Genomic DNA, 72,089 nt, shown 5'->3' with positions numbered 1-72,089 from the left:
GGGGCCATCATCTTGACTTTTTTTTTTTACTGTATCCTGCAGATTTGTCTTTCTTCTCTCCTTTTTGTGGCTAAGTTCAAACAACAAGCCTAACCTCCTGAGTCACTCATCCAGGCCAGGGGTGTCAAACTCAATTTCATTGAGGTCTGCATCGGGGTTGTGTTTGGCTTTGGGGGGGGCAGGGTGGGTGTGGCCAGGCCCTCCCAAGCTTCATTTTCACTGGCAGAAGGTTGTAGGAGGCCGTTGCAGCTGAAAAAAAAAGATATTGACAAAATTGAACGGGTCCAAAGACGGGCTACAAGAAAGGTGGAAGGTCTTAAGCATAAAACATATCAGGAAAGACTTAAAATGAACTCAATCTGTATAGTCTGGAGGACAGGAGGAAAAGGGGGGACATGATCGAAACATTTAAATATGTTAAAGGGTTAAATAAAGTTCAGGAGGGAAGTGTTTTTAATAGGAAAGTGAGCACAAGAACAAGGGGACACAATCTGAAGTTAGTTGGGGGAAAGATCAAAAGCAACATGAGAAAATATTATTTTACTGAAAGAGTAGTAGATGCTTAGAACAAACTTCCAGCAGACGTGGTAGATAAATCCACAGTAACTGAATTTAAACATGCCTGGGATAAACATATATCCATCCTAAGGTAAAATACAGAAAATAGTATAAGGGCAGACTAGATGGACCATGAGGTCTTTCTCTGCCGTCAGTCTTCTATGTTTCTATGTTTCTAAAATGGAGCCCGTGAGAGCTGCAAGGTTGCAACCCAGGTGTGGCAGCCCTAAAAAACCGACTGCTGTAAATGATCCACCTGACTCTTTATGGATGGTTGAAAAAAAGTGGCTTTCCAAACTCATCTCCATGGTGAACAGTCTCATAAGCCTAATCTATAAATAATACTAACCACTCCACAGCCTTTAAAAAAAAATGACACTGGCACTGTCTGCAAACCATGTACATGACATAAAGGACTTGAGTTCCAGCATTTCTAAACAAGCATTTCCATTGTTGCAATTTCTTCCTTCTTTCTTTCCTCTCTGAACGTTTGGGTTTAGGAGGCAGCCCAGGTATTATATACCTAGACTGCCAAGATCTGCAGCCCAAACAAGTTTCTACATTTTTTTTTCACTACTGGTTCTGTGGGCGTGGCTTTGGTGTAGTGTGGTGTGGTGGGTGTGGCTTGATGGGCATAGCAGGGGAAGGATACTGCAAAATCTCCATTCCCACCCCACTCCTGAGAGAAGGATATTGAAAAATCTCCATTCTCACCCCTGTCTGGGCCCAGCCAGAGGTGGTATTTATCTATCTATTCCCACGTTCTGCACACCTGTGCACGCAAAATGTCCGCCCGCTCTTGGCCACCTTTTCATCTCTCCACCTGGTTCCTCCGTGCAGCTTCCCGCTTTGAGGAGAAGGGAACGGCCAGTGATTAAGTCTGCCGGGGTCACTTCCCCCTCCCCTCCCCAAAGCAGTGCTACCTCTCTCTCTCGGTGGCTCCCCCGAACAGGAAGTCGCCATGCCATGCCTCGAACGGGCTTCATGCTTTGGGAGTGAAGCTTCAGCCATGCAAAGGGCCTGGGGGGGGGGGCGAACACTGCAGAAGGGGTGAAGCAAGTCTGGCTCCGGGGCAGCGACAGGCCAGCAGCGGGCTGAGGCGATGTGGCGGTGGTGGCGGTGGTGAGGTGGGCAGGGGCTGGGAAACAGGTGGGAAAAGTTGGGCGGAGAAAAGTTCTCTTGGCCTTAAAACGCCCCTGAGGGGTCCCTGTAGTGCTGAGCGGCTGCGGCTCCTGCCCGGGCAGTGGCATTCCTTCCAAAACTCCCCGGTCTAGCCTGTCCAGTCCAGTCCAGCCCAGGAGCCCTGGGGGTTTATCCTCCGAAGCACCCCGGACGCTCCCCTCCTGCTCTCCCCCAGCCGCTGCCCCCCCTGCTCTTCCATTAAAAAATTGGGACGTTTTGGAAAGTGGGCGGGACGCGGGACAAATCATTCAAAAGCGGGACTGTCCTGCCAAAAGTGGGACGTCTGGTCACCTTATACTTGTCGGTTCTCCCACCTACTCAAAATTTCCGTTACCTGTTCTCCACCCCTGCTTCTCTGGCTTCTGTGTGCTACATGCTTGTGTAACCATCAGTATGGCAGAAACCATTTACACCTCCTCCAAAGCCATTAATACTTAATTAACACCAGTAGTTTCTGTGGCTTTATTCAAAATGCTTTAGAGTTTATTGAACAAATTGGAACAAATACCTTGTCTGGTCATTTGTCGTAAACTGTCAGCAGGTGCAGCTGCTACTTTTTCATTTTCTCTTCTGTAAGAAATGTGTTGTTTAAAGAACAACAATTCTACTGAGTTTTTTTTCTTCTTCTTCTTAAAATCATACCAAAAGAGCAGAAGGGAAGGTTGCTAAGACATTGCACTAACCTGCCTTGTTCTAGTTAAAAATGCTACATCTGATGTAGTTTATGATATTCTTGGCTGTCATAAATGCAATAGTCTTTATTTTTTAAAAAAAAAATAGCAATAATGTAGGTCAGTCTTCTTCAATCTGTTGCCCACTAGATATGTAGGAATTGAAGATTCCCATTTTGAGCATATTAGATTGTTGATCTTGGCTGAAAGAGTGTACTGTATAAGCCAAATTGGATTGGTTTTTAATCAGTGCAATACTGGCATTATCAAATATGTCCATTATTTAGTTAGAGAACGTTCAAAGTTACTTGATCAGCGCCTCCTAGTGTCTCTGAACAAGGCCCTTAACTATGAATCTTGCAGCACCACAGCAGTTGTTTGCCCTTACGAATAACTGCAGAAGCTCTTTTTAGTAATATGTGCAAGACAGTTGCATCTGCAATATATAAATAAGCTAACAATGAATGTTTGTATGTATTTGTATGTATTGAAGTACTATAGCTTTAAGAAATAGTGTTGCAAATTGCCATAAGATGGAACCAGAAAGCATGACTCTCTCTCTATGCTCTCTCTGTTCTTTCTGCTGATTCACTGTGACTGATGTAGTAAGCTCTGTGTTATTTGATGGTAATTTAATTTATTTGTAACCTGCAATGTATGTCTGATATGTAAGACTAAGACAGACTTGTAATATTATTATTATATTGAGATATATTGACTGATTTGATGTGTATGACCAGACTGTTTAACTTGACTGTGCTATTTCTAAAGTAAACACCAATTGAACATTAATGTATCTATTTTGTATGACTGAATAGTTAGACATATCTCCTGGATATCTGCTGTAATCCCACATTTCCTCTGTGTATGTCCTTGATAACTCAAGAGTCATTCTGCATACTCCTTAACACAGTGTTTCCCAACCTTGGCAACTTGAAGATATTTGGAGTTCAACTCCCAGAATTCCCCAGCCAGTAAATGCTGGCTGGGGAATTCTGGGAGTTGCAGTCCAGATATCTTCAAGTTGCCAAGGTTGGGAAACACTGCCTTAACAGCTCTGCAACATTTGTTTTGAATGTTGCTAGCCAAAATGGAACTTCTGAAGGGCAGATCCACCGTTCAGAAGGCCCATTCAGGTGTCCAGAGGCCTCCCCCAGCCCATTGCAGGCTGGAGAAGCCTCCAGGGCCCGGATCTGACTCTATGAGGCTCCATTTGCCCCTCCACATGTCTACCCCAGCCTGTTGCAGGCAGAAATGGAGTTTCTAGGGGAGGGGTCCTGGAAACTCCATTTTGGCCTGCAATGGGGAGGGGAGGCCTGTGGGGTGGGGGCTGAACGGAGCTTCAGAGGATTACATTTGCCCCTCAGGAGCTCCATTTGGGGCAGCAACATGCTGGGCAAGGTCCATGGAGTCCTGAACGGAGTGTTGGAGGGATGCAAACGGATGAGAATGGAGTGGAAATTGCTTGCTAGATCTTCACCGGGGAAGTGATCCAGCATGGCAGGGTGGAGGGGAAGCAATTGTGAGGAGGTGAAGCAGTTGTGGGGAGCATGAGGTATTTCAGTGGGTTGGAGATGCCTTGGGTGGTCCTAGTCATGTGGCCTGTTACATCGGTAGGCCTCCCATGGCCTTCCTCACCTTGAAATACCTCATGTGCACTTAACAAGCCTCACGTTCAATTAGGAAATCCGTGGGCAAAAGGAGGGAGTGATTCCATTCAAGGTACAAGATGCACCCTCACAAATCCTTGGGTTATGAATGGAATGGGCAGGCTCCATCCCATTCATAACTTGAGAACTAACTGTATTGCAGATGGGATATGGCTAGGATATATTTGACGGATTGCAGTATTGTGAGAGATTTACACAATAAGCAACCCTCACAGGAGAATTTGCCAAAAGGTAATTGGCAGTTCTGTGTTAGCAAAAACTTCAGAAGAGGAGGATTTAGGGGTAGTGATTTCTGACAGTCTCCAAATGGGAGAACAGTGCAGTCAGGAGGTAGGGAAAGCAAGTAGAATGCTTGGCTGTATAGCTAGAGGTATAACAAGCAGGAAGAGGGAGATTGTGATCCCGCTGTATAGAGCGCTGGTGAGACCACATTTGGAAGACTGTGTTCAGTTCTGGAGACCTCACCTACAAAACGTTATTGACAAAAGTGAACGGGTCCAAAGACGGGCTACAAGAATGGTAGAAGGTCTTAAGCATAAAACGTATCAGGAAAGACTTAATGAACTCAATCTGTATAGTCTGGAGGACAGAAGGAAAAGGGGGCACATGATCGAAACATTTAAATATGTTAAAGGGTTAAATAACGTTCAGGAGGGAAGTGTTTTTAATAGGAAAGTGAACACAAGAGCAAGGGAGCACAATCTGAGGTTAGTTGGGGGGGAAAATCAGAAGCAACGTGGGAAAATATTATTTTACTGAAAGGGTAGTAGATGCTTGGAACAAACTTCCAGCAGACGTGGTTGGTAAATCCACAGTAACTGAATTGAAACACGCCTGGGATAAACATAGATCCATCCTAAGATAAAATACAGGAAATAGTATAAGGGCAGACTAGATGGACCATGAGGTCTTTTTCTGCTGTTCTATGTTTCTATGTAATGAGAGCAGATTAAAATTCGCATGTTTTGAGATTTAGGCTGTTGGAATCTGGTTCCTGATTGCACATACGTCCTTCTTGCTTTTGGGGCAGAGCGCATCCTTCTAGGGATTCAATTTCCCCAATTTCCTCCTCTTTGGCGCAGATGTCAATTGCAGAACCTTGGAGAGAAACATTCCCAGCCAAGCTCACCTTATGCTGGGACTGCAGAAGCTAGAGAGAGAGAGAGAGAGAGAATGCTGAGTTGGCACTTCCCGGGATTTTAAGTGGTTCTGCTTAGGACACAGAAGAGTTGGAGAAGGGCTGGCATTGCAGCTCAAGGTCACCTTGCTATAGCAGCAAAGGCTGCCACTGAGAAGAGCACTAGGTAATTCTTATTATCATTCAAATTAAATCATAGTCAGGCATTTTCTATGATTGGAAGAATAATAGTGGCCATTTATCTCCCATTTCTTGCTCCACCGTCGCTTTGTGTCTGCCGGTCACATGGCTGCAGAGAACCCACCGTTTCCCTCCCCTCCTGCTGCTCTGTGCAAGAGATTCTCTATGTCGGCCCCAATAATCAGAAGCAATGTGCATTGCTCCTAGCCAATTGCAATTGCCCCTCAAAAACATAGCATTGAATCTTAGGGTGTACAGTATTTGCACAGCACTTCAGGGATAATTTGCTTTACACCAGGGACAGGCAGACCCCAAGGTTACCTGCCGTTAATTGTTACAAGATTCTGTTCCCAGTTGCCACTAGCTGGTGGCAAAGTGAACTTTGGATAGATGTACAAGAGATGAAGAATATAGTGGAGAGTTTAAGGAAAATTAAGAATACAAGGGTTAGAGAAATGAGAAGGAAAATATTACATAAGTGGTATTATACACCTGTACAACTTGCACACATTTCTAAGACTGCTAAGGCACTCTGTTGGCATGGATGTCCGGAGAGAGGGTTGTTTATGCATATGTTTTGGGAGTGTCCGCTAGTATGGGAATTTTGGAAAGAGATGCAGGATGAGATTAATAGGGTGCTGAAAATAAAATGGGTGACTACAAAGGAGATGGTGTTATTAATGATGAGGAGGGACATGGGTGAGTTTAGAGAAATTAAACAAGCAGCTGGTCCAACCACACCTGGAGTACTGTATTCAGTTCTGGTCACCACACTTCAAAAGAGACATAGAAACTCTGGAGAAGGTGCAAAAAAGAGCAACCAAGATGATTAAGGGATTGGAAACCAAGACTTACGAAGAGAGACTGAGGGAACTGGGCATGGATAGCCTAGAGAAAAGGAGGGCCAGAGCGGACATGATAGCAGTCTACAAGTATACAAGGGGATGTCACAGAGAGGAGGGGATCACTTTATTCTTCAGGGCACCAGAGGGCCGGACGAGGAACAATGGCTGGAAGCTGACCAAGGAGAGATTCAACATGGAGATAAGGAGGAACTTCCTGACGGTCAGAGCGATCAACCAATGGAACAACCTACCAGTGGACGTTGTGAACTCCAACACTCTGGACATTTTAAAGAGAAGATTGAACTGCCACTTGACTGGTGTACTATAGGGTTCCTGCTTGGGCAGGGGGTTGAACTCGATGGCCTTCATGGTCCCTTTCAACTCTAACAATAAATAAAGTGCCAAGCGGTAATAGGTTGGAAAGACACAACAAAATGGACATTAGAAAACTGGTATCGGTACATGGTGGGGCACATTCAATTTGAAATTATGGAAATTAAAATGAATATGATCCATGAAAATAAAGTGGAAAAACTGATGGGAAGATGGGACAGGGTCAGAGGTTTTATGGCTAGTAGAATTCGAGACCGAGCCATAAAGAATAAATTGGAATCGCTCTACACTTTGTAAATATGTGGATGTTCCTAATTGTTAAAAATTATAAATTAGTACACCCTCATTTGGTGGAGGGACTGAATGGATTTTGTTGTGTGGTGGGAGCACATTTCACTGAGCACTGTTTTGAGTTGTGTGTATTCTTTATATTACAAAAATCAATAAAATTTATTTTTTTAAAAAAGGTTCTGTTCCCAGTGGTTTAAGAGCAGCGACAACTATTTTATTTTTAAAGCCACTGCTGCAACATAGAAAGTTTGGGAGACGGAGGGTCGCTTGAATATGACAGACTCCGTTCCGTTCACAAACACGAGATCTTGGGCAGATGCTCTGGCCCTTAATTCTTAGCGCACAAATGTACAGGCATGCACGCAGCTCCAACCATTACAAGTTCGCAGTAGTTCCTGAGCGACTTCTAAAGTGCAAAATATGGGCTGAAGACTATAAAGATCTTGGCCAGTAGAAATGATGAGCTGCATTGGAAGGTGCAATTACGTCTGGAATAGGCGCCTCAGAAAGTGATACATCTTGAGCACATTCCTATTATCTGGAGACATCTTGTCTTTTGGACCTGCAAGTGTTGTGTGCATGAATTGCCTTCAATCATTAGGCATTCCCATCGCACCGGCATTAGGTTTCAAATGGCTTCCAAAGGTGCTTTATAAAATCACTAGGTGTGAACACTTACTGGTATTAAAGTACCTTCAGTTAAAATTAAGAATTTACCACTCCCTTGGTTTTTTTTTTTAAAGCTGTTTTGTATTTTGCCTCTTTCTGTCTGCAGAAATGAGGCTGGGGTGTCCTTAGGTATTGCTGGCATTCTGGCATTCTGACAGGGATAGGACTGGGTTGGTACCTCCTGGGTAGATTAGGGCTGCGCTCTTTAGCCTAACATGGGATTCAGATGGCTCTCAGTTGGTAGAGTCCTGCTTGACCTGACCAAGACAAATGAAATAAGATTACAGTGTCTGGCTGTAGTTCTCAGCTGATCCTGCTTTGACTACTAAAATGAGCCGAGGTGGAGCAGTGGGTAGAGTGCAGTACTGCAGACCACCAAAGCTGACTGCTAGATCTGCAGGTCAGCAGTTCAAATCACCGGCTCAAGGTTGACTCAGCCTTCCATCCTTCCGAGGTGGGTGAAATGAGGACCTGGATTGTGGGGCAATAGGCTGGCTCTGTTAAAAAGTGCTAAGGCTAACATGTTGTAAGCTGCCCTGAGTCTAAGGAAAACGGAGGCATTTTAAAAAATCAAATAAACAAATAGGTAAATACAGTGGTACCTCTACCTACAAATGTCTCTACTTATGAACTTTTCTAGATAAAAACCGGGTGTTCAAGATTTTTTTTCCTCTTCTCAAGAACCATTTTCCACTTACAAACCCGAGCCTTCGAAACAGTAACTGGAAAAGGTGAGGAGAAGCCGCTGTGGGGGCTCTCTAGGAATCTCCTGGGAGGAAACAGGGCCGGAAAAGGCATGGAGAAGCCTCTGTGGGGCCTCTCTAGGAATCTCCTGGGAGGAAACAGGGCCAGAAAATGCGGGGAGAAGCCTCTGTGGGGACTCTCTAGGAATCTCCTGGGAGGAAACAGGGCCGGAAAAGGCGGGGAGAAGCCTCTGTGGGGACTCTCTAGGAATCTCCTGGGAGGAAACAGGGCCGGAAAAGGTGGGGAGAAGCCTTCATGGAGCCTCTCTAGGAATCTCCTGGGAGGAAACAGGGCCGGAAAAGGTGGGGAGAAGCCTTCATGGAGCCTCTCTAGGAATCTCCTGGGAGGAAACAGGGCCTCCACCCTCCCTGTGGTTTCCCCAATCGCATGCATTATTTGCTTTTACATTGATTCCTATGGGAAAAATTGCTTCTTCTTATAAACTTTTCTACTTAAGACCTGGTCCCGAAACGAATTAAGTTCGTAAGTAAAGGTACCACTGTAAAATAGCACAATGGTTCTTCTCTCTTTCTCTGTTTCTCTTCCCCCTTCTCTCCTTCTCTAAATTTTTCTCTCTGTGTGCTTGTACACAGTGCGATTGTTCTGTGTCTCACCTGTCCCCATAACGATTGCAGAGTGCAGTGGACTATAAGGTCCCATTGTAATGTAGTTCATAAAAAAAGAATCTGCTAGGCGTCATCTGTAGGCTGCTGAACATGGTCTGCCACGGTCTCTAGCTGGGCTAAGCATTGGGTGGAACTTCAAAGTAATGGGCCTGCCATACTCAAGCCCATAAATTTCCCAACCCCTTCCCGGGGAATAAAAAGTGCTGAGCATGAATGGAAGAGCCCATCCATCTCAGCCCGCTCTTGACATGGCAGGGAGCAGTGTGAGTCATGGCAAAGAAGAGAAGAAGGGAAGGGAAGGGAAGGGAAGAGAAGAAGGAAGGAAGGAAGAAAGGAAGGGAAGAGAAGGGAGGGGAGAGAACAGGAGACATTTCCATTCAAGCTCCTCTCCAGATCTGACTTTTGGACCTTTGCATTGTAGATCAGTCATAAATAAATAAACCCTGCCAGGCTTGGGGCTATTAGATCCTTGCCCCCTGGCCAATGAATGTGTTGAGAGAAAGTGGATTGAATGAAACAACTGTTTTTTATGGGGTTTGGTTTCTTCTTTTAAATTTAAAGTAATGAATTGGATTAGGATGTTTTATATTGTTTTGTTGTACAGTATGTTGTGAGCCACCCCAAGTCCTCAGAGAGGGGCGGCATAAAAGTCAAATAAATAAATAAATAAAAAATAAAAAATAAATAAATAAATAAATGAATGGATGGATGAATGAATGAATTAATGAATGAATTAATGAATTAATGAATAAACAAATAAGTAAATAAGTAAGTAACTAAGTAAATGAATGAATGAATGAATAAATAAACAAACAAACAAATAAGTAAATAAGTAAGTAAGTAAGTAAATGAATGAATGAATAAATAAACAAATAAGTAAATAAGTAAGTAAGTAAATGAATGAATGAATAAATAAATAAATAAACAAACAAACAAATAAGTAAGTAAATAAGTAAATGAATGAATGAATAAATAAACAAACAAATAAGTAAATAAGTAAGTAACTAAGTAAGTAAATGAATGAATGAATAAATAAATATATAAATAAACAAACAAATAAGTAAATAAGTAAGTAACTAAGTAAGTAAATGAATGAATGAATAAATAAACAAACAAATAAGTAAATAAGTAAGTAACTAAGTAAGTAAATGAATGAATGAATAAATAAATATATAAATAAACAAACAAGTAAGTAAATAAGTAAGTAACTAAGTAAGTAAATGAATGAATGAATAAATAAATATATAAATAAACAAACAAATAAGTAAATAAGTAAGTAACTAAGTAAGTAAGTAAGTAAATAAATAAATAAATAAATAAATAAATAAAATCTGAAGGGCTGCTGGGGCAGCAAGGATAATTAAAATATATATATCATGCAATAAGTGAGATCTGAGGAAGGTTTTTATTTTTATTTCATCTCACAAGGTTCTTACCTCATTGCCAAGTTGAATTTCCCATTATTTTAATTGCTCTTAAACCTTCTTTCTGCTTTCCCATTAGGCTTTATTAACGCACTCTTTAGGCTGCACCCGCCCTTCTCACCCAGGCAGTCTCCAGAAGGCAGAGTTCAACTTTCATACCCATCACCACATCGGTGATGCTGTAATCCTCGACACCTGTACCACAATTGAGCCCAGAGTTTCCGTTGTTAAGCGAGACATTTGCCAAGTGGGTTTTGCCCCATTTTATGACTTTTTCTTGCCACAGTTGTTAAATGAATCACTGGACTTGTCGCACGGTTATTAAATGAATGTGGCTTCCCCATTGACTTTGCTTGTCAGAAAGAAGATCACAAAAGGGGACCAAATGACCCTGGGACATCGCAACCGTCATGAACCAGTTGCTAAGCATGTGAATTTTGATCACAGGATTATGGGGATGCTACCAAGGTCGGTAACTGTGAAAAATAGTCGTAAGTCATTTTTTTCAGTGCCGTTGTAACTTTGAACAGTCACTAAATGTACTGTTGTAAGTGGAGGACTACCTGTAACCCAAGCAGGTGGCACAAAGCAGGGGTGGGGTTCCAATTTTTTTTACCACCACTCTGTGGGTGTGGCTTATTTTGTGGGCCTGGCTTGATTGTCATGTGAAGATGGGCATGGCTTTATAGCCATGTAAATGGGTGGGAGTGGTTTGGCAGTCATGTGACTGGTGGGAGTGGCTTTGCGGTCATGTGAAAGTTAGCATACAGCAGAGGCATTGCATGACATATTAGAATTCCCCCCGTCACTAAACTGGGCATGGGCGTGGCCAGCGCATGATGCATCCAGCCCTGACATACAGGTTTGCCCTTATGGACTCCAGTCCACACCAATTCAGTAATGGGTTGCTAACCGGTATGATCCACACTGCGTGATGATAGCGAAAATGGAGCTTCACACACAGTTCCAGGTGACCGGTGGGCGGGTACGTCCGTCTGAGCGAGATTTAGCTTCTGAGCATGCGCAGCAAGCAAAATCACGTGAGAGGACAGGAACGTGAGATTTCAGGGATATTTCGCAATGTTTTGCTTCCATTCATGTGCGGAAGCAAAAAAAAATCCCCGAAATCTCACTCCGCTGTCTGTCTTCTCGTGAGATTTTGCTTCCTGTGCATGTGCCGAAGCCAAATCTCACTGGGACATGTGCGCGCACCTGCTGATCACCTGGAGCTTTGCGTGCATTGCCCTGGTAGCAGCAGTAAGTAGGGACCCCTGCCTGCCCCAATTGTCATTACTGGAAGTCATCTGTTATGTTTGGGCCCCTCGGTAAAGAAAGCTTTGCAGCCTAGAGCTTGAGAATGAAGAGTGAAGCCCCTTGACTCTAATTTATTAGATTTGTATGCCGCCCTTCTCCGTAGACTCGGGGCGGCTCACAACAAAATAGTGACAGTGTAACAAATCTAATATTAGAAACATTCTAAAACCCAACATTGGAACTATACAACACAATCATACATAATCTGTATAAGCCTGGGGGGGGGGGGGGTATCTTAGTTCCCACATGCCTGGCGACATAAGTGGGTCTTTAGTAACTTACGAAAGGCAAGAAGGGTGGGGGAGGTTCTAATCTCTGGGGGGAGCTGATTCCAGAGGGCTAGGGCCACCTCAGAGAAGGCTCTTCCCCTGGGGCCCGCCAGACGACATTGCTTAGTCGACGGGACCCAGAGAAGGCCAGCTCTGTGGAACCTTATTGGTCGCTGGGATTCGTGCGGCAGAAGACGGTCCCGAAGGTATTCTGGTCTGATGCCATGTAGGGATTTATTACCAACACTTTGAATTGTGACCGGAAACTGTTCGGCAGCCAGTGCAGGCTACAGAGTGTTGGAGAGACATGGGCAAATCCAGGTAGCCAAACGATAGCTCTCGCAGCCACGTTCTGTGGCTTTGTCTCAAGATGAAGAATAGGCAGCTTCAGTTCACACCAGTGAAGCTGGCAAGAAGTTAACTTGGCCTCTGCCATGGCCAGTAAGATTTGCTTTCGCTCCTCTTCTGACACTTCAATAGGGTGTGAACTTGTGCCTGCTATGGAGGATCTTAATCATTAAAAAGCAGCGAGGATGGGGAACAGCTGCCTTGCCCTGGTTCTAGTTTTGCCTGGTCAGCTTCTATTCGATAGCCTGCCTTGTCAATAGCCACTGTAATGAAGATTTTATCCAAAGGAGAAAAAGCAAAGCAGATGGTGTTGTTTGTGGATAGCTTGGCAGAGGAAGTGAGGGAGCTTCGTGGAGGCAGTTTGCATGGCAGGCAATCTACTAAGACTTGACTGTGTTCAGAAAGAAGAATTGACATCTTACAGAAGGAGTGGGAAGAGGCAGTAAGTGGCAAGGAGGGAATTGTTTTCCTGCTGGATTTGATCCCTCCACCCACCCACTGTAGGAACAGAAGTTATAAATAAGACTGGGTAAAGCTTTCGCAGATTATCTCTGGATGATAGTTCCCCCAGCCCTAATTCCTGGGAATGACTGGCAGGGTCTAAGCAAGAGGAGTTTGTTGCCGTGCAAATCTCTTACTGAGCAACTGGACCCAAGAGCTACGATCTGCCACTCGGGACAGCAGAATTCTCCAAGCTGGCAAATTGGGATCTCCCAGGTGGGGAGTAGAGCTTAAGCTTGAAAAATAGGAACAGCCTGTACGGCAATTGTAAGAATGATAACAATGAGTGTAGCGCCATCCCTGCACTTGGCACTTTACAGAATAATGTATTGCGATTTATCACTTGTTGCTTGTATGTACATTGAGAGCTTATGCACCGGAGGCAATGACCTATAAAGCCCTTCATGGCATCGGAGTTGAAGTCCAGATATCTTCAAGTTGTCAAGGTTGGGAAGCACTGCCATAGGTTATTTCAGGAACTGGGTTAAGCCGATTGTGTGGACTCGTCCAGGAGAAAGAAAGAAGCGGGAGTGACAAGGGAAAGAAAGATCCTGGCATTGGTCAGGCAGAGCGAGGCTTATTTATGGCTGCTTGGCACTTCTCCCTTCTTGTTGACAAAACCATGTGCTTTCTAGCGAGGGGAGGGGGATCCCACACCCGGCAGCCACCGGAGAGGAGCTGGAAAGGGCGAGGGGAGAGAAAAAGCAGGGTACCAGCAGTCAGGTGGGTGTCTTGAGGGGGCACTCCCATCTGGAAGGAAGGGAAGAAAGGCGAGGGCGAGCTATGACGGAAGGAAGGAATGGTAAAAGGGGCGATCAAGAGAGGAATGGGTGAATGAATGGACAGAGGGTGGGAAGGAAGGAAGGAAAGAGGGAAGGGACAGGAACAGAGGAAGGGTGCAAAGGAAGCAAGGAAAGGTGTGAAAGGGGAGAGTAAGAGAGGAAGGAGTGAAAGAAGGGAGCGAGGGAGGAAAGAAGGGAGGAAGGAGAAGGAAAGCAAGAAATGGAGGGAGGGAAGGAAGGAAAGAAAGAAAGAGGGAAGGGACAGGAACAGAGGAAGGAAGCAAGGAAACTTATGAAAGGGGAGAGTAAGAGAGGAAGGACTGAAGGAAGGGAGGGAGGGAAGAAGGTAGGAAGGAGAAAGAAAAGAAGAAATAGAGGAAGGGAAGGTAAAAGAGAGAAAGAAAAAGAGCAAGAAAGAGAAAGAAAGAAAGAAAGAAAGAGAATGAAAGAGAAATAAAAAGAGAGAAGGGGAATGAAAGAAATGGAAGGAGGGAAGGAAGGAGAGAAAGAAAGAGGAAGAAAGAAAGCAAGAGAAAGAAAAAAAGAATGAAAGAGCAAGAGAGATAGAGAGAAAGAAAGAAAAAGAAATGAAAGAAAGAAAGAGGAAAGAAAGAGAATGAAAGAGAAATAAAAATAGAGAGAGGGAATGAAAGAAATGGAAAGAGGGAAGGAAGGAGAGAAAGCAAGAGAAAGAAAGAAAGCAAGAGAAAGAAAGAAGAATGAAAGAGCAAGAGAGAAATAGAGAAAGAAAGAAAGAAAAAGAAACAGACCCCTGCCCAGCCCCTACTTTCCGCTCCCTCTTGCCTGCTCAGGTTGCTGCACTGAGGCGCCCCCGCCCCAGCCCCCTCCTCAGTTAGCCTGCCTTCTCCGTGGTCTTCCGCAGCGGCTTTTCGGGCGGAGGGGGCCTGGCTCCGTGGCCGGTCCGAGCCCCCCCGGCCTCCCCCGCCCGGGGCATTTCCTCTCGGTGTCAAGGAGGCACAGCGGCGGGCGGAGAGAGGGAAGGGGGGGCAGCGGCGTCCCTCCTGGCCTTGGCGGGCCGCCCGATCCTCCCCACCTCCTGCAAATGCGGCGGGCGGCGGGGGGGAGAGCGAGGAGCCGGCTCCAGCGGGCGCGGGGCTTGGCTGGCTGGCTGGTGGGGGGAGCGCCGCTGGTGGTGCGGAGGGAGACCCTCCTCCGCGACGGAGGGGGCCAGGCAGCAGCTAGCCAGCCAGCCGGCGGGATGGCGCTTCCGAGTTTGCAGCCAAACTTTGCACAGGCGGCGGCCGGCCGAAAGGAACACTAGAGCGGGCGCGCCTCCAGCCGCAGCAGCTGGGCTCAGCAGAAGCGCCGGGGGCCCCCATTATTCAATTTCCCGGGGCCCGGTACGCCCCTCCCAGTAATACCCGTCTATCGGCGGCCCTGGGTGAACCTATGGTGGCATGCGGAGCCATATCTGCTGCCACACGAGCTGTTGCCCTAGCTCAGTTCCAACATGCATGTGTGTGTCGACCAGATGATTTTTGACTCACACAGAGGCTCTGGGAGGGCGTTTTTGGCTTCCAGAGAGCCTCCATGGGAATGCGGGAGGGCGTTTTTACTGTCCCTGGCTCTAGAGAAGCCTTTGGAACCTGGGGAGGGCAAAACATGAGCCTACTGGGCTCACCAGAAGTTGGGAAACTGGCCATTTCTGGCCTCCAGAGAGCCTCCGGGGTATGTGGGGGGAAAGCTGTTTTCGCCTTCCTCAGAGATTGAATTATGGGTGTGGGCACTTATTCCTGCGCGATACAGCATGGCCATGCTCTTTTGGCACCCGAAGGAAAAAAAGTTCGCCATCATTGGTTTATAACATGCAAATCCAGAATAGGAGGTTAGTGAAGTTAACCACAAGCAGATGTAATGCAAGCCATCTATATTTTCACTACAGAAGAGAAAACAGAGGAAGAGGCATGGATTACGTATGGTAAATATCAGTCGGCGGCTATACATAAATTATACCCTCTTTCGCTCTATTTGTATTCCATACCTTTTGCATTGTAAACACCATCATTTTGCTCAGATAGGAACTACAACTTAACAGCCGGCCAGATCCACCTCCCAGCATTCCAGCCAACACACCAATGCTGAAAACTCAGCGAATTGAAGCACAAAGATGACCAGCTTGTGGGGAAAGCTGGGAAAAACTATGGGATGCACAGAGAATTATGAAGATTTTTGAAAGAAAGGAGAAGGAGCACGTTACAACGTCCTGGTTATGGGAGCCTATTTTTTTTTAAGTACACTCGGGCAACATTAATTTAGGACTGCAATTAGGAGGTGGGAAAACTAGTGGTGTAGGCCAGTGGTAGGCAAAGTTGGCTCTTTGACTTGTGGACTTCAACTCCCAGAATTCCTGAGTCAATCATGCTAGCTCAGGAATTCTGGGAGTTGAAGTCCACATGTCGTAGAAGAGCCAACTTTGCCTACCCCTGGTGCAGGCATTGTACCCAATTGTTGGCTGGGCCTGAGGTTGGCCTTAGTTCTAGCACCGTCAAGGATTTGCATTTACCTTTCTTTAGTACAGGTGGTCCTCCACTTACAACCACAATTGAGCTCCAAATTTCTGTTGTTAAGTGACAATTTGTTAAAGGAGTTTCCCCCCTTTTTATGACATTTCTGGCCATAGTTGTTAAGTGAATCACTGCAGTTGATAAGTTAGTAACTTCCCCAATGACTTTGTTTGTCAGAAAGTTTGCAAAAGGGAATCACACAACCCTGGGACACCGTAACGGTCGTAAGTATGAACCAATTGCAAAGCATGTGCATTTTGATCATCTGATTATGGGGAGGCTGCAAAGGTGGTAGCTGTGAAAAATGGTCGTAGATCATTTTTTTCAGCACTGTTGTAATTTTGAACCGTCATTAAATATACTGTTGTAAGTTGAGGACAGGAGTGACTTCCTCCCAGTTTGGACCAGATTGCCTGAACCAGTAGCGACCTGTTGGTGATGTCAAGATGGGTATCACGGATCCAGTTCAATTGGTGCCGGTCCGTTGACGCCGTGCCAAAGGATCTCAGTGGACATTTGAAAACCATTGGAATTGACAAAATCTCCATCTGTCAATTGCAAAAGGCTGCTTTACTGGGATCGGCAAACATAATTCGCCACTACATCACGCAGTCCTAGGTGCTTGGGAAACGCCCGACTGGTGATGAAATACAAAATCCAGCATAGTGATCTCGTTTGCTGTGTTGTATTGACATAATAATAATAATAATAATAATAATAATAATAATAATAATAATAATAGCATTTAAACTTATATACCACTTCATAGTGCTTTTACAGCCCTCTCTAAGTGGTTTACAGAATCAGCATATGGCCCCCAACAATCTGGATCATAAATACATAAGAAGAGCCATGCTCTTGGGTCAAAGCCCATCGAGTCCAGCATTCTGTGTCACACAGTGACCCACCAATTGTCCATGGGGATCTTGAGCAGAAAGAGAAAGCAAAACCCTCCCTTTCCCCTGACCCCCAACCAATGGTACCCAAGGGAATCCTGCCTGCCTCAACCAACATAGAGGCGGCACATGGACATCTGTTTCAATAACCACCAATAGACTTGGCATCCATTTTACCCACCTTGGAAGGCTGAGTCAACCTTGAACCCATGGTGAGATTTGAACTGCTGAACTGCAGCTAGCAGTTAGCTGAAGTAGCCTAGGGTGCTGCATTCTAACCACTGCACCACCCCGGCTCTTGTTTGCCTCTGTAATTGATAGATGGAGAATGGGAACATCTGTTTTCTTTTTCTGGAATTCCTTAACTGGTGTAATGTGGGAAAGTGCCTGTCTCTTGTTCTGACTTCCCTTCCTCACTACTCTGCAAACCATCATCCTTAGCAGCCGCTGCCCTTGGCCACGCTGGCTAGGCATTACTGTTTTGCAAAGCTTGAGGGCACCCGGTTGGGGAAAGTTGTCGGGCAGCATTCAGCTGCAATTGAGTGGATTCAGGCTGGGAACAGTCAGCCGCTGAATATGAGCTGATGAAGAGAAGAGAAGAGTAGTTATAAGATGACATTTGGGCAAAATAGGCTTAATGACAAAACCATAGTAACCAATGGGTAATAATAGCAGTTCCATTTAATGGGACCAGAGGGAAGGGAGCGCACCCTTAAAGGGCCAGACCCTTCTCAGTTGGGCTCGCACGTCTGCCACGGAACGAGAGACGTACCTACATAAGAGGAAAGGTGCTGGGATTGTGAGTCACTCTTTCCCATTCTGTCAACCGGAATGACCCATGCTGATTGTTCAGAGTGTCGCAAGCAGAGAAAAGCGCGCGTGTTCCAAGTGGAACAGGAATGGGAAACATCACTCTGCAAAGAGAGAGAAAGAGGGGAGGGGGGAGGTTGGTTGCCAGCGGCGTCACGTGGACTAAGCGGCAGAATGCCGGCTTTGCATCTGCGATTTCTCCCGTTAAATCGGCAGCACATTCCGGCCCCCACCGCCAAGGAGGGGAAGGGTGGGGAGAAAGAAAAATCTGCCCAGTAGAGATTGCACGCCAGGAGCCCCATCCTGCATCTCGCAAAGACGCCGATCCTAACCAGAAAAGCTGGACGGGCGTAGAGAGCTTTCTGATACCGCGGAGTTCAGGGCAAGTTGTGTTCTCCAGGTGAGTCCCTGCCGACTTTCCCAAGGCCTGTGCTGCTGGAGATAATACGGGAAGCAAGCCGGGTGCACAGCATGTCTTCGCTCAAACAGATTAAAACATTCAGATGGAGCTTAAATCTTTTTGAAGCTCCGTTTTTTCTAAAGCTGCCCGGGCCTCATCCTTGATAGGATGGGCAGCCTGCCCCGTGAAGCCTGCAGGCAATTGGACTCCTGCTGCCCCTTAAGGATGCTTAACCCCTTGACAGCCACAAGGTTGGTAACACCTTCCACTCCTCCATATGCTTCAGAGAGTAGCAATTGTTTAAAAAACAATTGTTACCAACCTGCCTTCCATTGAGGACCTGTATACTGTACTGCACAAGTCAAAAAGAGGGCTGTGAAAATATCTACAGACCCCTCCTGGACATAAACTGCTTCAACTCCTACCCTCAAAACGTTGCTACAGAGCACTGCACACCAAGACACAAGAACAGTTTTTTCCTGAACGCCATCACTCTGCTAAACAAATAATTCCATCAACACTGTCAAACTATTTACTAAGTCTTGCACTACTATTAATCTTCTCATCGTTCCTATCACCCATATCCTCCAGTTAATGACTGTATGACTCTAACTTTGTTGCTTGTATCCTTACAATTTATATTGACCACTTCCTAATATGATTTGATTGCTTATTTGTACCCTATGACAATCATTAAGTATTGTACCGTGTGATTCTCGGCTAATTTATCTTTTCTTTTATATACATTGATAGCATACTCACCAACGACAAATTCCTTGTGTGTGCAATCACACTTGGCCAATAAAGAATTCTATTCTATTCTATTCTATTCCATTTCATTCCATTCCATCCTATCCTATCTACTCTATTCTATTCTTTATCCTTTCACTTGCATCATCTAATTTTCCCAACCATGTGTGTGTGTGTGTGTGTGTGTGTGTGTGTGTGTCATCCCCCACTCCATTCAGAGGGGAGCTAGGGCTAGCAAATGAACAGCTGCTTCATTTTGTTTGCACTCCATCAGGGGCAGCTGCTTACAAATGTCTATTGACAAACTTTGAGCAAATCCATTACAGTAGCCACCCTGTAACAAGCCGACTCCCCCACCCCCTGATAATTTGATTCTCCTCTCCCTTCTCTCCAAAGCTGGGGTGACACAATCAATTCTGCCACTTGCTGGCTGCCTCATTACAGCTGAGCCTAGTCGGGCCGAAGCCCTCGCTGACTCCAATCAACACACTCAGTACGGGAGCCGGTGGTGGCCTGGAGAAGGGCATGTGCCCAGCGGGAACCCTCCCTACGCATTTTATCCAGAGGCATGAACACTGCCAAACAATGCGCACAACCTCCGAGCAGAACCTTTCCTGCAGACAAAACGGGTACCGGCTTATACACACCCACGACTCCTTGCTGGGCGCTATCGTGATCTGCATAACTCCGAAGGGAAGAAGAACACTCTATAAAATGCCTGCAGCCTGTGCATCTTTCTGCTGGCCGTGTTACCTATCCTCTTGCTGAAAGATTTACCAAAGATCTTGCTGTCACTTTGGAGGAGGTGGGCTGTGTTCAAATGGAACTACTCTCTATAATTAGTTGTTGCAATTAGTTGATGTTTATCAAATAGACATATCTGGCAGAGGAACCTGATCTTCTCCTTCTCCTCTTTCCTCCCATCAATTGGTTATTTGTCGTCATTAACGGAGGCTATCAAGCAGGAAGAATGTCACTTAATTAATCAAATAAGTCATCGCTTTCCTCCATCTGTATGTTTTGGGGAGACTTGAGCCAGCTTCCTGAAGGATCGAAGAGAGGTTGGAAGGTAATAGGAAGCAGTTTGGAGATTGGAATAAGTTTTAACAACCACAAGAACTTTGCGACTTTGGGCACACGTGCATTAACTTTGTGATACACACAAAAGCCCTGCAAGGTGAATCATCATTATTGTTCCCAGATCGCATTCAGAGGACAAAGATGAGGGGGCAAGCCGAGATTGCTTTGAAATGCTGCTAAAAATCATAGTAGAAATAATAGAGCTAGAAAGATTCTCTAGCTTTGCCCCTTAGGTACCAGCAGCAATCTCCCAGGGTTTGTTTGTTTTGGTGGTAAATATGGTCCTTTGTAAAATATAGCACTAAGTGTTGATCTAAATGGAGTCACTCTCTTTCTTGGTGACCTGAATGGCAGTAAAACTGCTGTGGTTACCTCTGTTCAGTAAGAGTCACATCCTTGAAAGCTCCCTTCTGTGAATAAAGGCTACTCAGGGGCTTCTTAGAAACTGCTGAAACACTAAGCCAGGGGCCCTGAAACTTGGCAAGTTTAAGACTCGTGGACTTCAACTCCCAGCTGGCTGGAGAATTCTGGGAGTTGAAGTCCAAAAGTCTTAAAATTGCCAAGTTTGGGAACCCCTGAGCTAAGCGAACATGTACCATATTTTTCGGAGTGTAAGACACACATTTTTCTTTGGGAGACAGGCTGAAAATTTGGGTGTGTCTTATACTCTGAATGTAGCTTTCCCCCCCCCTCAGCCCTAACTAGCTGCTGATAATAATAATGGTAATAATAATGATGATGATAATGATGATGATGATAATAATAATAATAATAATAATAATAATAATAATAATAATAATAATGTTCTGCCGGGGTGTCTCAACCACCCGTAATTACAGGGTAATTAGTCCAGGAAGACACACACCACACGATAAAAGGAAAACCCAAAAGTTTTTATAAACAGAAAAACAGAAACAGCTCCCTTTTTAAATGTCAAAGGGATTTTTTGGTACACACAAGGCACAGGTTAAATGCAGTCCAATTGCTCACCTGGGAAATTGAGTCCAATTCTAAAGTCCAGAGAGTCCACACACACAATCCAAAACAGCAAAAACCACAATCTTGATGAAACAATGAATCAGATAAACTGCCATGAGGCTAAAACACCAGGCTGCACTTTTATCTGTAGCACTAATTACAGCAGCCCCACCCAACCACAGGTGGCCTCATTTTCTCTTGTAATAATCCTTCAGTTGTTGTCTCCTATGCATCACTCTACGCATGCGTGGATGTGTCATTAATTCTTGTTCAGAATCCAGGGATGATACAGATGACTGATCTCCTCCTGGGCTGTCTGCCAAACTCCCCTCTTCCCTGTCACTCACGCTTCCTTGGTCAGAGGAGACTTTGTTGGCAGATTTTACTGGGAGCAAAACAGGCCTGCGGCATGTGGATGTCTCCCCCACCTCCACCTCCACATTCCTTGGGGCAGGAGCTGGGCCAGAGCTAACCACAACAAATAATAAATAATAATTTATTACATTTGTATGCCGCCCCTCTCCGAAGACTCGGGGCGGCTCACAACAAAGAGCTTCCCAGTTCTTTCCTTGCAGGCTCTTTCATTGTTTGTCTCTGCAAATAATGTTTTCCAAGCCCTAAGTCTTTGCACGTTTTTTTTCATTGCTTTAACTTGCTCCGAATAAGTTTCTTTTCAGCCCTAACCAGGTGCTAACAATATTCCCAGCTCTTACCCACTTGCAAGCTCTTTGATTGTTACTCTCTGTGAAGAATGTTTTCCAAACCCTGTCTTTGTAGGGGTTTTTTCATTCTCTACTTGCTCTGAATGTTTCTTTTCAACCTTAACCAGGTATTAACAATGTTCCTCGCTCTTACTGGCTTGCAAGCTCTTTTATTGCATGCATTTCACTCTCTGCAAAGAAGAATGTTTTCCAAGCCCTAAGTCTTTGCAGGTTTTTTTCCCATTGCTCTACTTGCTCAGACTGTTTCTTTCCAGGTGCTAACGATGTTCCCAGCTCTTCCTGGCTTGCAAGCTCTGTCATAGTTACTCTCTCAGAATAAAATTATTTTTAAGCCCTTAACCAGGGAATAAAATAATGTGGCAAAGCTGACCAGACTAAGGACGCTAGCCAGATGAATATCCAGTAAGCAGATTCTTTTCCGTATTTTCCTCCCCCAAAACTAAGGTGGGTTTTATACTCCGGTGCATCTTATATTCCGAAAAATATGGTAGTTTAAACAAGATTTGGTGAGACCTCATAGGGGATCATCTCAAGCCAGTCCAAACTCCGGTAGAGTTGACAATTGTGAATTTCAGAGATGGAAGAGGGAAAGAGGTGCCCTACCTTGGTCGCAGAAGGAAAGAGGGACGGAGATGACACAAAGCCCCAGGCATCCCATTCTGCCATTTAGAAATGTTAAGGATGGCTTGCAAATGCCAGGTTACATGCCGATTCTGGTAAGTTATTGTAAGATGTACTTTGAGAGTGCTGAAGCAGGCAGGCAAGGCATTGTAATTACAGGGTTCAGTCTAGCATGCCAGTGTGGGAAAAGGCACCATTTTGTTATTGTGTGCTGGCTTCAGGGATAGCAGCTGCTATATTGCTCTGCCGTCTTTGGGGAAAAGGAAGCTGCCCTGTTTCAGCAGGAATTCCTCCAAATTGCTACGAGTCGCATGGTGCAGTTATTGCTGTGCCATTGGGGAAGGGTGTCGGTGTAATAATCTATAATTAAAGTGTATTCAGGGAGGGTATCCAGCAATATCCTCTCTTTTTTTGCCATTTGCTCTATCAATCATAAAAGGGGAAAGTAAATCAGGATCTGCTGGTGGATCTCTAGACAATTGTCAGCAGTTGACAAGAGGCTAACAATAGTAGGTAAAATCCAAGGTTGCTGTTTTTTTTAAAAGAACAATCCTAAAATGGTTTTGTATTAATCTTTTATTCTTTAGCTGTAGTTTATGAGCATATACTGTTTGTACTTGGCCAGGTTTCTATGCAGCAGTACCAAGCCACCAGGTTGATTTTAGAATTCCTACATTTAGGCATATATTTGGAGTAGCATGTGGGTTGCAAATTGCAATGGACCAATCCATGGTCCCTTCCTTCCTATTCATTTGCCCTGGGACCTGATATTAGTAGGCCTTTCGGATCTAGGAAAAAAAGACACACCAACCTTACACGCAGGGGTGGGCTGCCAAGACAAGGGGGGAAACACAGTGGGGTAGAAAAAATGGAGCTCCATCCCAGACACCCAATTTGGACTGAAAGATGTTGAAAAAAAAATGCAGGGCATCCTGTATAAGCCACGGCCACAGTGTGGTAGTAAACATCTTGGTAGCCCTTTACTGCTTACACGCCTGAAATGCAGCATCTCTCCTGGAGCAAGGGACGGAGGGGTTCAGTGCAGGATTTGTAAGTCTGTCCAACTGTGGTCAATAGCTTTGGGAATGAATGATGTTATTTCCAGTGGTAATCAGAAAGATTCTTATGGCTAGAAGCTAAGTAGAAGCATTTCCAGGGATTAGCAAGACAGAGAATAAGGGTGCAAGGAATGCAAGTTGAAGAAATGTAATTGGCACCAACAAAGAGTCTGAAAGGAGACTGGGCAGATGCCTAAATGTGGTGGGAGAATGACTGGCTGGGAATCACTGGGGACAGACCACTTGAAAGAGGATAGAAGGCAATTCCATTCATCCCCCTCATCCCCCAATGGTCAGTGGTTGGGGGAAGCTGCCTTAGGCTGTTCCTAACCAGAGCATCTGATTACAGTCCAGCCTAAGCACAATGGGGGCTTGTGTGCTGGGTAGGATCCAGGGATTTTCCTCCAAATTAACATCTGGTATGACTGAGGCTACCACACTTCTCTCCTATTTATTTTATTTTTTATTTATGTATTTTGTCCAATGCACAATAATACACAATGAAGGTTATAGAGGTTATACTCGAGTAAAATATATTAGAGAAAGAAGAGAAGTGAAAATTTAGGAATAGAATATATCAATTAGAGAATAGAAGGATATTATGAGATTAGTTTAAGAAGAATAGAATAGAAGAATAGTAGATACGATATAGGAGATATAGGAGAGACATTTTCCCACCACAGTGCTGCTGCTTCTGAAACTTGGGCAGCCGTCTGGATTGGGATGTCACTAAAGGCTCAATCCAGTCTCAAGGCAAAGATGAGGTCTCTTCTTTCCCCATCACTCTTCTGCTGGTCCTCTCAAAAGAGGCCGAGGGAAAGAAAAGAAAGGGTTGCTACTCCAAGTTGGGTCTATGACAATTCACCATGGCCAACTTGCTGCAGTCAACCCACCATGGCCAACTCAATGTGGGACAATTTCCCATGGCCAACTCACCATGAGATAAATCCCTGCAAGACAAGAGTTACACTAATGTCACAAAATGACGGGATAGAATCGTTTTTAAAAAGGATGCAAAAGGAGGACAGAATGAAATGTAAATGTCAAAAATTAAAATATTTTTTTATTTTAAATAATTGAATTGAATTGTTACATTGTCTTGCTGCGTTTTGTCTCATGGCGACTTGACCATGGGATGGTATGGGTGCTTCTATTTCTGCTGCTCTGTCTTTTTTCATTTGCACATCATAGTTTAGGACCACCCTGCTTAGGGACTAGGAGAGTTGAAGTCCAGTGCATTGGAGGGCATCAGGTTTGGGAAAGTTATAATAGAACTTGAGATGAGTTGTACAACATTTCTGCATTGAAAGTAGCCTTACTTAAGAATCTCTGCTGTGGTCCAACCTCCATACCTTGGTGTTTTCTTTCATAACATTTGATCACATTCAGTGAAAGATCAGAAATATTGGGCAGAAGAGAACGGTATAGCATTGATTTATATTCCTGTAACTTTTGATTAAAGGACTACGCAGTAATTATGAATATAGATCAATGTTTTTTAAGCGTGGCAGCTTTAAGATGTGTGAACTTCAGCTCCCAGGGTTCCCCAGCCACAATATCGATGAATGAAGAGGTGATTAACTCTTTAAAGTATGGTGTGTGTGTGTGTGTGTATGTATGTGTGTGCCCGTACTCAGCTACGTTGTGCATGTGCAGCATATAACCTCATAGGCATCTTTTGAAAAAATGTGGCAAATTCTGAATCCACTAAGCCAGTGTTTCCCAACCTTGGCAACTTGAAGATATCTGGACTTCAACTCCCAGAATTCCCCAGCCAGCATTCGCTGGCTGGGGAATTCTGGGAGTTGAAGTCCAAATTCCTTCAAGTAGCCAAGGTTGGGAAACACTGCACTAAGCTTCAGTCTCTTCTGGATTGTGTTAGATCAGCTGTGGGTGGAAAGAAGATCAAGATATAGTTGTAGCTCTTCAGATGATTTACCTCAGATTGGCAAAGGTTTCTGAATAACATTAGCCAAAAGGAAAAGCATTATCCCCCCCCCCCCAAATTAGGCTACTGATATTGGTAATATTGGAGAGGAAAAAGTAAAAGCTTTGTGTGAAAGAAACTATGTGCAAGAGGCTGATCTGGTACAAATAAAATGTATGGACCAAGCATATATCCAGAAGCATATTTCCCCCAAATTCTCCATCCAATTTCCCTGGTCTTTATTTTTGATTGATGCACTTGAAGATCTTGACTGAAAACACAGTTGGCAAAAGCAGTTTCTACCCAGACAAAAAAAAAAGGTATTTTTTTACCTTAGACAATTCACTTGTTTTTGTAAACCTTAAAAAAAAAGTAAACTTAATATTAACCACTCCAAACTTGATGACTGTAAAAAATATGACTTCAGTAACCGAGTTGTCGAAGCATGGAACTCATTACCGGACTCCATAGTGTCATCCCCAAACCCCCAACACTTTACCCTTGGATTATCCACAGTTGACCTATCCAGATTCCTAAGAGGTCAGTAAGGGGCGAGTACAAGTGCACTAGAGTGCCTTCCGTCCCCTGTCCTATTGCTCTCCTATATCTCCTATACCTTTCTTCTATTGCTATATCTCTTCTTCTATTCTTTCATTGATATGTTCTATTACTATATCTTCTTTTCTATTCTTTCTTAGATATATTTTACTATGAGTATATCCTATATAACCTTCATCATGTATTTTACTGTGTGTATACAGTAGTCCCTCGCTATATCGCACTTCACCCACCACGGCTTCACTTCATCGCGGGTTTTGAAGTCAGCGTTGGCACAGATACGGCGCTTAGAAGTTTGGAAGGGCCGGACAAGCCAACCAGCCCGCGGCTGGGCGAATGATGAGCGGGGCGGGGACTGAGCTCCGGCGGAGGCCTGTCCCCTCGTTCAACCCGCCTCGCCAGTGCTGAGAAGGCAGTCTTTGGAGGCGCGCTTAGTGGTTGGCGGCAGCGGCAGTGTGCTTGGGGTTGTAGAAAGAGCTGGGAAGGAGGAGAAATTCCCCATCGCGGATTTCACCTATCGCGGTCGGGTCTGGAACGTAACACCAGCAATAGGTGAGGGACTACTGTAGATATATACCCACTAAAACCCTCATTGTGTATTGGACAAAATAAATCAATAAAAATGAATGAATATAAGACAGCATACCTTTTTTAAAAAAGGTATGCTCTCAAACATGTGATGTTTCTGACAAAAGTTAGTAAAACCTTGTTTGTTGTCTTAATGGCCAGTAATGAATGAAACAACTCTGCTTTAGTTACTCTTATACTGCCAATCTCTAGATTTTATTTATTAATTCCACTTCTATGCTGCCCAATCCCGATGGGATTCAGATTGAATTACTGCAATGCGTTATAACAACTTTCAAAAACTACTCAGTTCTAAGTACAGCAGCTGGATTACTACCTGGAACTGACTGACGGCATTTGTCTTACTAATTGTGAAACAACATCAATGACTGTGGTCCCTTTCCAAGCAAGGTTCAAAATGAAAGTCTGCCTTCAACACCCCATTATCCTGGGACCTATTAAAGACTGTATTCAATTCTATTATTCTTCCTGCATGCACATATACCCCCAGAAAGTAATGCACCACATTTTTTTTCTTCAACAATTATTTATTGAACACAATGAAACTTACACACAAGAAAGAATGATGTTTCTTCTACACTCCCTATTTTTCCATGTAATTTTGATCCCATTCTATGGCCTTCCTCCAGCAAGACACAAGGGTGTGTATGCCCTGTTGGTACCACTCCTTGTTCTGGTCACAAAGCCATTTCTGCAGTGGGTGAATCACCGGACCGTCTTCTAATGGCCTCACCCTCTGTGCCCAGTGACTAACCATACTTCTGTCCACTGCAGATCGTCCGTAAACTGTACACTGATGTTTGTGAATGTTCCCAACAGTTTCTTTCTCCGCAGTGAGAAATTCAAGTTCATGTTCTGCCGGGCTCTCTGGTAGGAGACTCCCCAAAAATCAAGGATACAAATTTCAGACACACACACGTTTGAAAATTCAAAACAATGTTCTTTATCACAAAATTCAAAATAAGCTGAGCACTCTTTTTGTATTGCAAAGAGCATGTGTCCCAAAACAACTGGGTAGTCTGTACAATTTCCCTTAATCAGTCTTTAAGTACTTAGCTAGCAGCTGTGAAGAAACTTCACACCCCTTCTTCTTCCACGAAGTGAAACACCCACACACTTTGCTCTGCGTTGGTTTCAAAGACATGAAAAATCAACAAACAAAGTCAAGGCACGATTCCTGAAGAACTGCAATCAGATACTCTTCCACAACGGCCAAACACACACGCTGCTATTTATAGCAGCAGCCCTAATTACTGGAGCCTCACCCAAACACAGGTGGCCTCTCTTAACTCCTGTAATATGTCCTTATTTGGTCTCTTCTATGCATAATTCTGCGCTTGCGTGGGTCCAAGACGTCTTCATCCGAATCAATGGAAGATAATGGAGATTGACTGCCTGGGCTGTGTGCCCAGCCCTCCTCTTCCAAGTCACTACCACCTTCTTTTTGTCCAAGGAAACTAAACTCTGAACTGACTCTGTTGGCAAGAACACAGGCCTATGACATGTTGAAGTTTCCCCTGCATCCACCTCCACATTCCCTGGGGCAGGAGCTGGGCTAGAGCCAACCACAACAAGTTCAGTTCTAGATAATGATTGAAATGATTACAGCGTTTATGGGTAAAAACATACTATTGAATTATTTCCTATTTTAAAAGTAATTAAAGATCATGCTAAGGCACTAGAGAAGGAAGGACAATAAAAAAACTATAAAGTATTCAATAAATAGTGCATAAACTTACTACCTCCATTGCGTGTCCCCCCCCTGTGGGGGCTGCAGCCCATCACTGGACATACTGTATTGATCATATTGCTGTACAATGACTATTTAACATGTTTTAGCATAACTTGAGCTTTAGGATATTGAAAAGGGCAAGAGAAAAAGAAAATGCCTTAGTTAACCTTCCTGGATTAAAAGAACAAAGTTTTTCCATTGGGTCAACCCATTCCCCCACCTGCCCTTGCAATGCTATATGCTATTCAGAAAAAAATTAGACCTGCGCTTGTTCTCTATTGTTCCTTAATGTGGCTTTATGTCTCTCTCCTTTCTATATGAAAATCAATTAACACAAGCCACACACTCCGGCAACCAAAATCCTTTTACCCATAAACGTTCATCTAATCCTTCCTTCACTTAGAACATCTAAAGGAGTTTCTGTGTCAATCCGTTTTCAACAAAATTAGCCACAAGGATTCCTGTGGCATCCAAAAAACCCTCGCCCGTTTATTATGGGATCAGCTTTCATGGACCACTGTTCTTTTCATTAAGTGCAAATTATATGTCTGTAAGCACGGTTGGAAAAATGGAATTTTTTTAGAAAATGAGATCAGAGGAAATAAAATGCTGAAAGTATGGATAGTGTTATATTAAAAGCAGCCCTCCGCAAAACAGCGAAGCAGTGGAAGTGATGTGCCGGTGTCTGGAAGCTGTAGGGGTCTGGATGGATGTCAACAGACTCAAATTGAACCCTGATAAGATGGAGTGGCTGTGGGTTTTGCCTCCCAAGGACAATTCCATCTGTCCGTCCATTACCCTGGGGGGGGGGAATCACTGACCCCCTCAGAGAGGGTCCAAAACTTGGGTGTTCTCCTCGATCCACAGCTCACATTAGAGAAACATCTTTCAGCTGTGGCAACGGGGGTATTCATCCAGGTTCGCCTGGTGCACCAGTTGCGGCCCTATTTGGACCGGGATTCACTGCTCACAGTCACTCATGCCCTCATCACCTCGAGGTTCAACTTTTGTAACGCTCTCTACATGGGGATACTTTTGAAAAGTGTTCGGAAACTCCAGATCGTGCAGAATGCAGCTGTGAGAGCAATCATGGGCTTTTCTAAATATGCCCATGTCACACCAACACTCCCCAGTCTGCATTGGTTGCCGATCAGTTTCCGGTCACAATTCAAAGTGTTGATTATGACCTATAAAGCCCTTCATGGCATCGGACCAGAATATCTCTGGGACCGTCTTCTGACGCACGAATCTCAGCAACCGATTAGGTCCCACAGAGTTGGCCTTCTACGGGTCCCGTCGACTAAACAATGTCATTTGGCAAGACCCAGGGGAAGAGCCTTCTCTGTGGTGGCCCCGACCCTCTGGAACCAACTCCCCCCAGATATCAGAGTTGCCCCCACCCTCCTTGCCTTAAAACCCACCTCTGTCGTCAGGCATGGGGGAATTGAGATATTCCCTTCCCCCTAGGCTTATAAAATGTATGCATGGTATGTCTGTATGTATGATTGGTTTCTTAAATTGGGATTTTTAAAATTACTTTTAATATTAGATTTGTTATATTGTCTTTTTTACTGCTGTTAGCTGCCCTGAGTCTGCGGAGAGGGGCGGCATACAAAACAAACAAACAAACAAAACAGTTGCGGCTGGCAACCCAATAGCCGAGTCTGGGTTTGGCACGATCTCCAAGGGCCACCTTCAGAGGCCCTCCTCCCAGTATTACAACTGGATAACAGACCTCCTCAATCCTCTTTCCCAACTTGGGACTGTTTATTTTAAAATACAGACTCCACCAGCCTCTGCTAATGGAGCCGTTGGCAAAGCTGAACGAAGGTGAGGATGGAAGCTGTCATCCCGCCTACCTGAAGGTTGCCAGGTTGGTAGGGGAGGTTGCCATGGAGGCTCCCAGAGCGCCATTCCATCTCTTGGCGGCTGATCTTACTCTGCAGCGATGTTTTCTTTGCTCTGCTGGGTGATTAATGGCTTTTATCTGCTTTTTTTTAACATGATCGTTAGCTACTTTGCAAGTAGTGACACTGATGAGTGGGGCAAACATTTCCTAAATTAAATAAAAAATCTTAATCTGGAAAAGAAAAGAAAAGAAAGAAAAGAAACACCTGGGAGACGTTCCTAAAGGTATCAGTTGCCTGAGGAATTGAGACCTGAAAGAAAATAAATAGGAGAGTTCAGCAACGTTGGAAGGAAGGGAGGGAGGGAGGGAAAGGGAGGGAGGGAGGGAAAGGAAGGGAAAGGAAAGGAGGGAAGAAGGAAGGAAGGAAGGAAGGAAGGGAAGGGGAAGGGAAGGGAAAGGAAAAGAAAGGAAAGGAAAGGAGAGGAAAGAAGAAGGAACAAAGCAGGAAGGGAGGGAGGGAAAGGAAAGGACAGGGGAGGGAGGGAGGGAGGAAAGGAAAGGGGGAGGGAGAGAGGGAGGGAGGGGAGAGGGGAGGAAAGGAAAGGAAGGGAGGGAAAGGAAAGAAAAGGAAAGGAAAGAAGAAGGAATGAAGAAGGAAGGAAGAAAGGAAGGGAGGAAGGGAGGGAGGAAAGAAGGGAAAGGAAAGGAAGGGGGAGGGAGGGAGGGAGGAAAGGGGGAGGGAGAGAGGCAGGGAAGGGAGGGAGGGGAGAGGGGAGGAAAGGAAAGGAAAGAAGAAGGAAGAAAGAAGGAAGGAAGGAAGGGAGGAAGGGAGGGAGGAAAGAAGGGAAAGGAAAGGATGAGGAGGGAGGGAGGAAAGGAAAGGGGGGGAGAGAGGCAGGGAAGGGAGGGAGGGGAGAGGGGAGGAAAGGAAAGGAAAGAAGAAGGAATGAAGAAGGAAGGAAGGAAGGGAAAGGAAAGGAAAGAAGAAGGAACGAAGAAGGAAGAAAGGAAGGGAGGAAGGGAGGGAGGAAAGAAGCGAAAGGAAAGGATGGGGGAGGGAGGGAAGAAAGGAAAGGAGGAGGGAGAGAGGGAGGGAAGGGAGGGAGGGGAGAGGGGAGGAAAGGAAAGAAGAAGGAACGAAGAAGGAAGGATGGAAGGGAAAGGAAAGGAAAGGAAAGAAGAAGGAATGAAGAAGGAAATAAGGAGTTGAGGAAGGGAAGAAGGGAAGGAAGGGAATGAGGGAGGGAAGGAAGGGAGGGAGGGAGGGAGGGACTGCAAACCTGCCTGGCTTGGCCTGCATATTTGTACACAATATAAAATCCCACTTCTCCTCCGAAGAAGTCGGAAAGCTTTTAGCAATTTCAGAAAAATCTTTCATCAGAGCACTGGACTGGGCAGCTGAGAGAGACTCCAAAGGGCTTCAGGTGGTGTCCCGACATGGGGAAACCTTGGTAGTTCCAACCAATGATGTTCTTTTGATGAACGGGGGTGGGGTGCTAACCATCCTGATGGGTTCATCCCTGTCCCCAAAACCCACCACTCTGCAGTATAAAACAGTCATTCTATATTGGCCATTGGCCAGCCAAGGGGGTTGCACGGGATAGTGTCACCAGTGCAGGATGGATAGCTTCAGTGGGCTGGCTGGCGAGCAAGCAAGTGGTGTCCCTCCCTCTTCCCCAGCTGGAGAGGAGCAGGTGGCACAGCAGGAACTGCAGCACTGAAAACAGTGCAGCAAAGACCATTCATCAGCCGAGCCCTTTATAGCCCATATAATTCACCATGTGCTACCTGGCCTGGCACAGCAGCTGCCGCAGGAAAATGACTGGGAGAAACAGCAGGTTGGCTGAGCACAGCCACCAGAGCCCCTCTCCTTCCCCTCCACATTCCCAGCCCCATCTATTAAAACGTCTTCTGCTTCTCTCTCGTTCTGACACCTGCAGAAAACCTGTGCAAATCTGATTGGGTGGGTCACGCTCTGTTAAAGGGCCTGGAACGCAACCGCATATGGAAGTAGAGATCAAGAGTTCACTAACATTTGCAGGATCCATCAAGGAAAGAGCAGAGAGAGAGAGAGGGGGAGAGAGAGAGAGAGAGAGAGAGAGATCTGCTCGGGTCCTATGGTGATGCCAACCATGTGGTGGGAGGGAACAAGGACGCCAATTCATTTAAAGGCGTAAGCACATCACGCACTGCCTGGCAAGACAGGATTAGGCCTGTGGTTATAGAAGAGTGCCACTTTAAATAGCAACCCTGGCCAATGAGTTTCTTACTCCATGTTCCTTAACGCTCTGAAGTTGTAAAAGCAATCTGTGGGGTCTTTCCTCCATCCTGCTCCTCACCGTGAACTGATCAGATTTATTTACCTCTATTTATTGAGCATGCTTTCTTCTCCAAAAGGAAACGAATAATATCTTTGTCAAGTCGGTATTAAATAAGAATTAGAAAGGTTTCTTCTTTCCATCAGAGTGAAAAGAAGCTGCTTGGAAATCATTCTCAATATTTTATAGCCAATGCAGAACTCCATAGAATTAACTCTTAGCCTTGAAAACAAGCAGACAAACAGGATTAATTCTGCACAGATGTTATTCTGGCTTTAGACGAGTAAGTACTTCTAATTCCACAGGATTCTCTTTGCCTCTAGTGTAAATAGAATCTTAGCAAGCGACAACATCTGGCTGACCTCTGTAGCTAAGCAGAGTTAGGTTTGTTTGGGACTTGAATAAGTCATTCGTACGTTAGATCAGGGAATTTATAAATATATATATATATACATTTTTATATATTATAATTTATACATGTTATAACAGTGTTTCCCAACCTTTTTTGAGCCGCAGCACATTATTCATATTTTCAAAATCCTGGAGAACACTGAACGGGGGCGGTGGGGGGGGGGGGGGCTAAAAAAAGTGTTCACAAAAAATATCTCTTCCTACATTTCGCTCTATTTCTCTCTCCCTCTTTCTCTCTCCTCCTTCCTTCCCTTCTTTCTCTCTTTCCATCCCTTTCTTTCTTCATCTCTTTTTTGCTCTTTCGCTCTCCCTCCCTCCTTCCCTCCATCTGTCTTTCTCTCTCCCTTGCTCTCTCTGCCTCTCTTGCTATCTCTCTTTCATTCTCTCTCTTTCTCTGTCTCTCTTGCCACCTCTTTCTTTCTCTTTCTCTCTTTCTCTCTCTCTCTCTCTCTCTCTCTGTCTCTCTTGCTATGTCTCTCTTTCTTTCTCTCTTTCTCTGCCTCTTGCTATGTCTCTCTTTCTCTCTCTGTCTCTCTTGCTATGTCTCTTTCTTTCTCTGTCTCTCTTGCTATCTCTTTCTTTCTCTCTCTTTCTGTCTCTCTTTCTCTCTCTCTCTGTCTCTCTTGCTATGTCTCTTTCTCTCTCTCTCTCTCTTGCTATCTCTCTTTCTTTCTTTCTTTCTCTCTCTTGCTATGTCTCTTTCTCTCTCTCTCTGTCTCTCTCTCTCTTTCTACCACGCTGACAACAGCGGCATCAGGCAGTAGCCAAGGGTGGCGGCAGAGCGGCTGACTGCGAGCGGGAGCCCTGACAGTGGCAGCTGGATGTGCTGCTGGACGCCGTATATGCTGGCGCTGTGCTGGGCATGGGCGTGGGGCTGGCACCTCCGGCCCAGCCAGCGAGCCAGTGCCAGCCCCGCAGCACCAGCATGTATGTCTCCAGCAGCACGTCCAACTGCCACCGTCGGTGCCTCCACCGTGGAGCTCCCTCTCGCCGCCGCCATCTCCCCACGACTGCCTGGGGCCGCTGCAGCCGGCACCCTCCCGCTCCCACCACCAGTGCCCTCCCGCCGGGCCCCAAAGGACACTTGCCGCTGACGCCAGGGAAGCTCCAGCTGGGAGGGGTGCTGCCGGTGCCTCCGACCTGGAGCTCCCACTCGCAGCTGTCCCCCGGCTACTGCCCGATGCCGCTGTTTCCGGCGCTCTCCTGCTGGGCCCCAAAGAAGGAAGGCGGGGAAAAGGAGAGCTTCATTCTTTGCACCTCCTTTTTCCCGCCTTCCTTCTTTGGGGCCCAGCAGGAGAGCGCCGGAAACAGCGGCATCGGGCAGTAGCCGGGGGACAGCTGTGAGTGGGAGCTCCAGGTGGGAGGCACCGGCACCGGCAGCGCCCTGTCCAGCTGGAGCTTCCCTAGGAGCTTCGCGGCACACCTGACCATGTCTCACGGCACACTAGTGTGCCGCGGCACACCGGTTGGGAAACGCTGTGTTATAATATATGTGAGTGTGTGTGTGTGTGTTTTCGTAGATTTTCACAGGTATGAAGGTCTTGGCATATTCGGGTTTCTTCCCATGTACGTTTCAGAGATTCCTGGCGACGTTTCAACGAGGTCCCACTCGTCATCTTCAGGCTGGTGCTTTTGGCTTTGTGCTAATCAGGAAGTTTCAACACAGCTTGCAGCTGCTGAGCCAGCACTCCACACCCACCCACCAGTATTCACAGAGGGAAGGCAGCTCAGATCATGCCTTGTTTGCCCTAGCACAAAGCCAAATGCACCAACCTGAAGATGATGAGGGGGACCTCGTCGAAACGTCACCAGGAATCTCTGAAACTTACACGAAACCCGAATATGCCAATACCTTCACCCCACACCCACACCCACTGCTCAAAAAAAATATAAAGGGAACACTTAAACAACACAATATAACTTCAAGTAACTCAAACTTCTGTGAAATCAAACTGTCCACTTAGGAAGCAACACTGATTGACAATCAATTTCACATGCTGTTGTGCACATTCAACTTTATACAGAACTAAGTATTCAATGGGAATATTTCATTCATCCTGATCTAGGATGGGTTATTTGAGTGTTGCATTTATTTTTTTGAGCAATGTATACAGTCTATACAGGGGTGGGCTGCTGCCCGGAACTGGGGGGAAGGCAGTGGGATAGAGAAAATAGACCCCCACCCCAAAGCACCCAATTTGCACTGAAAGATGTTGAAAGAAAATGCAGGGCGTCCTGCATAAGCCACGCCCACAGTGTGGTAGTAAAAATTTTGGTAGCCCTTTTTTTCTGAATTGGTTTAAACCACAATTATACAATTGGTGGAAAGTATTGAAAAGTTAAAATTTCTATGATAGTATATATTATATAGAGATATTTTATTGATATGTTTACTTTTCTGTTTGATCTTAACTATAATCAGGGTTTTTTTCTGTATTAAGAAGACTTCTATGCTGAGCGGAGCAATTGTAGCTCCTTTTTGTGTTAAATGTTGTACGTCTTGTTATGTGTTTTAGTCTGAAATATTAATTAAAAAAAATTTAAATTTTTTTTTGATAGCCCTTCACTGGGTGTTTATATATGTCACACACACACACACACACACACACACACACACACACACACACTGTATATATTCCATTCTATTGCTATTAACAGTCAGTATGTATCCATAAGATTTACAAGATACAGTAAGTAACTGTACATGACAGTATATAACATTACGTTTGCATCCGTAAGATCGCCATTGTTCTAAGCAGGAGCATCTTAATGTGTGTGGTTTTTTTAAAAATGTAGGTAGGACCTTTTCCTCCTTTCTAAAAAAGCATACTCTCCGCCAGCTCCTTCCAGCACTACTCTGTGTGCCTGGCCACTGCAGAAGATGCTGCTGGAGCTGTCAATAAAAAGTGCCCCTTTCTGCAAATGGCACTATTGTCTGAGACATTAATTAACTCCAGAGTCAATTCTGCCCTCCAGAGATGCAGAAGGAGAACTGGGATGTAGGCCACTAGTGCTTGGTGGCTTCAGTTTCATTTTTTCCCCTTTCTTAAAATACTATCGGACTGTCATCCTTGGTGTTTTCTATTTTAGTGCATGTCTGTCTCTATTGGAAAGCTCTGCATTTATCTGAGGAGTAGGATAAGATATCCAAACACTGGGCTCCAGGAGCACCACCAGGTCTTGAGATGGTTGGTGGAGCAGCAGAACTGCGAACAGCAATTGCCTTGGGCGGGGGAGAGGAATATAAGAAGGTATTGGCACATGCAGTCTTGCAAAGGAAAGATATGTGGGAGCGGTGATGGGCTCCTACAGGTATGGTCAGGTACGCAGAACCGGTAGAAAAAAAATATTTTTTTTCCCTTCTGGGCTCTGGGTATGTTTTTCCTGTTGCAGTAAATGAGTTTGAATGTGTATAATTTTAGAAGAGCTGTGAGTGTGTGCGTGTGTGTACATATACATTTATATAGTAGATAATGTATATTTTTGTGGACCTGTGTGTAATATGTATGGACACATATGGCATATATACATAGAATTAAATAGTATATTTCGGATGTTCAGTAATAATAAATAGGGAAATTTTATCTCTTTGAAGCGAAGAGAGGCCAAGCACCCTAAACCCTTGACGTGAGTGATGCCAAATTGGTTACCTTTAGGCCAGTCACATGATCTTTAAGCCACCCCGGTCACATGATCATCAAGCCACTCCCACCTGGTCACATGCCCAGACCCACAAAATAAGCCACGCCCACAGTGATGTAGTAAATTTTTTTGCAGCCCTTCACTGTGTGGGAGCAATAGGAAAAGAGCAACAGTTTCAAGCCGGAGATCAAAGAGTATAGTTTGAGAAAGACCCAGGCTACAGATTTCCAAATAACCACTAGATGATGCTGTTCGCTACCTCTTTGCTGCCATCCTGTGGTCATCTAGATTTCTGCACCCCACATTAGGCAATTCTGACCTGAACCAGAGTGAAATGGAGAAATATGACCCATGGAGATATTGTGTACGTTTGATAATTGTGCACTAAGTCTTAGATGCAGTATTCAACACCAAAGTTTGTTTGTTTGTTTATTTGTTTGTTTATTTATTTATTTATTTATTGGATTTGTATGCCGCCCCTCTCCGTTGTTTTAAAACAAGCAGATTTTGAATACTCATTGCTAAAAAAAACCCTAGTTGCTGGCATTAGGCTATGGGAAATTTCTGAAGCAGGGAAGACGAGACCCAGACACCTTGGGGGTTGTAGACTGACGTGATCAGAACTTTTTGTTCCACCCAGAAGAAAAATGCAAGAAGCAAAATTATGAAATAAGCGTATTCTATATTTTTGGGTCACTTGATGGGTCTAAGAAGCACAATTTTCTGGATAGGCGCCCCCATAAAATGTTTACATGCCTTACCTGCAGGAAATGAAAAGGCCCAAAGGGAACAATGTGCTGAAAATATGGAGCCATTGCCCAAGGGCAGTCATTGTGATTAAGCTCCACAGTTTTAGAACTAAAGGGATAGAAAGGAACAGCTGGAAAAGCCATGATGGCAAGTCATGGTTACAAGAGAGATTTGGGGGGTGGGGAACCCTGCAAAAGCCCCAGTGTGAACATAACTAGGATGTCAGAACAAATAGGATTGATGTGCAGAAGCAGAGCCAGATCTGTACATTTGAAGATGGCAAGACCAGAATAGTAAAATGTGCTGCATTGAGGTGCATTGGCAAAATTGCTTGGGGACGGACAGGAATGTGACAAGGTAAAGAAGCAGGTCGCGGTGCAGATGGAGCTTTGGGTGGGCAGCTGCCCAGGCCCTGCAATAGTGAAGTTTCACCCCTGGCCCTAATGGCCACTTTGGCTCAGAGCTGAGGATTTGCTAAAGCACCTTTTCTGCCCCTCTCTCTGTCTCCTGCAAACAGGTCTGTTATTACCAGTTGCCCTCAAAAGATGCCTGGTGGTGAAAGCCAGCGTGTGTTTGTCAGCAAAGGAGGCCTCAGAAAAGGGCCATTCCCTGCAGATGGAAGAGCTTGAGAACTGGATAGTAGGGAGAGGAGAAATTGGAGGTGCTTTACTATGCATGTGATGGAGAGCTGCAGCTGGCTGTATTTATTTATTTATTTATTTATTTATTTATTTATTCATTCATTCATTCATTCATTCATTCATTCATTCATTCATTTATTTATTTATTTATTAGATTTGTATGCTGCCCCTCTCCGCGGACTTGTATGCCTGCCACCAGAGCTGTATTGCCTTGGTGGGTACTAAGCCAGTGACCCTTGGTGGGTACTAAGCCAGAGGTGTGCTAACTTGTCGTGATGGAAGGAATCATAGGGGCACATGAAGTTTCATCCAGGGAGAAGGGAAATAAAGAAACATTCATCCCAAATAACAGTAGTAACAGTAGTAACAGTAGTAACAGCAGTAGCAATAGCACTTAGATTCATATATCATAGTGTTCTGCCGGACTCTCGGGTAGGAGCCTCCCAAAAATCCAAAGGTACAAATTTCACACACACACGTTTGAAAATTCAAAACAATGTTCTTTATCACAAAAGTTCAAAATAAACTAAGCACTCTTTTTGTATTGCAAAGAGCACTCGTCCCAAAAATAACCTGGTAGTTTGTACAAGTCCCTTATCAGTTCGTAAGTACTTAGCTTGCAGCTGTGAAGAAAGTCACAGCCCTTCTTCCACAAAGTGAAACACACTTTGCTCTGCTTTGGTTTCTAAGTGGTGAAAAGTCAACAAACACTGGAGTCAGCAAGACATTCATGAAACACAACGATCAGATAATTCTCCACAACAGCCAAACCCACACGCTGCTATTTATAGCAGCAGCACTAATTACAGCAGCCTCACCCAACCACAGGTGGCCTCATTTTCTCTTGTAATAATCCTTTAGTTGTTGCTTCCTATGCATCACTCTACGCATGCGTGGATGTGTCATTAATTCTTGTTCAGAATCCAGAGATGATACAGATGATTGAGCTCCTCCTGGGCTGTCTGCCAAACTCTCCTCCACCCTGTCACTCAGGCCTCCTTGGTCAGAGGAGACTTTGTCGGCAGATTCCACTGGGAGCAAAACAGGCCTGCAGCATGTGGATGTCTCCCCCACATCCACCTTCACATTCTTTGGGGCAGGAGCTGGGTCAGAGCTAACCACAACACATAGTGCTTTGCAGCCCTCTCTAAGTGGTTTACAGAGTCAGCATATTGCCCCCAACAATCTGGGTCCTCATTTTATCAACTTGGGAAGGATGGATGGCTGAGCCAACTTTGAGCCGGTCAGAAACAAACTCCAAGTTGTGGACAGAGTTTGCCTGCAATATTGAATTCTAACTACTGCACCACCAGGGATCAAATGAGCTCAGATTCTCCACTTTTCATGTTATCCTCACAAAAATTTTCAATGGATGATAGTTATTTGCCCATATCTTTACCAGCAGTGGCCATGTAAGATGTCACTTCACATTCCACGCTATGAAGAAAGAACCAGCGATTCATTGAACTGAAATAACCATAAAGATCAGTCCATAAAGTCCAGGGATAGGCAAAGTTGGCTCTTATATGACATGTGGACTTCAACTCCCAGAATTCCTGAGCTAGCATGATTGGGTCAGGAATTCTGGGAGTTTTAGTCCACAAGTCATAGAAGAGCCAAGTTTACCTACCCATGATCTAGTCCAACCATCTACTCAGGAGGCACATGACTAGAGTCCATTTAACAAATAACTGATTACACTTTGTCATCAGAGTGCATTACTATATTTTCTGTAATGATGTAGTTCTGCCTTTGTTTCTGGCTTTTTACAACTTAATCCACTCTTGGATTTATGTAGCTGCCATAGCATGTTAGGATAGGATTTGATATCTGGACTTCTAACAACAAATGCCTTATACACTCCGATTCCATTAGCCAGGAACAGGACTGCACGTAGGTCACAAAGTGAGTCTGCATTTCTGGTGAAATCTGCTTAGGAAGTGACTGGCCATAAAACGATTCAGTGGCTCTCCTTGAATAACAAGAATATGTCAACAGGAAAAGAACTGTGTGATCAAAAGACACAATTTACATTCCCTGGGGTAAACAGGATGAAGGCTGTGATAAAAAGACCTTGCTTTGTGGTAAACAGGAGATAGCCGTATTCACAACAAAAGGTCCCAGGAAATTGGCCATGAGAGACATTTGTTCAGTAGAAACTAGTTACGTGCCATATGTAGATAGGAAGGACTCGGAAGTTGTGTCATATCTTAGAGTTAGGTTATTGGATGTTTGTATATCACTTGACATGTACGCATAATCCTACCCAATCTGCATATTCCCCCCAATAAAAGGAAGTGCACGGCTCAATACTGTGTCATTTCACCCGGAGAGAAATGTGTCCAAGTTTTCTTTCTAGGATTCATATTCGTGAGTGACCCCCCCATGGCTGGGGTCGCTCTAAGTCCCTTTGAAGACATCATTCCCCTCAGGGACTTTGCAGCACCCTCAGATTTATGAGTAGTGTTCAACCAAATTCAGCCCTGGCATTCAAGAGTATCATTACTCCTGTTTCATCTGAAAAGATGCAACCCTTTTGTCATAAGGGATCTAACCACAAATTGTTCTTGTGGCTCTCGTTTGGAGCCTGTACATTTTGAGTGGTAACCAAGCATCTTTACTCTTTCCTTTTTCTACTGTATGTCCTGTCTCGCCTTGAGCTGCCCATCTCCTCCTCATTTATTTAAGCTAAGAACCTCTTGCAATAGAATTCTCTTTGATTCAATGTGGTCATAGACAAATTGCCCCCAGTTTTATATTTCTACCCTCTACAGCAATGTGCTTTCAACTTCAGGACCTTTAAGACATGTGGACTTCGACTCCCAGAATTCCCCAGCTGGCATGCTGAGGTTAGGAGAGACTGATCCACAGCCTGTGGAACACACGGTGTTAACTTACAAGTTTCTAAGAATGCTGAGATGTAAGGAGAGAATTCAGAATATTTTACAAGCTTTCCTGTCTGTCAAACCTCAGAAGTATTGGAGTATAAATTCCCCACACCTCTGAAAGACGAGGCTACAATCTTGTAAGCCAAGCTTTCCCAAACAGATTCCTTCCAGAGGTGTTGGGCTACAAACCAACCAGCACAAATTATGGATAATCAATATTCTTATTTTGCAAAGTCAACAAGAACATTTTCCCCAAGTCATGCCCAGCGGTAAACAGATCTCTTTTTCCCCCCCTTCCACATTCTTCAGAAATAAGTTTTCAATCCTTCTCCTAAGCATATGTTCTGCTTTCTGGCCCTTATGCTGATATGAAAGGGACTGAGTCATTTCTTGTACCGTTTTGCTCTGGGTTTTGTAAGGCTTTCAAAAAATATTTTCGGTGTTGATATTCTTACGAGGCTATTTGGATGTGCTATGATTGATGGCGTGTTTCGTTCTGCATTTACTTATAGATTTTGTAAACCGCCTAGAGGATTTGATTAAGGCGAACATTATAAAAATGTCATGAATGAATCATCAAAAAGTAACAAAATGAAGCAACCAGCCAGTAGAATTAAAACTGGTTAGCTGTGTGAGGCACACCAAATAAGCCCCAGGAGTTCAGAATGAAAAGAGGTTGGGGGAGGAAAGAGAGGTGAATGCTGTCTAAATCTACCCTCTCTTTTGTGTCTGGGAGCAATTTGTCATAGAAACTGGATTTTCCCTGCCACTGCCATATATACACTAATACTTCTAGCTCTAACATCATCCTTCTTGATGGGCAATTTCTTAGCCATTAGAAGAATAATGCAACCTGCACTTTGCCATGGCCTGTGTATTTTTCTCTTGTTCATTTATGGAAAACTCGGGGCCTCAGATTTCTGGCTGATTCAAGCCAGCTCTGCTAATCACTGTATATTCAAGTTTAAGTGAAGTAGTATGCCATGTTCCTATGGCAACCTTCCCAAGCTACATGTGAGCAGAAGGGTTGGGTTTGCGCTGGGAGAGAATGAAAAAGATGTGCGTTGCTTCCAACCAGGGGGAAGTCTAGGTGTAAAGTGGGGGAGGGCGTTACTATTTGCGTTGAGACACATCTGCTGTTCACACTGTTGAGTGATGGGCGTCCAGTTGAGGACAGAGGGGAAAATTTAGCCAGCTGGCAAGAAAAGATGGCATGGAACACAGTGTTGGAACACTGGACCAGATTGGAGGCACCCGAAGAGGCAAGATGAACAGCAAGGTTTCTATCAGGGATGAGAAAGAAGGGCAAGAACTCAGGGTGCTAATGCTGATGTAGGCTGCAACTACAGGAGGTTAGTCTCCATGCCTAGCTGTTCTGTCGGGCTCTCTGATAGGAGCCTCCCAAAGATTCAAGGATACAAATTTCAGACACACACTCACGTTTGAAAATTCAAAACAATGTTCTTTATCACAAAAGTCAAAATAAATTAAGCACTCTTTTTGTACTGCAAAGAGCACTTGTCCCAAAACAACTGGGTAGTCTATACAATTTCCCTTAAGCAGTCATTAAGTACTTAGCCAGCAGCTGTGGAGAAACTTCACACCCCTTCTTCTTCCAATGAAGGGAGACACACACACACACACACTGCTCTGCTTTGGTTTGAAAGGCGTGAAAAAGCAACAAAGTCCAGCACACAAGATTCCTGACGAAACTGCAACAGATATTCTTCGACAATGGCCAAACCCACATGCTGCTATTTATAGCAGCAGCCCTAATTACTGGAGCCCCACCCAAACGCAGGTGGCCTCCCTTATTTCCTGTAATATGTTCTTACTTGGTCTCTTCTACGCATAATTTTGCGCTTGCGTGGGTTCAAAATGTCAACATCTGAAGCTATAGAAGATAAGGAAGATTGACTGCCTTGGCTGTGTGCCAAGCCCTCCTCTGCCAAGTCACTCCCACCTTCTTCTTCGTCCGAGGAAACTAAACTCTGAACTGATTCTGTCCGCAATAACACAGGCCTGTGACATGTTGAATTTTCCCCTGCATCCACCTCCCCATTCTCTGGGGCAGGAGCTGGGCCAGAGCCAACCACAACACTAGCAGAATAAGCAAGTGTGGCCCAGCAGACAGAAGCACAGGGTGAAGTAGAGAGTGCCATCTTTGTCAGAGAAAGACTCCTGGGAGGAAAAGCTAGCACCAAAGCAAAGATAATATCAATCCAGCCTGCTACCTCCTGTGCAAGATTTCTGCTGATAATAGATTCAGATAGAAACAGAACAAGGAGAGATTCAACCTGGAAATAAGGAGGAATTTTCTGACAGTGAGTGCAATCAATCAATGGAACAGAAGTTGTAGGAGCTTTATCACTGGAAGCTTTCAAGAAGAGACGACGGCCATCTGTCGAGAATGGTGTAGGGTCTCCTGCTTGGGTGGGTGGGGGTTGGACTAGATGACCAACAGGGTCCCTTCCAACTCTGTTAATCTGTACCTGCATCTATTTCCCTTCCTTCCCATTTAAAAATGGTAGGCCACACCTGCAGCCTCAAATGGTGCTACCACGCCTGCATTCTGCTCTATGTGTAGGATGGGCATGAACCTAAGGCAACCTTGGAAGCTTTTAAGATGGATGGACTTCAACACCCAGAATGCCCCAACTAGCATGCTAGCTGGGGAATTCTGGGAGCTGAAGTCCACCCATCTTAAAAGTTGCCAAAGTTGAGGAACACTGACAAAAAGAGAGAGAGAGCAGCTCTTGCATCCCTGAAATTGCTCCTCTCAAGGAGCTGCTCTCCGCACTTGAGAAATCTGTTTTGAGGTCTCTGTCAGGCTCCAGCACTGGCACAAAGAGAAGGTAGGGATTCTCAGGTTTAAGGGAGATTTTGAGGAGGAGTCTGAGCAAATAAACAAAGGAGCTTTGCAGCAGAGTAACGACATGGACACAGAGCTGGATTTAAACTGGGTCATTTTTATTAATTAAATTAGCATAAATTTAATTAAACCTAACAAGGACCCGCAGGGTCAAACAATTACTTCCAGGCCAGAAAATAACATCAGAAAAACTTCCGGGGCAACTTATGGGCGTAGCTCCATGCTGATCCAGGTGAAGGGCCACACCCTCACCTGGATCCCAGCCATGCACCTGCATGTGGGAGGTCTCGCCGTCTAACCCCTGCAAGGGGATAGAAATGGGCGAGACCCAAAGGCAGGTTCCCCCCAATTGCTCAGATTGAACTAAAGGCACCATCAGCCCTTGGAGAGAACCTGCCAATCATCCCCAAAGATGCCCAACGGGGAACACGCAGTTGCTAAACACCACCCAATTTCTGCCCCTAACCTGCCAACCCAAATGACCAAAGGTAAGCCAATTAAACTAATCATGGAGCGAAGCACCCCCTAACCATCCATCCGTCACTACAGTGTGGAATAGGCGAAAAAACGGTCGCAGAAAGTACCGAGACCGCCAAAAATTCCTATTCGGCCCCCTAAGGGCGACCCACAGTGGCACACTGAAAGATAGGGAGGGCGGGCGGGTGTTCGCCTGCTCGTCGTCGGGGTGAAAAGGAGGCCCCAAGCCTGCACAGCCTCTTTTATAAGGCTGGCAGGCTCCGCCCCCTGACGACATCATCGGACTGGGCCAATGACCCAAAATGGCCGGGATCTCATGAAATCTCACGAGATCCCGGCCTTCCAACATGGCGGCTACGCCGGGAGCCGTGTCTCCCTGGCCCTGCCGCAAATCCAGGCCGGGGATTAATCACTGGCCACACATTTTTGAGGTCACAATTCTTATTTATTAATTGAATTTGTATGTCACTCCTCTCCGAGGACTCGGGCCGGCTTAGAACGTATATAAAAAACACAATAATACATCTAAATCCAATTAATACAATTAAAACCCTAAAAATCCTAATATAATTTAAAACACTCCTTGGAGGATGTTCTCATTGTGTGGAAAATTAATCGACAGCGGAAGTGTATCACTGGTTATGAGGCCTGTGCAAATCCATCCGATACCCAACATCCCTTTGATTTTGTTTGCTGAACCGATCCGATTTGAAAAATCAATGCGCTTCAATCTGAACATCTGAACCATGTTAAAAATCAAATCATTCAATTGGATCTATTTGATTTGAATTGATTCAGAGACAACAATAACACCCCCCCCCCCCGCTTGTTCACCCACACAACTAGTGTCCAAATCCTTCTGAATGTGCCCTCAGGCTACTTCCTGAGATGAGTCAGTCGGAGAGTCTCCGCCATCTTTTAAGCATCTGCAATTGTTCAAATGGCATCAAATTGACTGGCTCTGAGGCACAGCGTGGCCTCCTCTGCCCACTCAATCCACAGCTGAAGGAAGTTGGGGATGTGACAAGATGTAGTAGTAGTAGATGCTTGGAACAAACTTCCAGCAGACGTGGTAGATAAATCCACAGTAACTGAATTTAAGCATACCTGGGATAAACATATATCCATCCTAAGATAAAATACAGAAAATAGTATAAGGGCAGACTAGATGGACCATGAGGTCTTTTTCTGCCGTCAGACTTCTATGTTTCTATGTTTTTATGTCCAGGAAGATCTAAATAGAACAGTATTTGAAGCCTCATCCTTCTTCTCGGCCCAGGTGCATGTGCACCTTTGTGCCTACCATTCCTGTCCTAATGTCTTTTTATCTTTTCTGTCTCTACTTTATACTTATATTATGTTAAACATACAATACAATACTATATTTGTATGTCAAACAAACAAACAAACAAACAAACAAACAAATAAATCTTTTGCAATGCACTTCTAATTAAATTAAACCACATAGTAAACTATAGCCAAATCCTAAGATACATTCAGTAAGGTTTTCTTCTGCAGAAATACAGTCCTGCAGCACACGTGATGATCAATTGTGGGCAGTAAAGGGCTGCCATAATTTTTACTGCCATACTATGGCGTGGCTTATTTTGTGGGTGTGGCTTGATGGTCATGTGACCAAGTAGGAATGGCTTGTTGGCCATGTGACCAGGTGAGAGGGGCTTGACAATCATGTGCCTGGGGTAGTGGTGGCTTAAAGGTCATATGACTGGGTGGGAGTGGCTTACCGATCAAGATAGGTTTTCAAATAGGTGCTTGGAACCTTTTTCAGCTGATTGAGTAGCCACATTTGAATAGCCACAAAAAGGACAAATGATAGACAGCGTTATTTGTTGAAGAGCGCAGTAACATTTTAAGGTTTTGTACGGAAACCACAAGGTTTAGTATGATAACAGATTAGGCAAGTAGCTCAATTTTCTTTAATTGCTATAAATGTTCAGTTCTAGATAATGATTGAAATGATTAAGGTGTTTAGGGGTAAAAACATACTATTTAATTATTTCCTACTTTAAAAGTAATTAACGATCATACTAAGGTACTAGAGAAGGAAGAACAATTTAAAAAATTAAGTATTCAATAAATAGTGCATAAACCCCCACTGCATCTCACCCTGTGGGGCAGCAGCCCATTACTGGTTGTGGGGACATACAGAGCATGTGAATTTCCCATAAGACATTCAGGGGGAAAAGAAAAGATACCATCATCCACAGCACTAAAGGGGTCACCTGGAGAAGGCAAGATCCACTCCCCAAATTTCAAAGTTAGAAAAGGATTTTGAACCCAAAGCCCTGAGCTCTGTAATAAGAAGGATGGGGTTGAGTATTTAAACCCCTTCCATCAAATTAATGCCAATCTGTTCCATAGCTCTGAATTTTAAGAGCAGAATTTCCAAGGCTAAATATTGGCTGAGGGCTAAAATTATGCAAGAAGAGGATGGAAGAATTTTGAGATATACCTCTGCTTTTAAGCAGATATTAATTTGAATTTGGAATGAGACATGAGCAGGTGCTCGTTTACTTATTTATTTGCAAAATTGATAAACTGCCCCAACCCTGAAGGATTCTAAATAGGATGGAAATACAAAGCTACACAGTCAGTGAAAAGACTGAAATACAATTACACTTGAGGAATGACATTATATTGTACTGAAAATTACACATCTTATGTTGGCACCTCCACCTCAATCAGGTTCCAAAATAGCCCCGTTTTTACAAGGCCTTTAGAATTGGGGGCATCTTTCTTTTGAAAAACAAGGTATTCCAAGGAGGGTAGCTGTTGTGGTTAGCTCTGGCGCAGCTCCTGCCCCAAGGACTGTGGATGTGGGGGAGACATCCACATGCCGCAGGCCTGTTTTGCTCCTGGTGGAATCTGCTGATGAAGGCTCCTCTGACCAAGAAGACATGAGTGACAGGGAGGAGGAGAGTGTGGCAGACAGCTCAGAAGGAGATCAATTATCTCTCTCCTCCTTGGATTCGGAACAAGAGTTAATGATACAGCCACACATGCGGAGAGCGATGCATAGGCAGCAACAACTGAGAGATTATTATCAAAGAAAATGAAGCCACCTGTGGTTGGGTGGGGCTGTGGTAATTAGTGAGGCAGCTATAAAGAGCAGCCTGTGGGTTTGGCCATTGTGGAGGTTTATCTGATCATTCTGTTTCGTGCCTGCCTTGCTGATTTCGACCTTTGCGGGCTGCGTTTTCCCCGCTTTGAAAGTAAACCAGAGCCAAGTGTGTTTTTCTTTGTGCAAGAAGAAGGACTGTGAATTGCCTCACAGCTGCAAGCTAAGTATCTCAGAACTGATAATGGACTTGTACAAATTACCAGTTTATTTGGAGACAAGTGCTATTTGCTATACAAAAAGAGTGCTTAGTTTATTTGCATTTTCATTATAAAGAACATTGTTTTGAATTTTCAAATGTGTGTGTGTCTGAAATTTGTATCTGAATTTTTCGGGAGGATTCTGCCAGAGAGCTCAACAGAACAGTAGCTTGGCTAGGTAATGGCCTATTTCAGGCCCTATCATATTTTTCCGTAGGTAGGACCTATCTATCATCTAACTGTCTAACTCTATCTGTCATCTCTATCTATCTACCATCTGTCTGTCTGTCTGTCTGTCTGTCTGTCTGTCTATCCTTTCATCTAGCTGTCTGTCTATCTGTCTGCCTGCCTGCCTGCCTGCCTGCCTGCCTGCCTGCCTGCCTGCCTGCCTGCCTGCCTGCCTGCCTATCTATCTATCTATCTATCTATCTATCTATCTATCTATCTATCTATCTATCTATCTATCTATCTATCTATCTATCTATCTATCTACCTACCTACCTTGTCTGTCTGTCTACTCTAGTGAGAACTTGGGTGTGTCTTATACACCAAATGTATCCCTCCCAGCCCTCCCTACCCTCTGGCTTCTGCCTCCCAGCAATTTACATCCTTGCAGCAAACAGTACAGAGCCTGATTAGCAAAAGCAAGTGATTTTCAGCCTCCCAACTCGCAGCTAATTCAGGAGGCTGCAGGCAGGACACCTGCTAAACCTGTAAGTGAAAGTAGCTGCAGGGAAGCAAATTGCTGGCTGGGAGAGGCAGAGGCAGAATTTTATTTTCTTGTGCTAATGAGACTGCTGAAACAGAATGCAAGGAGGTACGTCAATAGTTATAAATGTCTACAGAATGTTCAACTTATTAGACTTATTTTTTTTATAGACTGCTTTATTATTGTTCTATACAACTTAACAAAATGAAGAAGCTTTCTTAAAATAAATGCTTGATCTGAAGAAGCCCAGTGCTACTGTATCTTCTTTTTAAATAGCAGAGATATACAGTGATCCCTCGATTATCGTGGATGGTTCCGTTCCAAGACCCCTCGCGATAATCGATTTTTCGCGATGTAGGGTTGCGGAAGTAAAAACACCATCTGCGCATGCGCGCCCTTTTTTCCATGGCCGTGCATGCGCAGATGGTGGAGTTTGTGTGGGCGGCGGGGAAACCCCGATCTTCGTCTGCTCGCTGCTGCTGCGGCCGCCCAGCAGCTGATCTGCTCGGCGGCAGCAGCGAGGAGCTGAATCGGGCTTTCCCCTTTGCGTGGGCGGCGGGGAAACCCAGATCTTCGTCTGCTCGCTGCTGCTGCAGCCGCCCAGCAGCTGATCTGCTCGGCGGCAGCAGCGAGGAGCCGAATCGGGCTTTCCCCTTTGCGTGGGCGGCGGGGAAACCCCGATCTTCGTCTGCTCGCTGCTGCTGCGGCCGCCCAGCAGCTGATCTGCTCGGCGGCAGCAGCGAGCAGCCGAATCGGGCTTTCCCCTTTGCGTGGGCGGCGGGGAAATCCCGATCTTCGTCTGCTCGCTGCTGCTGCAGCAGCAGAAAGCAGACGAAGATCGGGGTTTCCCCGCCGCCCACGCAAAGGGGAAACCCCGGCTCCTCGCTGATGCCCCCGCCCGCCGCCCGCCAGCAAGAGGGGGAGAGATAGAGAAAGAGAGAGAAGGAAAGAAAGAGATGAGAGAGGGAGGAAGAGAGTGTGAGAGAGGAAGAAGCAAGATAGAGAAAGAGAGAGAGAAAGAAAGATGAGAAAGGAAGGAAGAGAGTGACGTCATCGGGTGGGAAAAATCGCGATATAGCATTTCGCGAAGATCGAGATCGCAAAAATCGAGGGATCACTGTACTTCCAGAGAGCTACATCAATTTTAAAGTTTTTTAAAATATAATCTGAAATGTAACCGTGTCCTGTTTTAGTATTAAGATAAGGCAGCTAAGTTAAATCCTGACTTAGTCATGTTTGGAGTAGATCTATTTAAGTAATTGAGAGGAGTTAGTGTGACTACATTTAAGAAAACTTTCTAATAATGTACATTTCTCCAATTCTTTGCTATTTCTATGGGTCAGGCACACATGCAGAGAAATACACAGCAAACAGTATATACCATCTGTGCTGTTTGCTATTTGCTAGGAGGCAAATTGCTGGGAGGCAAAGGCAGAAATTTTTTTCTTTGTCTTCCTACCCCACAAACTAAGGTGCATCTTATACTGCGAAAAATACACTATCCATCTATTTATCTGTCTGTCTGTCTATCATATCTGTCTGTCTATCATGTCTGTCTGTCTGTCTGTCTGTCTGTCTGTCTGTCTGTCTGTCTGTCTGTCTGTCTATCTATCTATCTATCTATCTATCTATCTATCTATCTATCTATCTATCTATCTGTTCTGTCTGGGTTCCCCCAGACCTCAACACCAACTGGAAAAAACAGCCAGACACTCTGGTAAAAGCAAAAGTACTTTATAGCTGGAAAAAATAAACACAGAGGAAAACCTGTTCTTCCCAACAGACAGGCTATAATACTTTACAACAGAGTCCTGATGTCCAGACAATACAGCAAGCTTCTTGCTGGCACACCCACCCCAAGGTTTCAGTAGTCAAAGGCACAAACAAGGATTCCAAGACGCCAAAGTTCACAGCCAGGTCCCAAGACTCTCAAAGATAAAACTCCACAAGCCAGGAAGGGTGGGTCTGCCTTTTAGCCTTTCCAAAGAGCACCACACCCAAACCCAGCTGTTGCCTCTTTAATGCTGAAAGTACCTAACCAATTGGTCCCTTCGCTGTGTAGCTCTTCTCTGTCGCAGATCAATTATGGCTTGTGCATTTTCCTCTAAGGAATCCAGGCTGCTTGCTGGGGAGAGCTCCCTCTGGGGGGACTCTGGCTGTCCTCCCTCTTCTTCAGCCTGGGATTCCTCCTCCTCGTCTGCCTGCACCTCCTGTTCCTCATCCTCTCCCTCTGAGCTGGAAACCGACAGAAGATCAGCCATTCCCTGAGGGGCCTCAGACGGAACCACAACACTATCTATCTATCTATCTATCTATCTATCTATCTATCTATCTATCTATCTATCTATCTATCTATCTATCTATCTACCACTCCCTTCCCCCCTATCTCTCCCAGTTTCTTTCCTCTCATCTTTTGCAAGATCCGTCTTGTCTTCTGTCTGAAGTTTCTGATTCTGCTGTTTCAGATTCAGCATTAAGTACAGCAAATCATCATCTCCTTTAAGAAATAGATGTCTCGTGGGAGAAAGATTCCTAGCTTGTAACCATGAATCTATCAGCTGCCTTTGCTGGCCTGCTCAGTCTTTCGTAAGTCCCAGTTAAGGACATGATGTGGCAGCAGGATAAAGGATGAAATAGGAGGGTGATAAACTGGATTTGCAAAAATCCCAGCCAATATGATGAGGGATAGTTGCTTTTATGAATCACTGGGGAGCAATGACTGCATATTTTTTTCTATTGGAAACATCACAGGAAGAGGATGTTTTTGGGCCTCCTTGTGACCTCTGATTCCATGGTCTGTGCAGATGATTCCACCCACTGTCCCATATCTCCTGTGGCAACGAGTTCCACAAATTAATACGTTCCTTGGATGACCTTGAATTTTAGCACTGAGTAAAACGTTGCTTTTTTTCAGATCTTCAAGTGAGCCCTGAACCCAATCTTTGAACCGATTTTGTTTTATTCATTTCTCATATCCAAATAGCTGGATACAACAGAGCATTCAGCCGTTTTTGATGCTTCCTTTTCTCCCCCCAGGATCAGTCATAATTTTTTTCTCCTTACATTTTGATGTGAAAACCTATATAATCATTGAAACCTTTCTCTGGCTTTTTCAAACACAGGAGGACTTGCTAGGCCACACCTCTGTGTTTCAATTTGCACTTGGTCATGCTGACTGCACAGTTCCTTCTCTTTGGCTATGCTCTGGGCACGCATATCCACGCGTCTGGCTCATGTCTATAGATTGCATTCTGAGTCTTTAATCATTTATTCAGTATTTGTTAGATGTCTGTCATAAGGATGTTTGAAAGCATGACATAATCCCAGAAGTTTCTCAACTGTTTCATGAGTTTGTGGGAGGTAGGAAAGGAATAATTTCCCCTGTCATATTCTCTTCTTTTGAAGACATCCAATGCAATAGATTTCACCTCCAGAATCAGGCTGATTTAACTGATTTTGTTATACCCACCCTAACATCTATCATTAAAATTGTGTCACATTATAAAAAGGGTCCTTAAAACAACCTACAGTTGTTTCCATGGATCTAAATTCCACTGGGTTTGAAAAAGTGTTCTTGGAAAGTCTGACTTAGGGCACATATAATGGTGCAGCCAGATTTTCACAGATGGCGAGAAAGAATTCAATTTGGAAAATGTCAATGATAGGAGTGAGAAAAATGAAAGGACATAGGATTTTTCAAGGATGGAAATCCTCAGCAAACTAAGGAGGTAAAATATAGAAACCTAGAAGACTGATGGCAGAAAAAGACCTCATGGTCCATCTAGTCTGCCCTTATACTATTTCCTGTATTTTATCTTAGGATGGATATATGTTTATCCCAGGCATGTTTAATTTCAGTTACTGTGGATTTACCAACCACATCTGCTGGAAGTTTGTTCCAAGCATCTATTACTCTTTCAGTAAAATAATATTTTCTCACGTTGTTTCTGATCTTCCCCCAACTAACTTCAGATTGTGCCTCCTTGTTCTTGTGTTCACTTTCCTATTAAAAACACTTCCCTCCTGAACCTTATTTAATCCTTTAACATATTTAAATGTTTTGATCACGCCCCCCTTTCCCTTCTGTCCTGCAATCCTTCTTAAGAAACCCAAATTCACTTAAGAGCTTCATCCCTAGGCCACACCCAGCTACTGTGGCCTGGCCTACAGGTTGGAGGTCTTGTCTCACAATCAGGAGGTTGTGAGTTCGATCCTAACTAGAGGCAGATGGAGGGTCTCCTGCTTGGGCAAGGGGTTGGACTAGATGACCTGCAAGGTCCCTTCCAATTCTGTTAATCTGTTAAATAAAATAATGTGCTGTCTTTCAACTTCTTCAGAAATCTTAGCAACTGATGTAAACTAGTTTGTGGATGTGGGGGGAAAGGCTGGTCCAGATACATTGAATTCTGCATTTAATATATGAAAAAGTTTGGTTGTGGTTTACCTTGTCTTTTCCCAGGGAATTCAAATCCTGTAACAAGAATTCTGATTTGAACACTTTCTGGTAATTGTACTTGTACTTGTATATGTATATATATATATATATACATATATACATATTTATATATATGTGACATAAAAAACATATGTGATCCGACATAAAAAACATATAGCCCCTCCCTGGTACAGAGCTGAAGGGATCAGGTCTGGTGGCTCAGCTGTTAATTCTCTGCCTTACAAGGCAGAAGCTGCCAGATCAAATCCCAGTAAGGGTGTGGCTAGCTGATGAGGCCAGAACAAGGCCGAAATGGTGCCATCCTAATCTCCCTTAATTTTAAAATTTCAGCAAAAAACATGTGATACATATATGTGGATGTGTGGATGTGGGTGTCACATGTTTTTGCTGAATTTATATATATACAAGCAAAATTACCAGAAAGTGTTCAAATCAGAATTCTTGTTACAGGATTTGAATTCCCTGGGAAAAAGACAAGGTAAACCACAACCAAACTCTTCCACCTGTACCACTTCAACCTGATATCCCTCTTTTCCTAAATATGTAAAGAGAGAAGAAAACAAGTCTGTTGGAGACCTGCACCCCTGAGTGATGAGTGTACATTAAACAATTGCCTGGGAACCTGAAGTCTGAAACTGATACCCTAAGCCTACTTCCTAGGGACTCCATGAACACAGTGGGGCTTAGCCCAAAGTAAACATGCTTCCAGTTGTACAATATGTCTCCTCCGCCTGTGGATTGTTCCCAACTCCGTGCGGAACTGCGGCAGCTGCTGCTGCAGAGTGGCATAATTAAAGGCTGCCATTAATCCCAGCTCCAGGCAGGAGACAGTGGCTGTTCTTTTCGGCACAGCAAGGTGGGTAGCTGAGGCATGGTGTGTGTGTGTGCTTGTGTGTGTGCCTAACAACCTGGCTTTTGCTTACAGAGCAACAAGTGCTTGCTTTTCCTAGGTTGAAATGCACTAGGCGACGTGGAAATGGGCTGCCTATTGTGGCAAGGCTCCACCCTTGCCTGTAGACGGAGAAAGCGCCAGGGACCCTCTGAGTCTCCTGTGCTGAGAATGTCTGAATCAAAGGGTATTTTGTGTCCCTCCTGGGCAAAGAGTCTGCTCCGCTCCGAGTCCTCGGAGAGGGGCGGCATACAAATCTAATAGATAGATAGATAGATAGATAGATAGATAGATAGATAGATAGATAGATAGATAGATAGATAGATAAAATAAATAAATAAATAAATAAAATAAATAAATAAAATTAAATAAATAAACAAATAAAATTAAATAAATAAATAAAATTAAACAAATAAGCAAATAAGCAAATAAGCAAATAAGCAAATAAGCAAATAAACAAATAAACAAATAAACAAGCAAACAAATAAACAAGCAAACAAAGAAACAAAGAAACAAACAAACAAAGAAACAAACAAGCAAACAAACAAACAAGCAAACAAACAAACAAACAAACAAACAAACAAGAAAGAGTGGGACTTGCTTTCCCAACATCCTGTGGCATTAGCCTGCTCTTTTTGTGTGGGTTAACCCCTGACAATTGTGCTGCCCTTTCAGCCAATTTTAGAGACCTCCGAGAGTTACCAGTTTGGGAGGCAGAAGATTAATGAAATTAATGAGGGGATTGAATAAATAAGTGTTAGACAGGGTGAATGGAAGAGGCAGACAGAAGTGGCTTCAAAACAACAGCTCTTTATTTGGCAACTATTAAAAACCCAGCAAGGGCTTTGTCTGACAACCAGCCCTTGTATAGGGAACTGCCAGACAGTCTAGCCCATTGATGGCAAACCTTTTTTTGCTCGGGTGCCAAAAGGGTGTGCATGCCCACACAATCTACCTTGCGCTCCCCCCCCTCCACACATGCAAGCAGACATCACTGAAGCCTCCAGAGCCTATGGTGATGAAAAATGGGCCCAATGGGCCTACCGGAAGTTTGTTTCTGAACTTTTCATAGGTCCGTTGTGCCATTTTTCGCCTTCCCCAGGCTTCAGCAGGCTTTCCTGAAGCCTGGAGAAGGCAAAAATGGCTTCCCCCACCCTCTGGAAGGCTGAAAATCATCTGGCCAGCACAAACATATGTACTGGAGGTGACATAGGGCAACACCTCATGTGCCCTCTGATATGGATCCGCATGCCACTTGTGGCACCCGTGTCATAGGTACGCCATCACGGGTCTAGCCAATCAGCAGTCAGTATTTTCCCTCCAGAATGGTGGACCTGACTGAAACTGCCAGTGCTTCAGTCTGAGAATGTAACAAGCAAAAGCACTTAGAATTACAGTAAATAATAATAATAATAATAATAATAATAATAATAATAATAATTTATTAGATTTGTATGCCGCCCCTCTCCGAACAACAATAAAAAATGTTACAATGGAACCAAATCTAATATTAAAAAACAGTTAAAAACACATCATTTAAAAACCATGCAACACATGCATACCATACATAAAACGTAAAAGCTTGGGGGAGGTGTGTCAATTCCCCCATGCCTGGCGATACAGGTGGGTCTTAAGTAATTTGCGAAAGACAAGGAGGGTAGGGGCAGTTCTAATCTCTGGGGGGAGTTGATTCCAGAGGGCCGGGGCCGCCACAGAGAAGGCTCTTCCTCTGGGGCCCACCAAACAACATTGTTTAGTTGACGGGACCCGGAGAAGGCCAACTCTGTGTGACCTTATTGTCCGCTGGGATTCGTGCGGTAGAAGGCGGTTCCAGAGGTATTCTGGTCCGATGCCATGTAGGGCTTTAAAGGTCATTACCAACACTTTGAATTGTGACCGGAAACTGATTGGCAGCCCGTGCAGGCCACGGAGTGTTATACCACTTCACTGTGTTTTATATCCCTCTCTAAGCTGTCTTTTGCCCCCAACAATCTGGGTCCACATTTTACCAACCTCGGAAGGATGGAAGGTTGCGTCAACCTTGAGCCAGTGAGATTTGAACTGCCAAACTGCAGCTAGCAGTCTGCTGAAGTACCCGGCAGTACTGCGCACTAACCATTGTGCCATCTCAGCTCCTCAACTACTGCTGTCAAAATAACTGAAGGGGTTTTGTTTTGGGGGTTAAGAGGGTCTGGGGACTATTATTTAATTTCTACAATTTCTTCCCAAACAGCACAGAGAGAATCAGAGATTAAAATAACTGAATGTGGGCCAAAGCAAAGCTGACAGTTTAGTGCATCTGGGCTCTTGAATCCCCGCATATTCCCTCTCTCTCTATTTTGAACAGTCTCCTTATAAGTTATTGCTTAATAACGTTTCATCTTTATAAAATGAAACCTCCCATTGGTCCAGGAAAGGGTAATATATAGAGTGAGAAGAAATTCCCTTCTGGGTTCAGTTCCAAGTGAGGGGAAAGACTCTAGAACCATGGAGACTGCTTGAAAATATGATTTAATGATAGACAGGACCACATGGTTTGAGGTCCTGGGCTAAAAAGGAAAGAGATGCTGAGAGTACCTGAGTTTTATGCCCTTTGTTGGCTTTTGAATCTGAGCTTGTATTCTCATTGGTTGTCAGACTCCATGGGGCCATGTAGGGATAACTTTGTAGGTTGTCTTTTGAATCCCAGACTTGGTTGATTCTTGCTGGGTGGTGGTGTAATGAAAGGGCTTTGGGCAATTCCCACTGGTTTGGTGCAGCAACCCAAAAGGACCGACACAGACTTCAGAGGACAATCAGAACTGCAGAAAAAACAATTGCTGCCAACCTGCCTTCCATTGAGGACCTGTATACTCCACGAGTCAAAAAGAGGGCAGGGAAAATATTTACTGACCCTTGCATCCTGGACACAAACTGTTTCAATTCCTACCCTCAAAACATCACTACAGAGCACTGCACACCAAGACAACTAGACACAAGAACAGTTTTTTCCCCGAACGCCATCACTCTACTAAACAAATAATTCCCTCAACACTGTCAGACTTTCTACTAAATCTGCACTTCTATTTCTACTAGTTTTTCTCATCATTCCTTTCACCCATTTCCTCCCATGTTGACTGTATGACTGTAACTTGTTGCTTATATCCTAAGATTTTTATTAATATTGCTTCTTCATTGCTTATTTGACCCCTATGTCAATAATTAAGTGTTGTACCACATGATTCTTGACAAATGTATATTTTATTTTATGTACGCTGAGAGCATATGCACCAAAGACAAATTCCTTGTGTGTCCAATCACACTTGGCCAATAAAATTCTATTCTATTCTATTCTATTCTATTCTATTCTATGGCTCTGTCTGAAGGAGGTAGATCTTTGTTCTGTAGAATAGACTGGACCAAGCCTTAATGGCCTATTGACAAAGGTGGGGACTGAGTTTCTGCCTTCCTTTTAGAGGAAATAATCTGCTCTTTTAATATTTCCTAAAATATCTCATTTTCCTAGGAGAGGGGTGGGTGCTAACTCCCTACAATAGAAAATCAGATCGATTGTACATGTTTTTTTTGCAGCAAGGAAAGAAATGTTACATTAGGGCTGTCGACTGTTTTTCTGATAGATTTTTAAGACAGCAGCAGAATGGGTAACATTAGCATCTCCATGCTGGGAATACTTGGTTGAATTCTGCCCAGTCTAAGATAGTTGAGGCCTTTTAAAAAAGAATGTGCTAAAAGTCATGCATTCCTTCACAAAGAAGGGTTATTTCTTGCCCCCCTCCCAAGATATCTAAAGTGAAGAAGGGCAAGGAAATTACACTGAGCAATTTATCCATCCTTAGACAGGGAAGGGGGCAGGGGGATTGAGATGGGGGGGAAAAATAGGGGAAAATATCCCCAAGGCTTCAATTTATTGCAGACAAACAAAGTAGTATAGAATGGGAAGATTGTCTCGTTTTTCTAAAATATTCATTGATTTCATTTATTAATCCAAATATATAATTAATTATTTTCATTGCGACCTAGATAGATACAAGGCACATTAAACAAAGCCGGTAAATACTGTATATACAAGTTCAGCACTAAACGCAGCGGACAGCAATTTCAAAAACATTTAAGTTTCACATAACTGAAACTACCTGAAAATACAAATTGGGTAGCAAGGGGCCTATGCGAATAAAGAATAAATACCAAATAAAAAGCCAAGGCAAAGCAAGAAATTTTGAATTCAGACTCCAGGAAACAGGCAGGATTAAATGGGGAAGGGCAGGCTTTCAGCCACAATGCCCCCTCCCACCCATATTTTAGTAGTCTAGTATTGCAGTGGTTCCTATTTATCAAAAAGGTGGCTTTCGGTGGAGGTGCCTTTGAGTCAGCATTGATTCCCTGCAATTGCCTGGACAAGTTCTTGCTGTTTTCTTGGCAAGGTTTTTGGAAATAGCTTGCCCTTGCTTCCTTCTTACGGCTGAGAGAGAGAGAGACAGAGAAAATGTCCTAAAGTCACCCAGCTGGATTTGTGTTTAGGGCGGATTGCCTACCAGCTCTTTGATGTCAGTCTGTATAATCCATCATCTCATTTTGCTTTATCCTGGAGCAGACATCAAGTCAACCTGGGGGAAAAAAAGGGACCACAGCAATATCAGTGTTTTTGTTTCTGAGAAGGGGAATATTTGCATGTAATGCAGCTTTCCCACAGAGCTGGCCTTCTCCTGGTCCCTAAGCAATGTCATCTGGCGGGCCCCAGGGGAAGAGCCTTCTCTGTGGAGGCCCCAGCCCTCTGGAATCAACTCCCCCCCCCGGAGATTAGAATGCCCTCCTCCTTGCCTTTTGCAAGTTACTCAAGACCCACCTTTGTCCCCAGGCATGGGGTAACTGAGATACCCCTGATCTCATATAGCTTTTATGAATGATATGGTTGTGTTGTATGGTTCTTAATGATGGTTTTTTAAAATGTTTTGTTTTCTTTTTAAATATTGGATTTGTATATTGTTGTGACTGTTGTGAGCTGCTCTGAGTCTCCAGAGAGGGGCGGCATACAAATCTAATAAATTAAATTAAATTAATTAATTAATTAAATTTTGGTATCCCCCAAAGCCAGCGGTAGGCAAAGTTGGCTCTTCTATGACAAATGGACTTCAACTCCCAGAATTCCTGAACTAGCATGATTGGGTCAGGAATTCTGGGAGTTGAAGTCCACATGTCATAGAAGAGCCAACTTTGCCTACCCCTGCCCAATGCCATGGCTTCCCTGAGTTGGCCCATGCCAACTGCCTTTCCTGCCCCATACAGGCAGGCTGCTTAAGTGGTCCACCACGAGGATATGTTGCCACATTGCAGAGCATTGTTCAAAGGCTCCCATTAAAGAGACGGCGGTCATGTGCAAAATTGCAGTATTTGTTTGTGGCAAAGGAAACAACCTATTTCTTACAAACAGGAAACCACTCCAAGCAAAGAGAAAAATGTTTTTTGATTGCCTTTGTCACAAAGAGCCGCCTGATCAGAGTAGCAAGCACAATTTCTGGCACCCAGTAAACAAAGAGTTTGCAACAAAGAGAGGTGATCCATCTGTCTGAGGCCAATCTTAATCCCTTGGTACAGTCATCACCAGCAATTATTTTTATTCAAAGCTTGATAACAAGGCTGCAAAACCAAACAAGGAGAATTAAGCAAGAATGGAAGCTTTATCCGCATACCCAAGCCATAGAAATTTAGTAAAAGCAACACGAGGACCGCAAACACAGACTTCATATATATAAAGCATGTGCTTTGACACTGCACTACAGCTCTTTTATATGGGTTACAAACATTTAGCAAATATGCAGAATGCAAGACGCCAATTAATTGGTCAGAATCTGAAGTTGCAGTCCAAAATAGGTCTATCTGAAGACAGTATGCATCAGTGATGGCGAATCTTTTTTTCCTCAAGTGCTGAAAGAGCATGTACACATGCTATGGCGCCTGCATGAGTGCCCAAACCCATAATTGAATGCCTGGGGATGGCCAAAACAGCTTTCCCTGCACTCCGGAGGCCCTCTGAAGGCCAGAACCAGCCTGCTTCCTAACTTCTGGTGGGCCCAGTAGGCTTGCATTTTGCCCTCCCCAGGCTCCAAAGGCTTCCCTGGAGCCAGGGGAGGGTAAAAACACCCTCCCCGATTCCCCAGGAGGCTCTGTGGAAGCCAAAAATGGCCTCCCAGGGCCTCTCTGTGAACCAAAAATCAGCTGGCTGGCACACACATGCATGTTGGAGCTGAGATAGGACAACAGTTTGTGTGCCAGCAAATAGGGCTCTGCATGCCACCTGTGGCACCTGTGCCATAGGTTCACCATTGCTGAATATACATCATTGAATCAAGTCATAGTTACTTTGGGAAAACATGTAAATGGATAATGTTCTGTCGGGCTCTCTGGTAGACTCCTCCCAAAAATTCACAGGTACAAATTTCAGACACACACATGTTTGAAACTTCAAAACAATGTTCTTTATAATGAAAATTCACTTAACCTCTTTTGGTATAGCAAAGAGCACTCGTCTCCAAACAAACTGGTAATTTGTACAAGTCCCTTATCAGTTCTGTGATACTTAGCTTGCAGCTGTGATGCAATTCACAGTCCTTCTTCTTTCACAAAGTGAAACACACTTTGCTCTGGTTTAGTTTCAAAGCGGGGAAAAATCAGCACACAAAAAGTCAAAGTCAGTAAAGCAGTCAGGAAACACAACGATCAGATAATCCTCCACAATGGCCAAACCCACAGGCTGCTATTTATAGCAGCCTCACTAATTACCACAGCCCCACACAACCACAGGTAATAAACTCTCAGTTGTTGTTGCCTATGCATCGTTCTCCGCATGCGTGGCTGTATCATTAGCTCTTGTTCTGAATCCAAGGAGGAGCTAGATAATTGATCCCCTTCTGAGCTGTCTGCCACATTCTCCTCCTCCCTGTCACTCATGTCTTCTTGGACAGAGGAGCCTTCATCAGCAGATTCCACCGGGGGGGCAAAACAGGCCTGCAGCATGTGGATGTCTCCCCCACATCCACAGTCCTTGGGGCAGGAGCTGGGCCAGAGCTAACCACAACAGATAATAGGAGCTCAATCCCAAGTCAACGAAAAAACTATGTCTTTGTTTTCCATAGCATGCCCCAGCTCTGTCAAACTATAAGCACCTACCATTTCAGTCAATAAAAAAGGTGTACTATTTACTCATTTTGTACCAAAAATCTACATATTCCATGGAGATTACTTTAGGATCAATCAGCTCTTAGATTTCTAACAATGGCAGACACCTCCATAATGCTAATCAAACATGCATCTTTGTAAATTACTCTCCTCAACTTGTAGAATATTCACAGAAAGGGGTCTCATAGATTTTCTCTCTTTTGCATTATTCCTTTCGGTACCATTATTTCTTTATTTCCAGTAGGGACATTTGGCATTGATTTTCCTTTAAGTGAATTTTATGCTGATCAGTTAATTCTGCGTATTGGCCCCACAAAATAAGACAGAAATGTTGCCTGAAATTATCCATCTTGAAAGGATATAAATTATGCTATGTGCAAAGATGATAACATAGCATTGCTATTAACAACTCTGAAATACTGTTCTCTTGGGCAGAAGGGAGTATTGTCATTTTCTGATAGACAGGTTTTTTTAACCAAATGGGGGAAAAACAACTAGTGGAGGGACCAGTTTTTAACAAAACCCAGTGTGATTTTATGACTGATTTTCACGAGATCTTATATTTCATTATACCTGCATGTAATTTGATCCAAGAAAAATAAATTGGAAAATCAAAATTATTCTGTAGGAATACAGTATAAAAACTATGGATCGGTTAGGAGTAGCTATCCAACCAAGAACAAAGTTAGAATAAAATATAGAGAAGAAGAGAACAAGAGTCATAGCTGTAGGGAAAAATGAATACAACAGAATATAAAGAATTTAGAAAGAGGAATAAAGGAATAAAAAAAATGTTTGAATAAAAAATTCCATACCTATGTGAGGCAGGTAAGAGAGAAAACTTAAATGGAATAATTAAACTGGATCAGTACAGACAAAGGGTAAGAAAATCCTGCCTTGTAAATATAAAGATAAACAGAGTGTAGAAATGAAGATTGAAGTAAGACATAGAATAATATAGACAAGAACGTTTAGAGTCAGTATGTAGAAGCAGTAGAGAAGAAGCTGGTAACTACAGGCCAGTTAGCTTGACATCAGTTATAGTTAAAATGATGGAGACTCTACTCAAAAAGAGGATAAATTGGCACATAAAAAACAATAACTTATTGGACCTAAATCAGTATGGCTTTACTGAAGGCAAATCATGTCAGACTAATCTCATTGATTTCTTTGACTATGTCACAAAGGTGTTGGATCAAGGTGGTGCCGTGGATATTGCCTATCTGGACTTCAGCAAAGCCTTTGATACGGTTCCAGATAAAGAGCTGATAGATAAATTAGTGAAGATTGGACTTAATCCCTGAATAGTTCAGTGGATTTCAAGCTGGCTGAAGCATAGACATCAGAGAGTTATTGTTAATGGCGAGTATTCTGAGCAGAGACAGGTTACAAGCGGTGTGCCACAAGGGTCTGTTCTGGGTCCTATTCTTTTTAATATGTTTGTGAGTGACATAGGGGAAGGTTTGGTAGGGAAGGTTTGCCTATTTGTCGATGACTCTAAAGTATGCAATAGGGTTGATATTCCTGGAGGGGTCTGTAATATGGCAAATTATTTAGCTTTACTAGATAAATGGTCAAAGCAATGGAAACTGCAGTTTAATGTTTCCAAATGTAAAATAATGCACTTGGGGAAAAGGAATCCTCAATCTGAGTATTGCATTGGCAGTTCTGTGTTAGCAAAAACTTCAGAAGAGAAGGATTTAGGGGTAGTGATTTCTGACAGTTTCAAAATGGGTGAGCAGTGTGGTCGGGCGGTAGGAAAAGCAAGTAGGATGCTTGGCTGCATTGCTAGAGGTATAACAAGCAGGAAGAGGGAGATTGTGATCCCCTTATATAAAGCGCTGGTGAGACCATATTTGGAGTATTGTGTTCAGTTCTGGAGACCTCACCTACAAAAAGATATTGACAAAATTGAACGGGTCCAAAGATGGGCTACAAGAATGGAGGAAGGTCTTAAGCATAAAACGTATCAGGAAATACTTAATGAACTCAATCTGTATAGTCTGGAGGACAGAAGGAAAAGGGGGGACATGATCGAAACATTTAATATGTTAAAGGGTTAAATAAGGTCCAGGAGGGAAGTGTTTTTAATAGGAAAGTGAACACAAGAACAAGGGGACACAATCTGAAGTTAGTTGGGGGAAAGATCAAAAGCAACATGAGAAAATATTATTTTACTGAAAGAGTAGTAGATCCTTGGAACAAACTTCCAGCAGACGTGGTTGGTAAATCCACAGTAACTGAATTTAAACATGCCTGGGATAAACATATATCCATTGTAAGAAAAAAAATGCATGAAATACTATAAAGGAAGACTAGATGGACCATGAGGTCTTTTTCTGCCGTCAGTCTTCTATGTTTCTATGTTTCTATGTTTCTAGAAATAAGCTCTAAGGTTGAAGATAGGTAAATTAAGCCAGGTATAAGTACAGTGGTACCTCTACCTAAGAATGCCTCTAGTTACGAACTTTTCTAGATAAGAACCGGGTGTTCAAGATTTTTTGCCTCTTCTCAAGAATCATTTTCCACTTACAAACCCGAGCCTCTGAAATGGTAACCGGAAAAGGCAGGGAGAAGCCTCTGTGGGACCTCTCTAGGAATCTCCTGTGAGGAAACAGGGCCTCCACCCTCTCTGTGGTTTCCCCAATTGCTTTTACATTGATTCCTATGGGAAAAATTGCTTCTTCTTACAAACCTTTCTACTTAAGAACCTGGTGACAGAATGAATTAAGTTCCTAAGTAGAGGTACCACTGTATACAGAAACAGGTTATAAGAAATAGGGTACGTTCACTGAATGAGATAGACTACCATGTTCAGTTAAGAAACAAAATTCATTTTATTTTACAACTAGATAATAAATGTCATTTTTCCTTACATGAAATTGTAGTATCCATGAACCTATGACACTCACTTTTTAAACTCCTCACTCATTTCACTTATATCTATGGAGTTGTTGGTCCCTCAATAAGAATAGCTTTTAAATGAAAGGAATGGACTATATATTGACTGTGTAATAGGGAAGTCCATCAACCAGAATTGTCCAGTTATTAAAAGCAAACAGCAGCCCAGTTGAAGTGGCGCTGACAATAGCTCTCTGCATTGCACAATAATTCTGAAAGAAGCCCGCTGATGCTTCTCCAAGGACAGCCTTGAGTGACACTTTTAGCCCCTCTCCTGCATGCATAGGAACCAAGTGGACTTCTTTCACATGCAGAGTTCATAATTCCATAGAGGTTTCTCCTGACATTTGCTAATCTGTCTGAAGCACTCAAGCTCTCACAGCTCATGACTCTGCCTTGCCTTCCTTCTTCCTTGGAGTATTTAGAATCCTCAAATGCTCTTGGCATCCCTAACCCCCCATCCCACCCCATCTAATGTTGCATGAAATAAGAGAGAGGATACAAACTCAGTCATTTCCCTTCAAGCAATTCTTTGTCTCTTGAGTACTTTCCAACAGGGATGGAGATCGGCCATGCTGGGGAATAGCCAGTGGTGGGTTGCTACTGGTTAGCGTGAGATGGTGGCAGAAAGTTGGCCCCGTTTTCCAAACCGGTAGTGGTGGCTGCCTTGCCACGCCCCCGAACCGGTTCCCTGGTCGCCACTACTTGAAAGCGGCTGGTAACAAACCTTCTGCACATGCACAAAGGTGGTAGGGAAAGCAAGTAGAATGCTTGGCTGCATAGCTAGAGGTATAACAAGCAGGAAGAGGGAGATTGTGATCCCACTGTATAGAGCGCTGGTGAGACCACATTTGGAATACTGTGTTCAGTTCTGGAGACCTCACCTACAAAAAGATATTGACAAAATTGAACGGGTCCAAAGACGGGCTACAAAAATGGTGGAAGGTCTTAAGCATAAAACTTATCAGGAAAGACTTCATGAACTTAATCTGTATAGTCTGGAGGACAGAAGGAAAAGGGGGGACATGATCGAAACATTTAAATATGTTAAAGGGTTAAATAAGGTTCAGGAGGGAAAAAGTTTTTAATAGGAAACTGAACACAAGAACAAGGGGACACAATCTGAAGTTAGTTGGGGGAAAGATCAAAAGCAACGTGATAAAATATTATTTTACTGAAAGAGTAGTAGATCCTTGGAACAAACTTCCAGCAGATGTGGTTGGTAAATCCACAGTAACTGAATTTAAACATGCCTGGGATAAACATAGATCCATCCTAAGATAAAACACAGGAAATAGTATAAGGGCAGACTAGATGGACTATGAGGTCTTTTTCTGCCGTCAATCTTCTACGTTTCTATATTTCCAACAGTCACTAAGCAAACTGTTGTAACTCAACGGCTGCCTGTATATTTAAATCATTCCCATAACATTCTCCTACAAATAGCTGATACACCATCAGCAATATCAGAAGCAGTCTGGTGCTGATTCTAATCACTTATCCACACAGCTCATGGCTGAAATTGTTGTCATCCTATCTAGAGTTATCAGGACTTCCAGTGGGATGTAGCAAGTGATATCCAAATGAGAGGCTCCTTAGGGTTTCAACCTAAAAGCCTTTCTAATTTTATTTAAAAATCTTGCAATATTTTTTAAAAAAATAACTTGGTGTTGTTTGAGTGTCTTGCTCTACCCATTTTATCCCCAATAGTTTGTGGGTTTGTATCTGTGTTACATTGCACTGTTTTGCTTTTATATTTTGTTTTATAATAATAATAATTTTGGTTGAATCATCTGGCTGATTCACACCTACTCGTTGCCAAATAGTTTAACAACATGCTAGAAGGAGGTAAAATTAAAGAGTGTTAAACATCTGGCAAAACCTACCCTGCTAATAAAAGATCCAACAAAAAGGCCACCACCAGGCAACTACAAGCCAACTACCTGCTTACCAACAATGTTCAAATTGCTTTCTAGTTGAAAACAAGCTCTTTCCATCTGAGCTGAAAGGAAACTGCCCAAACAGCAGAGGAATAAAAGATCAACCTTTAACTAACACAATTAAGTGCACCAGAGTGCCTACCGTCCTAAAGTCTCTCCTATATCTTCTCTTCTATCTCTTCTGTCTTCTATCCATTATATCTCTTCTATCTCTTTTATCTCTTATATTTTCTGCTATTCTCTCTAGTTATATTTTACTCCTATATTTCTCTTCTATACTCTCTTTGATACATTCTACTCGTATATATCCTCTATTATTATTGTGTATTATTGTGTATTGGACAAAACAAACAAACAAACAAATAAAATAAACAAACAATGATTCTGGAAAACTGCAAGAGAAAGAAGGCCAACTTGTGTGTGGCTTGGATTGATTACAAGAAGGCATTTGACTCCCTGCCACAAGACTGAATAAACAGGTACCTAGAAATAACAGGGCTCAGTAGAAACAGAAGCTTTGTGCAAAGATTGGTGGCACGAAGGAAGACACAGTTGCTGGTCATTGGTTATTACCAGAAGAGGTTAATATCAAGAGAGGAATATGTCAAGGAAATTCACTGTCAATTCTACAGCTTGTCATTGCACTGATTCCTCTGTCACCAATACTAAACAAGTCAAGCCATGGCTAGCAAACATCAAAAACATCTGCTAGGCTATTCCACCTTCTTTACATGGACAATCTGAAGCTGTATGGAAAAACACCATCTGAAATAGAATTGTTGCTCAACACTGCCATGTATATATATTCAGCCATGCTGTTACAATGGAGTTTGCTCTGGACAACCATCAAACAGGGAAAAACAGTGAAAACTAAAGAAATCAAGATGACCTATGGATATAAGACCAAAGTCTAGATGATGACAATCAGTACAAATATCTTGGCATCTTTCAAGCTGATAACCTCAAGCACACTATTTTTATTTATTTTATATTTATTGATTTTGTCCAATATACATAATATACAATGAAGCTTATAGAGCTATAGTAGAGAAGATCTAGGAGATATAGGAGAGACAATAGGACAGAGGACGGAAGGCACTCTAGTGCGCTTACTTACGCCCCTTACTGATCTCTTAGGAATCTGGAGAGGTCAACCGTGGATAGTCTAAGGGTAAAGTGTTGGGGGTTAGGGAATGATACTACGGAGTCTGGTAATGAGTTCCATGCTTTAACAACTCTATTACTAAAGTTGTATTTTTTACAGTCAAGTTTGGCGTGGTTAATATTAAGCTTGAATCTGTTGTATGCTCTTGTGTTGTTGTGGTTGAAGCTGAAGTAGTCTTTCATAGGCAGGACATTGCAACATATAATCTTGTGGGCAATACTTATATCATGTTTAAGGCGTCATAGTTCTAAGCTTTCAAGACCCAGGATTGTAAGTCTAGTTTCATAGGGAATTCTGTTTCGGGTAGAGGAGTGAAGGGCTCTTCTGGTGAAGTATCTTTGGACATTTTTGAGGGTGTTAATGTCAGAAATGTAGTATGGGTTCCAAACAGATGAACTGTATTCTAGGATGGGACTGGCGAAAGTTTTGTAAGCTCTGGTAAGTAGTGTGAGATTTCCAGAGCGGGAGCTACATAGGATTAGATTAACAACTCTTGAGGCCTCCTTGGCGATGTTGTTGCAGTTGGCTTTGGCAATTAGATCTTTAGTTTTTAGTATTCCAAGGTCCTTGACCGAGTGGGGATTATCTGTGATAATTTGTTTATTCAGTTTGTATTTGAAGTTCTGATTCTTTTTGCTGATGTGTAGGAAAGAGCATTTGCTGGTTGAGATTTGGAGTTGCCATGTGTTGGACCAGTCAGAAACTAGGTCTAGGTCTAAAGTCAATAAAAGGGCTAGAAGTGAACACATCAAGGGAGTGAAGAAGATAAGTCCAAATCCGTGGATGAATTACCATTAAAGCAACTAACACCTGGGCAATTCCAGTCACAATTAAAAGTGTTGGTTATGACCTATAAAGCCCTTCATGGCACTGGACCAGAATATCTCCGTGACTGCCTTCTGCCGCACGAATCCCAGCGACCGGTTAGGTCCCACAGAGTTGGCCTTCTCCGGGTCCTGTCGACTAAACAATGTCGACTGGCGGGACCCAGGGGAAGAGCCTTCTCTGTGGTGGCTCTGACCCTCTGGAACCAGCTCCCCCCAGAGATTAGGATTGCCCCCACCCTCCTTGCCTTTCGTAAACTCCTTAAAACCCATCTCTGCCATCAGGCATGGGGGAATTGAAACATCTCCCCCTTGCCCATGTTGTTTTGGTGTATGATTGATTGTGTGCTTGTTTTTTATATATATTGGGGTTGCTTTTATGATTTTTTTAACCTAAAACTGTAATTAGATTGGTCAATATTAGATTTGTCACTATGTACTGTTTTTGTCGTTGTGAGCCACCCCGAGTCTGCGGAGAGGGGCGGCATATAAATCCAATAAATCTAATCTAATCTAATAATTAGATACACAACTAAAATAGTGGACTAGACTCAAGTAGAACTAACACCCCTGGATAGTAACATCAGAAAAACCATGACTATGAATTACGACCTTCATCCTTGCAGCATAAAGACTCTACTTACCAAGGAAAATAGGTGGGTGTAAAATGTTGCAAGGTTTGAAGAAGAAGAAAAAGAGCATTGGAAGAATATCTGAAGGAGAGTAGAGAAGATGCGTGAAGCTAGTACACCAGGAAAGCTTACTAAGTACTGGAGAGACCAGATTGCCTTACAAGAAACTAGCAGATGAAGAACAGAAAAGCAAAATGGGAAGGCAAAGCGTTACATGGCCAGTACATTAAAAAAAAAAAAGTAGACAAGACAGATAATAACAAGACCTGGCAATGGCTGAAACCAGGAAAGATGAAGAAAGAGACAGAGGGTCTAATTCTTGCTGTACAACACTAAGCCTTAAGAACAAATACATAAGAAAGCCAGAGTTGAGAAGATAGCAGCAAAACAGCAAATGCCATTTCTGCAAAGAAGCCAAAGAAACAATGGACCATCTAGTTAGCTATTGTAATAAGATTTCATCGACTGGCTATAAACAATGGCACAACAAAGAAGTTGTTATGCCATTGTTTATAGAAAGATTAGCAAGAAATCTGCATTGGAAAATGTGTAAGATAAACCACTTGCCTGAAAGCAAGAACTGGTGGGATCATAACATAGGGAAAGTAATAGAAATGCAGAAGCTAAAGTACTCTAGGACTTCAGATTTAAACTGACAGGGACTTGCTACACAACACCCCATATTTAACAATTGTCAATAAGAAAGACAAAAAAAAATGTCTGGATAATGGGCATGGCAGTATTTGGAGATTGCAGAAGAGAAGAGAAAGAAATGAAGAAGATAACAAAGTACAATGACCTGTAAATAAGAATAGAAGGATTCTGGCAAAAGAAAGCAAAGGTAGCAACAACAGTAATAGCTACCTTGGGTGCAATCCCCCCAAAAACTGGAGCACCACTTGAACAACATTGGCATTGACAAATTCACCATCAGCCAATTGCAAAAGGCAGCTTTACTCGAAACAGCTTACATCCTGCAATGACGCCTTTAACACATCCATATTGGGTTATCCCAGGTCCTTGGGAAGGACTTGATAGGTGTGTGTGTGTGGGAACAAATCCAGTCTGAATATCTGCCTGACTGTGTGAAGAACCAAAATAATAACTATTACTGTGTTCTGTCGAGCTCTCGGGTAGAATCCTGCCAAAAATGCACAGATACAATTTCAGACACACACACGTTTGAAAATTCAAAACAATGTTCTTTATAATGAAAATTCACTTAAACCAAGCCCTCTTTTGGTATAGCAAAGAACACTGGTCTCCAAACAAACTGGTAATTTGTACAAGTCCCTTATCAGTTCTGTGATACTTATCTTGCAGCTGTGAGGTAATTCACAGTCCTTCTTCTTTCACAAAGTGACACACACTTTGCTCTGGTTTAGTTTCAAAGTGGGGAAAAATCAGCACACAAAAGGTCAAAGTCAGTAAAACAGTCACTAAACACAATGATCAGATAATCCTCCACAATGGCCAAACCCACAGGCTGCTATTTATAGCAGCCTCACTAATTACCACAGCCCCAACCAACCACAGGTGGCCTCATTTCCTTTGATAATAATCTCTCAGTTGTTGTTGCCTATGCATCGCTCTCCTCATGCGTGGCTGTATCATTAACCCTTGTTCTGAATCCAAGGAGGAGCTAGATAATTGATCTCCTTCTGAGCTGTCTGCCACACTCTCCTCCTACCTGTCACTCATGTCTTCTTGGTCAGAGGAGATTCCACCGGGGGCAAAACAGGCCTGCAGCATGTGGATGTCTCCCCCACATCCACAGTCCTTGGGGCAGGAGCTGGGCCAGAGCTAACCACAACATTACTGTATATATAATATTATATATGATTGTTCCTTGCCTGGAGAAGCTTATTTTAGGGGAGCATAAAAATGCAACGAATGACTGAACAAATGGTTTCTGAGTCGAAGACGAGCCCATCTCCCAACAGAATAAATTCGGTAGGAGAACTTCCTTAAGAGATCCAAGAGCTCAGAGGATAGTGTATCAGAGAAGTCATTCTTTGAAGTAGTGAAGCAGCAGAATATATAAGATTATATAAATCAAGACTAGCATATTGAACTTGGCAAGGCACTGACATTCAGTGCAGGTATTTCAAACTCAATACAATATCTTCTCCCTGATTGATATTCACTTTTAGAGGTTGTATACCATATTATCTATCAGGCAGTTGAGTTAGTGAATACGACAAACTCCATAGACTCTGGGGACAAGATCAAGTTTTATTTATTTATTTATCCAATTTACAAAGCCGTCCCATCTCATAAAACAAAAAAAATATGTCACAAAGCAAGATACTTGGGGTGGTGTACAATAAAATTGTAGTTTTATAGGGTTTATTCTTATTATAGAATTTTCATTGTATTGTTTTCTTTTTAAACATCCAGTCCCCAGAGTCTTGTGGTAAGATGGATGGCAAACCAATTTAATAAATAAATAAACTATGAAAACAAAGCTAAAACAAGAAGTAGGAGATGAAAGGATGTTAACAACAACACCATCAGAGTCACTTCACCACACCAGTCCCTGCGATCCCGAGGCCTGCCAATCTAACCAAGTCTTCAAGGACTTTCAGAGGCGATGGAGCCAGCCTCACCCTGGAGGGGATAATAAGTGGCATCACAGCAGAAAAGGCCCATTGCCTAGGACAGTGATGGCGAATGTATGGCCTCTCCCCATCTCTCTCTCCCTCTCCCTCCCTCCTTCCCTTTCTCCCATCTCTCTCTTGATCCCTCTCTCTTCCCCCCTTCCACCCATCTCTCTCTCCCTCTCTTTCTTCCATCTCTCTCTTGATCCCTCTCTCTTCCCCCCTTCCACCCATCTCTCTCTCTCTCTTTCTCCCATCTCTCTCTTGATACCTCTCTCTTCCCCCCTTCCACCCATCTCTCTCTCCCTCTCTTTCTTCCATCTCTCTCTTGATCCCTCTCTCTTCCCCCCTTCCACCCATCTCTCTCTCCCTCTCTTTCTCCCATCTCTCTCTTGATCCCTCTCTCTTCCCCCCTTCCACCATCTCTCTCTCCCTCTCTTTCTCCCATCTCTCTCTTGATCCCTCTCTCTTCCCCCTTCCACCCATCTCTCTCTCCCTCTCTTTCTCCCATCTCTCTCTTGATCCCTCTCTCTTCCCCCCTTCCACCATCTCTCTCTCCCTCTCTTTCTTCCATCTCTCTCTTGATCCCTCTCTCTTCCCCCCTTCCACCCATCTCTCTCTCCCTCTCTTTCTCCCATCTCTCTCTTGATCCCTCTCTCTTCCCCCCTTCCACCATCTCTCTCTCCCTCTCTTTCTTCCATCTCTCTCTTGATCCCTCTCTCTTCCCCCCTTCCACCCATCTCTCTCTCCCTCCCTCCCTTTTTCTCATCTCTCTCTTTCTCCCTCTCTCTTCCCTTCTCTCTCTGTGTGCTGAGGAACGATCGCCACCCCTGGCTTCTCTTCGGGTGACTCTCCTCCCCTTCTCATGACTCCCTGGCTGGCTGTGGTGTGCATGAGGAGACCCTCCTCGAGGCACCAATGTGCAGGTGGAGGGCGGGTGGCAGGTGGCTGCTCGCTTAAGGAGGGTCTTTGGATGCTTCTCTCCTGCCCTTAGGATCCAGACATTACCTCCCCATGTTCCATCCCCTTCCACCCCTGCAGTTCTTCAGCTGAACAGGGAGGGCATAACCTCCAGCGCAAAGCAGCAGGAAGCAAAGGATGCCTTACGTGCAAATGTGGCAGCTACAAGGCTACTTCTCTCCTGCCCCAAGGATCCGGCCATCGCCTTGCCATGCCCCACCCCACATGAGAAGAGAAGGAGGGGGAGGAGGGTCACCCGAGCCCACTTCGGGCTGAAGTTTACACCCATCCCATTCAGACAAAGAGCTGTGGATGGTTGGGTCTCACCATGCATGCACAGATTCTTGGCCCTGCCACAGCCAGCCAGGGAACCTCGAGAGGGGAAGGAGAACATAAGAACATAAGAAAGAGCCATGCTGAATCAGGTCAAAGTCCATCCAGTCCAGCATTCTGTGTCACACAG

This window comes from Erythrolamprus reginae, chromosome 2, assembly GCF_031021105.1.
Source record: "Erythrolamprus reginae isolate rEryReg1 chromosome 2, rEryReg1.hap1, whole genome shotgun sequence".
Lineage (NCBI taxonomy): Eukaryota > Metazoa > Chordata > Lepidosauria > Squamata > Dipsadidae > Erythrolamprus > Erythrolamprus reginae.
Note: the sequence above shows the minus strand (reverse complement) of the source record.